Source organism: Narcine bancroftii, chromosome 2, assembly GCF_036971445.1.
Source record: "Narcine bancroftii isolate sNarBan1 chromosome 2, sNarBan1.hap1, whole genome shotgun sequence".
In the NCBI taxonomy this organism is placed as follows: Eukaryota; Metazoa; Chordata; class Chondrichthyes; order Torpediniformes; family Narcinidae; genus Narcine; species Narcine bancroftii.
In genome coordinates, this window is record NC_091470.1 from 191,645,386 (window position 1) to 191,717,474 (window position 72,089).

Sequence of the window (72,089 nt, forward strand, 5' to 3'; positions counted from 1 at the left end):
TGTTTTGAACCATGTGTTTCATTGTGTCCTGCCACTTTTGCTCATTCACTGTGGCATAGTGTAGGAAATATATGATGTACTTTTGTAGCCTCGTAAATATAATGATGAATTTGTACCCATTGAAAATGAAGTGGTGGCTGATAAACATAAAATAACAACACACACAGATAGTTGCAGGTAAATCAGAACTCATTTACTCCAGTCACGCATGTATTCTTTTAGAACACTGAACCACGTGCACCACATCATGATGTTATTGCGTCCTGTGCCAGTTCACTAGACTTAAGGGAGTTGAAGTCTATCTATAGCACCACTACACTATCCCCACCAGAACTGGCACTATCACCTGGTAGTTTTTTGGGAGGTGCACCCCTTCGTCGGACTGCTGGTGTTGAATAGGGGCAGTTTTGTCAATGTGGACAGGTTTGAACCTGTCAATTGTGAATGACAGAGGCTGCCCGGCAATGTCCAAGATGCAGGTTGACCTTGTTCATCTTATCATGCTCTATGGACCCTCATATGATGCCTACAAGAGCTGTCCATATGTTCCTCTACATATGAACAGACCTTCAGTTCATGTGGTACAAAAGAAACATGTTTGCCATGTGATAATAGTGGTACAGGGGATAATTTTCCTATGGTGTCCTGAGTCTACTCAGTAGTTCTTTGGAATCTTCATTTTTACTGAATCCATGTGGAACAAATCCCCTTGGGACCACCAAAGGTGAGCCGTTTACAAGCTCCGCAGACAAAGTGGAGTGATCCTCTTTTGGAGTTGTCCTAATGCCGAACAACACCCATGGTAATTCGTCTGCCCAGTTGGAACCGTCCAAACGGGCCATTAAAGTTGATTTAAGGTGAGGATGGAACCGTTCAACCATCCCGTTGGACTGTGGGTGATATGTGCGTGTATGATGAAGCGAGAGCCGAGATAAGGCCGTCCATAATGAAGATGTAAATTGAGGTCCTCTGTCAGAAGTGATGTGCGCCAGTGGGCTGAAGCGAGACACTCAGGAATTAAGGAATGCTTGTGCACAGGAGTCCGCAGAAGCATCCACCATGGGGACTGCCTCACTGTGAAGAGATAGCAGTAGCCTCGTGAAACTGGAATTGGTCCCACGATGGACATGGTCAAGGCGGCGAGTTACCGGTGGGAAGGGTTGTATGCCGATGGATTTTGACTTTTTGATGTTACACAAGATCTGGGGATTTGAGCGATGTCTTTCTTCAGACCCTGCCAAACAAAGCTGACGAATGGTATATCTGATGGATGGATGAAAAAAAGACTATGGACAGAATCAAAAATGTGATGTCGCCACAAAGCTGGAACCACTGGCCGTTGATGTCCTACTGACACATTGCAAAAGAGCTGCGGTGTGATATGACTCTTTCTCTGGTGTTTGGGCAGTGGTGAGAGCCGCATAGTCGATACTATGGCCAATAGCTGATATCTCGAGTGCAACTGAGCGGGGAAGTCCATCGGCCAGTGCGTGGTCTTTTCCAGAAATGCACAATATTCTGGCAGAGAATTCCAAAATGAAGGTTAACTGTCACTGTTGTCGAGCTGACCAGGCTCCGACACCTTCAAACCTGTGAAGGTTTGAACATGGTGAAGTGTATGCCTTCCAAAAAATAACAGAAGTGATGGATGGATAAATATATGGCGAGGAGCTCTTTATCAAAGGTGCTATATTTTCTCAGCCTCACGGAGGTGTCATCTAAAGAATGCCAATGGCTTCCATTGGCCGTCGACATACTGGCCACATTAGGCACGTCAGTTGGAAGGGCGGTGGCTGCGTTTAGGACTGGATAACTGAGCATGGTTGTCAGAGCTAATAGTTCCTTTGACTTTCATCTGTCCACTGAATAGATTTGGCATTTCCAGACCGGAGAGTGAACAGAGGCTTCATAACGTGAGCCTGCTGCTGGAAGGAATCAGTGATAAAAGTTAACCATGCCCAAGAACTCTTGAAGACCTTTGACAGTGGTTGGTCTGGAATATTCAGTAATGGTGTCGATCTTGGAAGGCAGCGGAACTACGCCCTTGTCGGTGATGGTATGCCTCAGGAATTCTATGGATTGTTGTCCTAAAACACATTTATCGGGATTGGTGGTCAGTCCAAATTCTCACAGACGTCTATAGGCAGATGTTCCACATGCTCGTCTTTAGTTTTACTGGCGACTAATTTGTCAACTAGATAAATGAAGGCCATGCCACGCCCTACCATGTCCATAACTGGCTGAAAGGTCAGTGCTACATTTTTTTAACTCAAAAGGCATACTAAAAATTCGAACAATCCAAAAGGGGTAATTATTGCCATTTTCAGGATGTCACCTGGGTCCACTGGCACCTGGTGATAGCCATGCACCAAGTCCACTTTTGAAAAGATTTTCGTTTCATGCAGATTCAGTGAAAAAGTCTCGAATGTGGGGAATAGGGTAATGATCCAGAAGGGCGGTAGCTTAACAGCAACAGCTCCAGTATCCCTATGGTCCAAAAGCTGATCGGGGGCACCAATTGTAGCCATTGAAAATGCAGTGGTGGCCGATGAACGTGAAATAATGACATACACATAACTCATTTACTCCAGTCATGTGTATTCATTTAGAACACTGAACCGCACGCGTCACGTCATGACATCATGACGTCCCGTGTCAGGTCGCTAGACTTCTGGGAGTTGTAGTCTATGTAAGCGCCGCTACCATACTATATAATACATAGTAAATTGTTGTTTAGTCATGGATTAATGAATCCATGACTAAAGAAATCTCTTGGTGCATGCCACATTGACCACCGCCAGTGGGCTGATAACGCCTCAAACCGTGCATCTTGGCGCCTCACAGTTTGGCGGGCAGCAACCTCCTTTGAAGAAGACCGCAGAGCCCACCTCACTGACAAAAGGCAAAGGAGGAAAAACCCAACACCCAACCCCAACCAACCAATTTTCCCTTGCAACCGCTGCAATCGTGTCTGCCTGTCCCGCATCGGACTTGTCAGCCACAAACGAGCCTGCAGCTGACGTGGACTTTTTACCCCCTCCATAAATCTTCGTCCGCGAAGCCAAGCCAAAGAAAAGAATGAATGCATAATAAGTAGTACACAGTTCATGTGTTTTATTTTCCATAGTACAAGGGCAAGCTCTCTGAGAGTGGTAAGCCAGGCGGATAGTGAGAATCTACCTGACACCCTTGCGGACTTGTGTTTCAGGTGAAATGGAGGAAATTTAAGGGTGACGTAGGGGCAGAGAGTGGTCGTTGTCTGAAACAGGCGGTCAGAATAGTCCGGCTCCGGGAAGGTCATCAATACATGCGAAGGTGGGGGGGGGGAATTCACAAGGTTGTTCCTGGAACTGGAGCGGTTCAGCAAAAATAAGAGACTGCATGGGTTGAATCTTTACTCCCTGGAGTGGAGTGGAGGGGGGCGGGGGGGTGGGTCTAGTTTATAAAACTGGAGGGGCGGGTCCAGTTTATAAAACTGGAGGGGCGGGTCCTGTTTATAAAACTGGAGGGGCGGGTCCAGTTTATAAAACTGGAGGGGCACGGATAGAGTGGTCTGCTCCCCAGGGTAGATGATTAATGTGAGGAGGGAGGTTTTGAGTGACAGCTTTTTCGGGGGGAAGGGTTCCAATTTGGAACTTGTTGCCACAGGAAGCAGATGAAGTGGTAATAACTGCACTGAACTCAGCACCCTTGGAGAGGAAGAGTTTTGGATGGGAAAAAGGGTCTGGATGTAAATGCCAACTCGGTCAGTGCAGTCGTGTTGGATTGAATGTAGGATACTCACCTAGTTCTCCATCTCCCCTTCACTTCCTCTCCCCACCCTTCCTCTGCTCTCTTTCCCTTCCTGCTGCCCCCCCCCCCCCCGGGAATGTCTGCGCCCTTAGACGGCCTGTGAGGTTTTCTGCATCGAGGATCCATTTCCAGCCGATGAGGACGACTCCTCCTCCCTCGAGGACCTGACCGGCTGGACACCAGACATCTACCGACTGTCCGTGTTGGCGGAGGGGCCAGACCTGGTTACAGGTAACGTCTTTGCCTGTGATTTCCCCCCCCCCCCCCCCCCCCCAGTACCACACCCCTCTTGCATCCACTCCAGAGGTGGCACGGTTCGTGTTGCGATTAGTGCAATGCTGTTACAGCACCAGCGATGGGGACCGGGGTTCAAAGTCAGAGTTTATATGTTCTTCCCAAAGCCCTAGTTCTCTGGTTTCCTCTAAAACATACTGGGGGTGAAGGGTAATTGGGTAGCACAGGTTTGTGGGCTGAACGGCCTGTTACCATGCTGTACGTCGACATTAAACTGTATTCAAAATTGTCTACCTGCCCCCAATACTCCATCTCCCCCTGCCCCGACTCCCCACACCCCTTCTCCCCCATACCATCTCCCCGCTCCCATTCGTTTCCTTCTCCCCTCTCCATCTTCAACTCCCACTTTTCGTCTCTCCACCCCAGCACCTTCTGTCATCCTCACCTGTCCCACTGCTCCTTAACGCCCCTTACATTTCCCTCTCTATTGCTCCCCCCTCTCCCCGCCCCTTGGTCCCACGTTCCCTCCCAGGACTGACCCTGTGTGTGTGTGTGTTTGTGACACAGCCCTGAGCCGCCTGCATCGGAGGAAGACGATGGATACCGTCCTCCTTTCGCGGCAAAACCTGCAGCACCAGAGCTCAGGGTAGGTGGACGCCGAGCCCACGTGGGGGTCCTGAGTGTGTGCCCGTCGGGGTAAAGGGGTCCCGTGGGTGTGCTCGCCCGCTTCAAGTGGTCGAAGGTGTATGCTGCCTGGGTCAGTGGGTCCGCATGGGATGCAAGGTGTGTGCCTGCCAAGGACAGAGAGAGGGTCCGGGTTCTATGCACCTGAGTCAGGGAGTCCAGGGTGCATATTCACGGTAGTTTGGGGTCCATTTCCATGAGGGTCCGGAGTGTGTGTGTCCACAGGGGTCCGGGGTGCGCATCCACAGTGGTTCCAAGAGTCTGGGCTGCGTGTCCGCTGGGGTCCATGGTACCAGCGCTGAGCCAGGTACAGTCCATTACATTTGACTGGGCCTCAGTGTGAAGTGGATCCTCCGTCCATGAGTAACTTAGTGACTCGAGGATTCCCCTCGTGAGTGCCCTGGGCTCCCCGCCTCCCGGTAAGTGACCCAAGTATTGCCCCCAAATCCGTGAGTGCCCCTGGCTTTGCCCTAAACCCTCATAAGGATTCCCCTGAACCCGCAGCCTCAGTGATTAACAGGGATTCCTACCAAACCCCCGGATGAGGGAATTCCCCAACCCCCGTGAGTGACACGGGGGTTTCCCCCCTCCCCCCGGTGAGTGACCCGGGGATTCCCCCACCCCGTATGTAACCCGGGGAGATGAGGGTGTTGGCTGTACAGTCGGGGTGTGGGTTTTCCCGGTCTAATCCATGGATGAACCCTGTCCTGGGGGGGCGGGGGTCCCTATGTGGGCACCTTTGACCTGGGAAGGAGGGCGGAGCCGAGTGGTTTGGGGATCACCGTTCTAGCGGCGGGAGAGCGGGGGTGGTGGGTGGTAATGGGCGGTGCAGGAGCTGAATTGTGTGTTTGGCAGTCGAGCGACCATCCTGGTACGACTGGGGGCGAGGAGCGACCAGTTGACTTACGAACCGGGGGATCACGTGGGGGTGCACCCAGCCAATCACGAGCAGGAAGTGGAGCGGCTGCTCGCCCGTCTCGAGGATCAGCCGGCACTGAACGACCTGGTGTGTGTTCAGCGACGGCAAGACCGGCAGACCGCACAAGGTAGTGAATCTGGCCCTTCACCCCCCCCCCCATCTCGGGGTCGCCCTCTGAGCCCCTCCTCCTCGGTCAGCCCGCGGGACCTCCTACCTCCGTCCCTGGGTCGCAAACACCACCACCCCCCCCAGCCCTGGTCATGTACAACCCCGTCCCCCCTGGGTTCTCCCACTCAGTTCCCCCCCTGGGTTCTCCCACTCAGTTCCCCCCCTGGGTTCTCCCACTCAGTTCCCCCCCTGGGTTCTCCCACTCAGTTCCCCCCCTGGGTTCTCCCACTCAGTTCCCCCCCTGGGTTCTCCCACTCAGTTCCCCCCCTGGGTTCTCCCACTCAGTTCCCCCCCTGGGTTCTCCCACTCAGTTCCCCCCCTGGGTTCTCCCACTCAGTTCCCCCCCTGGGTTCTCCCACTCAGTTCCCCCCCTGGGTTCTCCCACTTACCCACCCCTCTTCCACGACCCGCCTAAGGACCTCCTCCCCATCCCTCCTGTGGACCCCCCCCTCACTGGCTCGCTCGTAGATCCCACTACCCACTGACCCTTCCATCCACACCCCTCCATGGACCTCTGCCCCTGCCTGCCGGTAGACTGCAACACGGCCCGCCCGTGGAAGCCTTCCCTGACTGCCCATGATCACCTCCGCGACCGGTCCCCTCCACTCACCCGGACACCCGACAGAATCTAGGAGCATCCCGGCAGAGGACCTGTGTACTGAGCCTGTGTTTGTCCGCAGGGAAGGTACAGAGCTGGGTGCAGGACACGCGTATCCCACCCTGTACCCTGACCCAGGCACTCACTCACTTTCTGGACATCTGTAGCACCCCAACCTGTGATCTCCTGCAACACTTTGCACAGCTGGCGGGCGATTCCAGCGACAAGAAACAACTGGAAATCCTGAGTCAGGTCAGAGACATGTCCGGATGATTTGGGGTGTCGAGGTCATTGTGAGGCCAGAGACAGCAGGGATTATTGGGGTGTCATGGTTTTTGGTCACTGGGGTCAGAGATGGCAGAGTTGGAAAGTGATTAATTTGAGGCAAGGATCACTCAGGTCAGGGTCATGTCACTGTGGGGTTAGTTACGTCAAGGGTCTCTCTCTTGATAACAATTGCCATGATAAGAATGCACCAGAGCAGCACGTTATGATTTTAAAAAGCAGCCACCATAAATCTATACATTAAGGCAATTCAAGTATATTGTCATCTGATTGTACAAGTACAATGTTCTCCGGTCCTCAGTACAAAACACACAGACACACAATCAGACAAGACACACATACAGACAGATAATACATATGCATGATGTATTTAATCCATACAATAAATAAATATGGTTTCATGAATTTGAGAGTCTCCGAGGGTCAGTGTGAGCAGGTCCTTTGGTCGTTCAGCATCCTCACTGCCCGTGGGAAGAAGCTGTTCCTCAGCCTGGCTCTGATCCTCCTGGATCTCTTCCCCAGTGGGAGCAGCTGAAAGATGCTGTGTGCAGGGAGGGTGACCCTCAAATGATTTTGCTTACCCTCTATAGACAACCATTTCCTTTTCTAATGTATTCTAATTTCAAAGTATCATCCACCAAATGTGTGAGCTACTATATTTCGAATTTCAATTTTTTTAATCCAACAAATCAAACTCTGGTTGCTGCTTTGTGTAGTTTTAATTATTGATAAAACGGATAAACATTTTGGCATAGCTTCGCATTAAGACTTTCATATTGATGAATAACAAAGCATTCACTGTATAATGATACACAATTATTTACTTTATCTCTTCTCTCTTTGGCTTGGCTTCGCGGACGAAGATTTATGGAGGGGGTAAAAAGTCCACGTCAGCTGCAGGCTCGTTTGTGGCTGACAAGTCCGATGCGGGACAGGCAGACACGATTGCAGCGGTTGCAAGGGAAAATTGGTTGGTTGGGGTTGGGTGTTGGGTTTTTCCTCCTTTGCCTTTTGTTCGTGAGGTGGGCTCTGCGGTCTTCTTCAAAGGAGGTTGCTGCCCGCCAAACTGTGAGGCGCCAAGATGCACGGTTTGAGGCGTTATCAGCCCACTGGCGGTGGTCAATGTGGCAGGCACCAAGAGATTTCTTTAGGCAGTCCTTGTACCTTTTCTTTGGTGCACCTCTGTCACGGTGGCCAGTGGAGAGCTCGCCATATAACAGGATCTTGGGAAGGCGATGGTCCTCCATTCTGGAGACATGACCCATCCAGCGCAGCTGGATCTTCAGCAGCGTGGACTCGATGCTGTCGACCTCTGCCATCTCGAGTACTTCGACGTTAGGGGTGTAAGCGCTCCAATGGATGTTGAGGATGGAGCGGAGACAACGCTGGTGGAAGCGTTCTAGGAGCCGTAGGTGGTGCCGGTAGATGACCCATGATTCGGAGCCGAACAGGAGTGTGGGTATGACAACGGCTCTGTATACGCTTATCTTTGTGAGGTTTTTCAGTTGGTTGTTTTTCCAGACTCTTTTGTGTAGTCTTCCAAAGGCGCTATTTGCCTTGGCGAGTCTGTTGTCTATCTCATTGTCGATCCTTGCATCTGATGAAATGGTGCAGCCGAGATAGGTAAACTAGTTGACCGTTTTGAGTTTTGTGTGCCCGATGGAGATGTGGGGGGGCTGGCTGATGGAGGACCTCAGTTTTCTGTATGATAGAGATAAAAACACATATAATGATTCAAAATGATATTTAAAGAGATACAGAAAAAATTCAAATAAAACTATTTTGTACTTTTGCTTTCTAGGAAGAGCAAATTGTTAGTCTGGGTGGATATTAAAATATATCACGTCATAGTCTCTGTGGTAACAGTACAAATAATACTTTTTCATAAAGAAACAGGCACAAAATTAGTCAAGAATCTAAAGCACAAGGTTTTAACCCTTGCATTCCAGCCCCTAATTATTATAATAGACATTAATGGCTAATATATAATTACTATTACAGATATGCAAAGTAAATATGGTAAGTATAAGGTTAGAAATGAAAACTTTCTGCTTCTTGTAAAAGAGGTTTTAGTAATAGTTCGATTTAAGTAACCAGTCTTGGTTTTAATCCTGCACTTGCTGAACGAAACCTTTCTTGTCCGGAACCAAGTAACCAAGAATTTCTTGATGCAGAATAATCCATGATAATTACAATGTCTCCACGTACAAAATTGCATTTAGCTTTAGGCCATTTTTGTCTTTCTTATAATTATGAAAGATATTCTTTAATCATTTCCGAAATAAATCTGCAATGAACTGCACTTGTCTCTGTCTGCATCTTTCTGAAATTGACCTGGAGGCATTAAAGGTTTAGGTTTAAGAAGTAAGAGATGATTCGGTGTAAGTGCCTCGATGTCATTTGAATCGACAAAAATTTTTGTTATTGGACAACTATTTAAAATAGTTTTGATCTTTCACAATAAAGTCTGACAATTGTCATCATTCAGTATTTGACTATTCAAATGGAATTAAGAATTTTTTTGATTGATCTAATAATTCTTTCCCACACACCTCCATGATGTGATCCTGTGGGTGGGTTAAATATCCAATTAATTTATTTTTGAAGTAATGCAATCATGAATTTGATGTTGATTCCAATTTTGAATTGCTTTTTGTAATTGTAGTTGAGCTCCTGTAAAGTTAAATCCATTATCAGAACGTAATTCTTTTACTTGACCATGTCTTGCCAGTAAACATCGAAGAACATTGATAAGAGTCTGTTCCAAGCGGTGACGCTATTTCAATGTGAATTGAAATAGTGAATGTGAATAGTCAAACAAGTAAAAAATAACTCAGTATCGTTTTTTTCAACACTTCTTTGTTTTACTTGCAAAGGACCAAAATAATCAATTCCATTTACATACGTAAATGGGGGTTCATCAGGTGAAACTCTGTCTTGTGGCAAATCCGCCATTTGTTGTTGTCCAGGTTTAGCATTTGCACGTTGACAATTAAGATATTTTGATATAATTCTTTTGATCAATGATGAAGCACCAAGTATTCAATATTTCTGGTATAATTCTGACAACACGGGATTACAACCACCATGACCTGTTTTCTCATGTATATGTCAAACAATCAATTCAGAAAGAAGAAATTCCAGAGCTAAGATAATTGAATCTTCTGGCATTACTGCTTTTTCTAATCTTCCACCTACTCTCAATACATCGTCTACAAGAATAGGATTTAGCCTTTTGTAATATTCAAATTCTTCAATTTTAATATCTCATTTTCTGACAAAAACAAATGATCTCCAATTCAGCATTCTCCAACTCATCAACCGTTAGGTAACAGCTCTTTTGCGTCTTTTTAGATGTATACCTGCCGGCCTGTCCCCTGCCTCACCATGGGGTAGCATGATGACAGGCATTTGGGATCTGTGCCTGGGGTACCCCATGGGTGGCACACCAGCTGCCAATCAAGGTTTGGTTCCGCCCCACCCATTAGTGCACACCTGAGATTAAACTCTCCAGCCTGCCTGGACTTGGTCTTGGGCTATTGTAATTAGATTAACCCTCCTGCTACTGAACTATTGGCCCCCAGTAAATGATATGGGCTTGTCCCTCCAGCACCATGGGGTTTGCCACCCCATGGGTGAGGAATCTTGCTGGCAAAGATAGGACAGTTCCTGTCTCAGCAGGTCTCTGAGGACAGGAGAGACTGTTTCAAGTGGGGAAGGAGCAGAGTCAGTGTAAGCAAGGGCAGCCCTTGGCTTTAACCCAGGGTGGTTGTAGGTTTTCCCCTGGCCTTTTCGTCCCCCCACAAAGTTCCTTCCGTAAATGGCAGAGGTCGGGAGCCCGTCGATGCTGGCATGGTCAACCCCCTGTGTGCAACAGATCCACGAACAGCTGCGTGCGTGTAAAGTCCTCAGTGCTGCCCTACATGTGACTAACATCAACCACACAAAACAAGAGTGCAAATTAAAGGCTAGTTTTAACATACAGCTAGGCCTTGCCTCTGTGCAAGCCTAGGTCAGAATGGAGGAGCCTAGCTCCGGTCAGCTTTATATACAAAGTTGTCAGGTGGTGGCCCCTGGTGACCAAGTGATTTAATAGCATATCACCATATTCACCCCCCAAAAGGATTTTGACCTCCCCCCTCCCCCCACCCCAGTAAGTTCATAAGTCCAGTATCTGATGGGCTTTCCTTTTTCTCCTAGACCTTCGGGTGCTGGGGCAGTGGGAGTGGAGGGTATTGAGGGCAGATTACATTGGATGGGGGTATGCTGTGAGGGTGTAAGTTTTCCCATCAGTTGTAGGGTGGGAGTATGCTGAGGGGGTGTAGGGGCTTCCTGTCAGTTCCAGGGTGGGAGTATGCTGAGGGCGTAGGACTTTCCGTAGGAGTACTGGTTGTTGGGAGTGTATTGTTCAGCGGGGCCCTTTGGGGTGATATGATGGTTGGCTGTCCTGGTGTCTGTCGTCCTTCATGCTGATCCGTAGGGGTCTGCGACTCTCCCTCGTCGTCCACGATTCTGGCCGGTGCGAGGCCCCTGGTGGCTACCGAGTCTTCTTCTCTGTCTCTGAATGCCACAAATGTGTAGTGAAGGTTCACATACCTCAACTCCACTAGCTCCACCAGTGGTTCTATTGGGGCCTGCAATGTTTCTAGAGGAGCGCCGGTCCCAGTGTCATCAACCGTGCCCGTCGCGGCTTTCCTCGAAAAGGAAAACATACGGTCATGTGGTGTCGTGTCAGTAGTGGTATACAACAGCGAGCGTATAGAATGTAAAGCTTCCAGTAACACATCTTGCAATTTTGCCACGGGTAGGTCTTTTGCCTTTAAGGTCAACAGGACGGTTTTCCAGATAATGGCATTTTCTCTTTCTACTTGCCCATTACCCCGGGATTGTAGATTGTGGTGCAGCTAGTGGCAATGCCTCTATCCTGTAGGTACCGCTGGACTTCAGCACTCATAAAGGCGGCACCCCTGTCTGTGTGTATATAGCCGGGCTACCCACACATGATGAAAATGGATTGCAGGCACTTTATTATCGAAACTGCCGATACGTCGGGGCATTGGATTGCAAAAGGGAAGCAGGAGTATTCATCTCTGGCATTAAGGAAATACATTCCTGTTGCAGGAAGGGAGTGGGCCTTTAAAGTCAAGGCTGAAGTGCTCGAGGAGTCACGTGATGGAGTAGTGGCCGGACGGTGAACTCCAGCCCTCTCCAGAAAAGTCGGGAAAAACAAGGGAAAACACAAAGGCACAGAAATAAAAGTTAAAGAAACGTGAGTATAAAGGTGGAAAGAAGATGGCGACAAAAAAAGAAAAATTAAAATCAACGGTAAGAAGAGAGGAAGAGAAGACAACGGAGGAAGAAGGAAAAGGCCTTACCTGTCCGAAGAGGCCCGCTGTGGAGAGAGAAGCCCGCTTCCTCAGGTCGGTAGAAATAGAACTACAAAAATGGCTCGCTGAGCCGAGTAAAAGTGCGCAATCGCGCATGAAAAAAAACACACCGACGGGAGGGGGGACCAGCTGGGGAGTCGATCTCCAAAGCCGGCAACGACAGCTGCAGAACACCTGCAGCAAGAAGAGAACACAGAAGACAATGGAAACAAGAAAGAAGAGAAGAAAAGGGCAACAAAGAAACAACAGATGGCCAACCCAGAGGAAGAAGAGGAGGAAGAGTACAGTGAAATAGAAGAAGAAGGGAAAGGCAAGATAAAGGATATACTTTCTCTTGTTAGAGGATACATGGAGTCATTTAAAGAATGGCAGACACAGGAATTTAATGATTTAAGAAGAAGAATAAACAACACAGGAGAGAAAATGAACAAAATAGATATGACCTTAACAGAAATGGGAAAGAAAATGGACAAGATGGAAGAGCGGGCAGTAGCAGCAGAAATGGAGGTAAAAGACTTAAAAAAGAAATTAGAGGAATCTAATAAAAAAGTTATAGAGACACAAGAACTGTTAACTCAAAAAATAGATATAATGGAAAATTATAACAGAAGAAATAACAAAGATAGTGGGCCTTAAGGAAGATGAAGAAGGCAAGAAAATGAGGGAGTTTATAAAAGATTGGATCCCTAAGACCCTAGGATGTCCAGAACTACAACAAGAAATGGAAATAGAAAGGGCACATAGAGCATTGGCCTCTAAACCACAACCACAACAAAAACCAAGATCTATTTTAGTAAAATTCCTAAGATATACTACAAGAGAAAAGGTACTGGAGAAGACAATGGAAAAAGTAAGAGAGGGCAACAAACCACTGGAGTATAAAGGGCAAAAAATCTTCATTTATCCAGATATAAGTTTTGAACTCCTAAAGAAGAGAAAGGAGTTCAATACAGCAAAGGCGATTTTATGGAAGAAAGGGTATAAATTTATACAAAAGCATCCAGCGGTATTGAAAATATTTATTCCAGGACAACAAAACAGACTATTCTTGGATCCAGAAGAAGCACGAAAATTTGCAGAACAATTACAAAAATAGACTGAGGGATGAAGACGGGTAATGTGAGTAAAAATGATCACGATTGATATGTATGTGGGTAAAGAGGTATAAGAGTGAATAGATACAATGTGCATACGTGAATGTATCTGTACTTGGAGGAAAATATAGATAGTATAGACAAGAATTAATAAGGGAAGGTAATGGAATAGAGAGAATAAGGAGGGAATTAAAAGAGTGACCTTTGTTACATATGAAAAGCGAAATCTTTTCTGGGGGGGGCTGGGTGGGGGGGAATAGCGGTCACTGCAAAATCAGTTGACGCTTGCAAGTGAATTCGCAAACCCAAATGGAGAGGGGAGATGTGGTTGTCCGACAAGGGATAAAGGACAACTCAGGAGGGGAAGGGGAGATTGGGGATAAAGAAGATATAAATAGGAGAATAAGGAAAATGTTTGATGTTGTAGGAATGTTGTCTTATAAAGAGTTTAAAATAAGAAAACAGAAATGGAAAAGGAGGAAAGGTAATGATGGAAAAACGGAAAGAGAAAATAAACAAAGTATAAAATGGCTACATGAACTATATGACTTTAAATATTAATGGAATACATAACCAAATTAAAAGGAAGAAACTACTAAATTTACTGAAAAAGGAAAAAATTGATATAGCATTTATCCAAGAAACACACTTAACTGAATTGGAGCACAAGAAATTAAAGAGAGATTGGGTAGGACATGTAACAGCAGCATCGTATAATTCAAAAGCAAGAGGAGTGGCTATATTAATTAGTAAAAATGTGCCATTTAAAATAGAAGAGGAAATAATAGATCCAGCAGGGAGATATGTTATGATAAAATGTCAGCTCCTAAGTAACATAAAAAACAAAGAATTTGGAATTGATTTGGAGGATGCACAAAAAAGATTTGTTAAGATAGCCGTAGCAAAAAAATGTATTATGTCAACCTGGAAATTGGAAGATAATTTGAAAATACAACAATGGTATATAGAAATGAATAAATGTATTCCATTAGAAAAAATAACATATAGTTTGAGAAATAATATTGAAATATTCAAACAAATATGGCAGCCTTACATTAAATACAATAGCGAAAACCTACCGGGGACAAACATTACCTAAGCTGATGGAAGGAGAAGGAAAGAAAAGAATGGACTCAGTAGAATTTCTGGTGTAATTTTGTTGAATTACAACATTGTCTGACGGGTTTAATGCAACCTAGATTGTATACCTAAAATGGATGAGGGTGGGGGGGTGGCTTGGGAGGAGGGAGGTGGGGGGAGAAAAAGTCACTGTATATGTGTGAAAAAGAAAAAGTGTATATCATGGCTAATGTGATTTATGGTGTGAAAAATAAAAAATTTTAAAAAATTTAAAAAAAAAAGGCTGAAGTGCTCGAAAGGTCTAGTAGCTTTTATCAGTGTGGCTTTATCCGACCGGTAAAACTGCGATTTGCATTCCGCAGAGATAGAACAGCCCTTGTTTAATGTCCTTACTTCCTCTACCAAGAATGGGAGATTATGAAGTGGAACAGTCTAGCGACTCTTGGGTGCCCCAGCTCATTGTGCAAGCTCTGCAGTTGGGACATGTGGTTGAGGGCTGCACAGGTGCCCCTGGACTGCGCATCTGGGGCATCTTTCTCCACTTGGAATGGGACCATCTCATCTATAGACTGCAGGGTTGCTTTTGCAATTAGATCCCCAATATCTGTGAAGGCTTTGATAGCTGCTGGGCAGAGAGGGAAAGCTGAGGTTTTTATGAGTGGGCGGGCCCTGTCGGCAAAGTTGGGAACCCACTGTGCATAATATGCGAAAAGTCTCAAATATTTCTTTAAGGTTTTCTGTGTGTGTGGGACTGGGAGGTTTAGGAACGGGTGCATGTGGTCAGGGTCTGGGCTGATTTCCCCGTTCTGCACCATATAAGTCAGGATGGCCAGTTTCCTAGTTCTAAAGACATATTTATCCCTATTATACGTTAGATTGTGTTCCTCTGCTGCCTGAAAAAAAACACCTTTAAGGTTAACTTCCGAGTGGCCGCAAATCATAACATTGTCAAGGTATGGGAACACAGCCTGGAGTTGGTACTCCTCTACTATGCGGTCCATTTCCGCTGGAACAGGGATGCCGAAGGGGAGACGGAGAAACTGATACAGCCTGCAATCTGCCTCAAACGCTGTGTATATGCAGTCGCTCTCTCTAATGGGCAACTGATGATATGCTGCCTTGAGGTCTGTAGTGAAGAACACTTTATACTGAGCAATGCTGTTTACCATGTCCGCAATACGTGGTAGAGGGTAGGCATCCAGCTGCGTAAACCTGTTGATCATCTAACTGTAATCAACCACCATTTGCTGCTTCTCCCCTGACCTCACTACAACAACTTGTGCTCTCCAGTGGCTGGAGTTCTTCTCTATAACGCCCTCCTGCACAAGTCTGCAGACTTCTGCCCTAATGAAATCTCTGTCCCTCGGGCTGTACCTCCTGCTCTTGGTGGCTCCTGGAGTGCAGTTGGGAGTGAGGTGCGTAAATAGTGGGGGGTTCTATGTTCAAGGCTGTCAGGCTACAGTGTTCGCCTGTTCTTAAGGAGCAGTGGAGGGATGGGCCCATCACAAACTATTGTGATGCTTTTCAATTGGCACTAAAAGTCCAGCCCCAGCAAGACGGGGGGCACAGAGGCATGGGAGAACTAGCAACTTAAACGCTTCACACTCTGTGCCCTGTATTTCCAGTGTGACTGTAGAGCTCGTCGAAAGAACCAAAGACTTGTTGATCCAAACCAAGGCTTTTATTAGCAAAAGACCGGAGCTCTTCACAGGTGGCCGACCAGTCCGGAATGATCCGACCTGGCTAGGGACACAACCCTTTAAGGCCCAGACAATAGGCGTGGCTTAGCTCTCAGCCAATCGCTGTAAGCACAGTCTAGATACTGTAACTATATACACTATGTACATTGGTGATAGATCTGTACTATCACAGTGACCCTGCAGAATTGTTTAACTTTAGCTATATGTCTACTAGACGCTAACAAAATCTGGTGGTCACTCGGGTATGTGTTTAGAGCAAGGCGTTCTACCAGCCCCTGGTCTATTAAACTTTCAGTACTCCCGCTATCCATCAAGCAATTTACTTTCGACCCATTAACTTTAATACTAACAGTAGCATCCGATAAATTGGGTGAACTCGTCTGATTCAAACGCAGAGAGGCCAGCATGGACATGTCCTCCATTCTGGTAGTATTCAGCTTCCTGGTCGTATTTGTACTCTGTACCGTATGTCCTCTGTCCGGCATCCTTGGTTCACTATGGCCGGCTGCACATGGCCCTCTGTTTCTGTCTACCTGAGGAGGAAGGAGAAGAGCTTTCCCGCCTCTCATTTGCATGAGAAGGGGCTTTGGCGGGAGCCTTGGGGCTTCTGCAGGCTTTCGCATAATATCCTTTCTTTCCACATTTTGAACAGTCCTTTTCTCTAGTCGGCAGAGAGTTCTTGGGGTGCTTGCACTGCCCGCAAAAAAAGGCACTTGGAGCGTTCCAGTGGGGCTGCTGGGGCTAACGAGTCCAGCAGTGTATACTCTTCCAGTTCTCACCTAGAGTCCTCCAGAGCCTCCTCAATAGCCTCTTCCAGTCTGACTATCCCTTTTTCCAGCAGCCTTTGTTGGATCTCACTAGATCTGACGCCCGCTACAATCCTATCCCTTACGAGGTCATCCGCATACTCTTGGGCTGATACTAGGTCTTTCAGGGAGAGAATGAAATCTCTAACTGACTTGCCTGCTTGCTGTGATCTGGTCATGTGCCTGTGCCTGGAGTGGAGCTTGCTGTACCCTTTATTATAATGTCTCTGTAAGGTGCTCATAGCCTCTTGGTAGGACTTGGCATCCTATATAAGGGAGTACGGGCGATTTCCCCCAGCTGCACTAGCAGTAACATTAACATCTCTTCCTCCAATGCCCCATCAACCCACACATAATTTAAAAAATGCCTCTGCCACCGGCCGAAGTGCGTGCTTGCTCCGGGGTTTCTGGGGTCCAGTTCCAGCCTGTCTGGTCACAGCACGGGTGAACCTAAGCCTCTGATTCAGTGGCTGGGGTGGGGGAGGGGGGGCACATACCGAGCCTGATCCCTTCCCCATGCAACCACTCAGTCCTGAGAAAGCGTGTACACCCTCTGGGGAGTCGGCGTTAGCTGGGGGTGTCTCAGGGCTAGCAACCCGTCCACGGGGTCCTGGCGGTAGATCGTGATCAGGAGGGAGAGTTGCCGTTCGCCATCTGCCTGCACGTCGCGATCCTTGATTATAAATCAAGAACCTGGGGGGGGGGGGGTGGTGTTGCATGGCCGGTTCTGGTGAATTAACTAACAGGTGGGGCTCTTGGCCGCTCTTTACCTGCTCCAGGATACGTCTGTCCCCTTCGTTGCCCCCATTCATTTGGTGAGTCCCTCTCTCCATGGCAATTTCGGTCCCGCAGCTCTCCATCTGGTCCATACTCGGTTGCATGTGTGTGGGAGCCATCTCCATTTTCAGGGCCTTAGATTGGGTTTCAGTGGAGCTGGGAGCGTGGGTGAGGGCAGAAATACCTTCCATCCTGGTTATATATTAGTCTATTAAATCGTGACTAACATCAACCACACGAGACAGAGTGCAAGTTAAACCCTAGTTTTAATAGACTAATATATACAGCTAGGTCTTGCCTCTATGCAAGCCTAGATCAGAATGGAGGTAATCTCTGGTTGGCTTTATATACATTAGGTGGTGGCCTCTGGTGACCTAGTTTTTCTTTGGCTTGGCTTCGCGGACGAAGATTTATGGAGGGGGTAAAAAAGTCCACGTCAGCTGCAGGCTCATTTGTGGCTGACCAGTCCGATGCGGGACAGGCAGACACGATTGCAGCGGTTGCAAGGGAAAATTGGTTGGTTGGGGTTGGGTGTTGGGTTTTTCCTCCTTTGCCTTTTGTCAGTGAGGTAGGCTCTGCGGTCTTCTTCAAAGGAGGCTGCTGCCCGCCAAACTGTGAGGCGCCAAGATGCACGGTTTGAGGCGTTATCAGCCCACTGGCTGTGGTCAATGTGGCAGGCACCAAGAGATTTCTTTAGGCAGTCCTTGTACCTTTTCTTTGGTGCACCTCTGTCACGGTGGCCAGTGGAGAGCTCGCCATATAATACGATCTTGGGAAGGCGATGGTCCTCCATTCTGGAGACGTGACCCATCCAGCGCAGCTGGATCTTCAGCAGCGTGGACTCGATGCTGTCGACCTCTGCCATCTCGAGTACCTCGACGTTAGGGGTGTGAGCGCTCCAATGGATGTTGAGGATGGAGCGGAGACAACGCTGGTGGAAGCGTTCTAGGAGCCGTAGGTGGTGCCGGTAGAGGACCCATGATTCGGAGCCGAACAGGAGTGTGGGTATGACAACGGCTCTGTATACGCTTATCTTTGTGAGGTTTTTCAGTTGGTTGTTTTTCCAGACTCTTTTGTGTAGTCTTCCAAAGGCGCTATTTGCCTTGGCGAGTCTGTTGTCTATCTCATTGTCGATCCTTGCATCTGATGAAATGGTGCAGCCGAGATAGGTAAACTGGTTGACCGTTTTGAGTTTTGTGTGCCCGATGGAGATGTGGGGGGGCTGGTAGTCATGGTGGGGAGCTGGCTGATGGAGGACCTCAGTTTTCTTCAGGCTGACTTCCAGGCCAAACATTTTGGCAGTTTCCGCAAAGCAGGACGTCAAGCGCTGAAGAGCTGGCTCTGAATGGGCAACTAAAGCGGCATCATCTGCAAAGAGTAGTTCACGGACAAGTTTCTCTTGTGTCTTGGTGTGAGCTTGCAGGCGCCTCAGATTGAAGAGACTGCCATCCGTGCGGTACCTAGTGGTGTAATAGCATATCACTCCACTATGGACCTGGGTGGGTGCCTCCCACTGCATGTATTCTAGCCCTTCCAGGAGGGTGATGGCATCCCACACAGTCTTCCCAGTGCCTTGAAGGGCAGAACCACTGATTTAAGGTCAGGTCTGCAATGGTTACGAGGTGCCCCACAAGTGTTCCAGTCACCCTTGTATTTTCAATAAAATTTGGTTGATAGCCCCCTGATAAATCCTGTTGATCAGCACCCACTCTGTAATAACCTGGGTGCCTTCACTGACTGCACCCTATTCAATTAAACTCCTTGAAATGATGCTCCACAATCAAATACTACACATATAACCATATAACAGTTTACAGCACGGAAACAGGCCAAATCAGCCCCTCAAGTCACTCGAACAGCTCCAATAGATTCCCCTCCACTCTCCGCCCATAACCCTCCAACCCTCTCATATCTATGTACACATCCAACCTTCTCTTAAATAACAGAAAGGGCCCTGCTGCAACTATCTCCTCTGGAAGATCATTCCATTCTGCCACCACTCTCTGAGTGAAGAAGCATCCTCAAACATTTCTCCTAAAGTTTTACCTTTTCCTTCCAACCTCCCCTGCCCTCAGGGGAAAGAGTCTACTCACATCCAGTCTATCTATTTCCTTCATAATTTTAAATACCTATATCAAGTCCCTCTCAACCATCTATATTCCAATGAATAAAGTCCCAGTCTCCTTAATCTTTCTCTGTACTCTAAATGTTGTAAGCTAGGCAACATCTTTATAAATTTTCTCTGCACCTTCTCCACCTTATCTATATCCTTCCTATAATTTGGAGACCAGAACTGAACACAATACTCCAAACCTGGCCTCACCAATGCCTTAAACAGTCACAGAATCACTTCCCAGCTCCTATACTCTATGCTAGGATTTATGAAGGGCTTGCACGGTGAAATCAGAGTACATGTTCCCAATGATGGGAGAGACTAGGACTAGAGGGCATATTTTAAGAATACAGGGAAGGCCATTTAAGACAGAAATTAGAATTTTTTTTTACCCAGAGATTTGTGGATCTGTGGAATGCATTGCTACAGAGGTTAGTGGAAGCGGATTGGCTGGATAGATTTAAGAGAGAGTTCGATAAGGCTCTTGTGGGCAGGGGAGTTGAGGGTTATGGGGATAAGGCTGGGATTGATTATTGAAAGGGAAAGATCAGCCATGATCTGATAAATAGCGGTGCTGGCTCCAGCACCTATTGTCTATTGCCTTCTTAACCACCCTGTCCACCTTCAAGGAACTCTGGACCATAACTCTGTTCCTCTGCATTTCTCAATGTCTTCCCCTTAACTGCACTTGTCTACGTTAAATTCCATCTGCCATCTTTCAGCCCACTTTTCCAAACAAACCAAATCCTTCTGTAATCCAAGAAAACCTTCCTCACTATCCACCACTCCCCCTATTTTCGTATCGTCTGCATATTTGCTTTCCCAGTTAACCACCCCCTCATCCAAATCATTAATATAAATGATAAACAACAGGGAACCCAGAACTGATCCCTGAGGCACACCGCTTGTCACAGGTTTCCATCCTGACAGACAGTTGTCCACCATGACTCTACTGTCTATCTCCCAGCCACCTCTGAACCTTTCTCACTATCTCTCTACTAATCCCTAGTGACTGAACCTTCCTTACTAATTTTACATGCGGAATCTTATCAAACGCCTTTCTAAAATCCAAATAGATCACGTCAACCTCCCTACCTTCATCCACTTTTTTTTAATAAACTTTTATTTTTCACACTGTGAACCATATCAACCAAAATATGTACAGACATATCTCATTAAATTTACACAGTGGTCTTTTCTCCCCTTTCCCCCCCTTCCCTCCCTCCCCTCTACCCATCCCCCTCCAATACCCATAAATATTCAACATATACAATACAATAAAACAATATTTTCACAAAGGAAAATAAACAAGAAAAATGCGTCATCTATTTATTACACACTGAATCTAGTCGTTTTGTCTTATCATTTTCATTCTCATTTTAGAGGATGGAGGTCGAAGGCAAGCTCTCTCTGATATGTTCCATGTATGGTTCCCAAATTTGTTCAAACATTGTGACTTTATTTTTTAAATTATATGTTATTTTTTCCAATGGAATACATTTATTCATTTCCATGTACCATTGCTGTATTCTCAAGCTCTCTTCCATTTTCCAAGATGACATTATACATTTTTTTGTTATCACTCTTCTTTCTTTGGCTTGGCTTCGCGGACGAAGATTTATGGAGGGGGTAAAAAAGTCCACGTCAGCTGCAGGCTCGTTTGTGGCTGACCAGTCCGATGCGGGACAGGCATCACTAAGGCTATCATAATTAATCTTTTTTGCACTTTATCAAATTTGAGGCCTAATTCTCTACTTATGTTACTTAAAAGAAATAACTCTGGTTTTATTGGTATATTATTTTTTGTAATTTTATTTAGTATCCAATTTAGTTCTTACCAAAACGTATTCACTTTCTCACATGCCCAAGTTGCATGTAATCTTGTTCCCTTTTCCTTTGTATAGCGAAAACATCTATCCGATAATGTTGAATCCCATTTTTTTAATTTTTGAGGAGTAATATATACCCTGTGTAACCAATTATACTGTATCATGCGTAACCTTGTGTTTATTGTATTCTTCATAGTTCCAGAACATAACTTTTTCCATGTTTCATTTTTTATCTTTATGTTTAAAACCTTTTCCCACTTTTGTTTATAGCTTATTTTGTCATTTTCCTTATCTTGCAGCTTAATGTACATGTTCATTATAAATCTTTTAATTATCTTTGTGTCTGTAATCACATATTCAAAGCTGCTTCCTTCTGGTAATCTCAGTCTGCTTCCCAATTTATCCTTTAAATAAGCTTTCAGTTGATGATATGCAAACATTGTACCATGAGTTATTCCATCTTTGTACTTCATTTGTTCAAATATTAATAAATTATTTCCCAAAAAAACAATTTTCTATTCTTTTGATTCCTTTTCTCTCCCATTCTCTAAAGGAAAGGTTGTCTATTGTAAAAGAGATTAGCTGATTTTGCGTCAATAGTAATTTTGGTATTTGCTCATTCGTTTTTTTCCCTTTCTAAGTGGATCTTCTTCCATATATTAAGTAAATGATGCAGTACTGGTGAACTTTTATATTGCACCAGCTTTTCATCCCACTTATAAAGTATATGTTCCGGTACCTTCTCCCCTATCTTAGTCCAGTCTGGTTTTTCCCTTGTCTGGTAAAAATCTGATAAATACCTTAATTGTGCTGCTTTATAATAATTTTTAAAGTTTGGTAGCTGCAAACCACCTTGGTTGTACCTCTCCATTAATTTATCTAACACTATCCTCGATTTCCCACCTTTCCATAAAAATTTCCTTATTACTCTCTTTCGTTCATTAAAGAATTTCTCTGTTAAGGGAATTGGTAACGATTGAAATAATTATTGTATCCTTGGGAAGACATTCATTTTAATGCAATTTACCCTCCCTATCAACATTAGCGGTAATTCTTTCCAATGTTCTAAGTCTTCCTGCAATTTCTTTATTACTGGCTGATAATTTAATTTGTACAGGTGGCTTGCTTGTGTTTGGCATTTAAATGGTGATTCTTTTTAAAATTCTGTATAATCCGCCTTACTCATTGACATCACTTCACTTTTATTTGCGTTGATCTTGTACCCTGATATTTCTCCAGACTCCTTCAATTTCTTATGTAATTCTTTTATTGATAACTCTGGTTCTGTTAAGTATACTATGATGTCATCTACAAATAAACTGATTTTATATTCCTTCTCCTTTATTCTTATCCCTTTTATTTTCTGTTCTTATCAGTTCTGTCAATGGTTTTCTATTGGTAAAGTGAACAGTGAGGGGGATAATGGACTATCCTGTCTAGTTGACCAACTTAATTTAAATTAGTACGATACATATCCATTTACTGTTACCTTTGCCAATGGTCCATTATATATTGCCTTAATCCAATTAATATATTTTTCTGTTAGATTGAATTTCTGTAATACTTTAAATAAATAATTCCATCCTACTCATTCAAACGCAACAGCCACTGATGGCTTCTTATTTTTTTGAACTGCATAAATTAGATTAAAAAGTTTACAGACATTATCTGCTGTTCATCTTTTCTTAATAAATCCAGTTTGATCTAGTTTTACTATTTTTGGTGCACAATTGGCCAATCTGTTTGCTAATAATTTTGCTATTATCTTATAATCTGAGTTAAGTAGAGATATTGGTCTATATGATGCTGGTGTTAATGGATCTTTCCCCATCGTTGGTATTACTGTAATTATTGATGTCTTACATGAATCTGGCAAGTTTTGTGTTTCTTCTATCTGGTTCATTACTTCCAGGAGAGGAGGAATTAATAACTCTTTAAATGTTTTATAGAATTCTATTGGGAATCCATCCTCTCCAGGCGTTTTATTGTTCGGCAGCTTTTTTAATATATCCTGTACTTCCTCTATTACAAATGGTTTTATCAGTTTGTTTTGTTCCTCTTCTTGCAATTTTGGCAGTTCAATTTTAGCTAAAAACTCTTCTACTTTATCATCTTTCCCCTCGTTCTCAGTTTGGTATAATTGTTCATAAAATTCCTTAAAGTTCTCATTAATCTCCATTGGATTATATGTAATTTGTTTGTCCTTTTTCCTTGATGCCAATACAGTTCTTTTAGCTTGTTCTGTTTTAGCTTGTTCTGTTTTAAGTTGCCAGGCTAATATTTCATGTGTTTTTTTTCTCCAAGTTCGTAATACTTTTGCTTTATTTTCATTGTTCTTCTCCACTTTGTACATATGTAATGTTTCGTATTTTATTTTTTTGTTTGCCAATTCTCTCCTTTTCGTTATATCATCCCTTTTTACTAGATCTTTTTCTGTACTTACTATCTCCCTTTCCAACTGCTCTATTTCCCGATTGTAGTCCTTTTTCATCTTAGTTACATAATTTATTATCTGCCCTCTAATGAAGGCTTTCTTTGTATTCCATAATATCAATTTGTTTTTCTCTGATTCCGTATTTATTTCAAAATATGTTTTAATTTGGCATTCAATAAATTCTCTAAATTCCTGCCTTTTAAATAGCATGGAGTTTAACCTCCATCTATATGTTCTTGGTGGGATGTCCTCCAGTTCTGTTGCTAATACAGGGGTAAATGATCAGATAATAATCTAGCTTTATATTTAGTTTTCCTAACTCTCCCTTGAATATGGACCGACAACAAAAACATATCAATCCTTGAGTATGTTTTATGCCTACTCGAATAAAATGAGTATTCCTTCTCCCTTGGGTGCTGTCTCCACCATATAGCCATAAGTTTCATTTCCTGCATTGATTTAACCATAAATTTGGCCACTTTATTCTTTTTACTAGTCTTTTGACCAGTTTTATCCAACATTGGATCCAAATTAAGGTTAAAGACCCCTCCTATCAATATATTTCCTTGTGTATCTACAATCTTCAAAAAAATATCCTGCATAAACTTTTGATCCTCCTCATTAGGCTTCCTGCCAGATTTGACTGCAGATCTTCTTCAAGGTCACAGGTGTCTGGCCAGACCTTGGCTCTATTTCAAACTGTGCAAATTCACAGACAGGTTCTCATGCTCTTCTGGAATATTCTATTATTACAATGTAGATGCCTCTTGCTTTTAACAAAGTTGTTAATTTTTTTTAGCCAAATTTTATCGATCTTTGTTCAAACAAAGTTCACAATTAAATTTTTTTGTATTAAAATATAGATAACACTTTCCTTATTCTAATATATCCTAATTTCTTTATTTTTAAACTTTATTTAATATTTTTTCAATAAGAATAAACAGACTTTTACAGAATAAGTAATCTAATAATAATAAAACAAACCCATCCCCTCCCCCCTCCCACGACAGATCCCTCAAGGGAAGCATTAAAAATAAACAAAATAATTCAGTAATTTACAATATTACTAAATTCACATTCTTCATATAAGGTGTCCACATCTTAACAAATAAATCATAATTATTATGTAAATTATGTTATTTGCTCCGTATAGATACACGACTTTAACTCATTATGCCATCAAACTACATTTAACTCCGCTTCATCTTTCCAAGACATAGCATTACATTTACAAGCAACTGTCAACATTAGACGAATAAACGTTGTCTGAAACTTATCCAACCCCAAGTCCACTAATGGAGTAAAATAAACTAACAAAAAAATTTTTGGATCTAAAGGAAATTGAATTTTAAACAAATTTTGACGAAAATTCCTAATTTTAAACCAGAAAGGTTGAACTTTATCACAAAACCAAACAGAAGGTCTAAATGTTCCAACACATAATCCACACCTAAAACTCAGATCTGAATGACTAAATCCATATTTTTTCAAGGGTTAAATATAATTGATGCAAAAAATTATAATTAACCATACTTTATCTTACATTAATTAATTTAGTCAACCCATCATAACACATTTTCCCAATCCACCTGACTAATCTCACAATTTAAATCACGCTCCCGTTTAATCCTAGATGTATCTAATTTTTTTAAACCATTGTATCTTGTAATAATGCAACATTTCTGATATAAAACCTTTATCTGAAAAACATTAAACCAATAATTCAAATTTAGTTAACTTAGAAATGCTCATTTCTCTTCCAAAATTATCTTTCACTAATGCCCTGATTTGATAATAAACACAGAGAATTCTCTAAAATCCCACATTTCTCTTTAAGCTGATTAAATGATTTAAAAAAAATACCCTTCTTCAAAACAATCCTGCAATCTTTTTATTCCTATATATCCTAATTTCAAAGTATCATCTTCAAGGAGCATGAGCTACAATATCCCACATTTTGATCTCTTTAATCTAACAAAACAAACTGGCTGTTGCTTTATGCAGTTTTAATTCACTGATAAAATGGATAACCATTAACATTAAGACTTTCTAATTTTGAATAACAAAGTATTTACTGTATAATGATACAGAAGTATTTTCAAATATTTACTGTATAATAGAGATAAAAATGCATATAAAGGTACAAAACAATATTTAAAGAGATACACAGAAAATTAAAAGAAATCTATCTTGTGCTCACGCTTCCTTTACATAACCATATAACCATTTACGGAGCGGAAACAGGCCATGTTGGCCTTTCGAGTCCGCACCGGTTCACCGATTTTGTGCGCCCTCTTCAGGCATTGGTGATTTGAAGTGGAGTGTATCTTTGAGAATTTTAACATCTATCCATAGGTACTCTGTACTTTGGATGTGAAATCTCATATTAAAATATTCAAAAACATTGGCTATGTGGGAGAAGCCAGTGAGTGGCCGTGGACAATTACTTCTCAGACTGGAGGCCTGTGACTAGTGGTGTGCTGCAGGATCGGTGCTGGGACCAGCGTAGCTTGTCATCTAGATCCACAATCTGGACAACAATGTGGTGATTGGATCAGCAAGTTTGCAGACAATACTCAGATCAGAAGTGTTGTGGACAGCAAGGAAGGTTTTCAAAGCTTGCAGAGGGATCTGGACCAGCTGGAATAAACAGCAGATGGAATTTAACATGAACAACTTGTCGAAGAATAAGAAAAGCGTTAGTTTGGGAAGATATTACAAAATATTACATCATAGTCACTAGGGGTAGCATTACAAACAATAGTTTTTTTCTTAAAGAAACAGGCACAAAATTAACTAAGAATCAAAAACACCCTATTCAGACAACAATATCTGTAGATCATGTCAAAGTGGGGAAGGGAGACTCCAGTAATCCACTCTGCCCCTCTTATAGTCTTGTGGAGTAACATCCAATTCACTTTTTTTTTTTCGCAGCAACCGTACCACTCCGTGATGCAGCCATCCAGGATGCTCTCGATAGAGCTCCGGTGGATGTAAATAAATTAAAAATAAATAATTATTACAAGCTCCTGTTTTAGTAAAATGGGATTATCACTGTATGGGATAGTACAGGCAAGAAGGACTAAATGGTCACAGTTAACATTTAACATTTCACACAAGTCACAGCCCAATGATATTTTGATACAGTTGAAGAACTGAGGGAAGGATGTGTCTTATGAGGCAAGGTTAGCAGAGAGAGATTTTCTTTTTGGAGCAAAGAAGGATGAGAGATAACTTAATAAAAGTCTAAAATATTATGAGAGGTGTAAATTGGGTGGACAGCAAGGACCTTTTTTCCTGGATTGAGAGTATTTTCTTCTCCTGGCTCTCCATCCCGTAGGTTGATGATGGTTCCTTTCAGTCAGTTTGTGGGGTTTGATATGTGTGTCCTGGAGTTGCTGTACGGATTGATGACATCGCCAAGGTTGAAACTGCTAGCATTCTGGCTTGAGAAAGGACCCTGATATTGGAGTCCTTGTCTCGCCAGATGATCTTCATCAGAGAACATCAATGATGCTGCTGCAGTTGGTCAAGCTGATGTAAGTGACTCTGATATGCACACCATGTCTCACATCCACATTAGCAAGGCTGATAGGACATCGGCCCGATGCACCTTGCACTTGGCGGCCAACCTGATGTTCTGTGACCAAAGCCGATCTTTCAGTGGACCAAAGGCAAAGCAGGCCTTTCTGGTTCTTGACCTGATCTCTACACTGAGAGAAGCTGAGGATATCACTGGGCTGCCCAGGTAGCAAAACTTGTTGGCAGCATTAAGACGAGTGTCATTGATGAGGAGAGTTGGTTCTTCGTATCTTGAGTCAGGGGCCGGTTGGTACAAAACTTCCATCTTTTTCAGGCTGATTGTTAATCCGTAGCTCTTAGCAGCACTGGCAAAGCGAGTGGTGGTCTCTTTGAGAGAATGGGCAACCAGTATGCAGTCATCAGAAAGCTGTAGCTCGTGTGCCACAATGTCCTTGACTTTTGTTTTTTTATTCTTACTGCTAGCGTTGGAAGACCTGCCAGCTGCGGCAGCCTGTCCAGGCTGGTGTGAGCGGGCTGTTTGAGCCACTTCTTCTAGGCCTTTCCCTCATTGTAGGGTGAGCGAGCAGTGCCTCCCTAAACAGGGCTGCTGAGATGCAGAGGGTGCTGCCTCACCAGATCTCCGCTCTGTAATCCACGTGTGACCACCCTCCCCACAACCTGCATGCAGACTCGCGACTGTGGCTCCCAGCTGGTCAAACCCACCGCTTCGCCACTTGACTGTCGCTACAGGTCTTGGGTGTGTTGTGGATACCCCACTCCTCAGAAAGGAACAGCATGTGCGTGAATGGATTTAGGTGAGTAGGGGGTTGCCAAGGTCCAGACCCACCCTCTCGACATCCCCTCCCAGATCCAGCGGCATGGTGAGGTCCAAGACAGCTGGGGGAAGTTCTGTTGCAGTGAATGGCCAGAACAAGCTTCGATACAAGGAATCCCCTATCCACGCTTCATGACACGTGCTTATCAGATGGCCAATTACCCTACGAGAGCATTCGTCCGCCCTTTGACAGGTCTTGGTTTTCATCCTGCAGGGTGTCGAGCTACCCTCTGCACCAGGCAAGCCTGGTGGGGGACCCAGTTTAGTTGCTGACCACCTGACTATGAGACAGGTAGTACTGGGTTACATGATACCAGTAGCACTCAGATGAGTGATTTGACTCTCTCAGAAGCAAACACCAGAGGACACCTGTACAAAGCGAGAGGAGGAAAGTTCAGGGGAGATATCAGGGTAGGTATTTTACACTGAGAGTACTGGGTGCTTGGTATGTGTTGCTGGGATGGTGAGACAATAGGAACCTTTAAACTACTATTAGATAAATACATGGATGGGAGAGAAATAGAGGGCTATTGGTGTGAGGGAGGGAAGGTTGAGTTTGAATGGGTTTCTATTGGTTGGCACAACATTGTGGGCCAAAGGCCCTTTAGGGTGCTGTTATGTTCCACGTTAAACATAAAGGCACTAAACCTTTCATCAATGTAGATTGGTGTGTGGTCCCTTGGCACATTGAACACCTTGGTCTCCCTCAGCTATTCTCAATGGGGCCCTGACACCCCCTGGGCACCAGAACATTTAAGTAAAAGCATTGCTTTCTTTTCACCCCATGTAACATGAATATATTTTAATGATTTTTTTTTAAATGTAGTAGGCATGAGAGAAGTACAGAAGAAGCTTGACTGCTTCACAGGGAAGGGGATCCATGAGCTTTGATTAGTGTCCCAAGATTCAAGGGAGTAGATTTAGGATGGAGATGAGGAGGAACTGCTTTTCCCAGAGGGTGGTGAATCTGTGGAATTCACTGCCCAATGAAGCAGTGGATGTGACCTCAGTAAATATATTAAAGATAAGCTTGGATAGATTTCTACATAGTAAAATAATTAAGGGAAATGGGGGAAAGGCAGGTAGGTGGAGATGAGCCAATATTCCCTGATCTCATTGAATGGCAGAGCAGGCTTGATGGGCCAGATGGCCGACACCTGCTCCTATTTCTTATGTTCTTCTAAGGGGGCCATAGCCAAAAGGAACATTGAGAAAGGCTGGTCTCGGTGATGTTCTGGCATCACCCAACCCGCTTCCATCCCCATTCTGTCCACACTCATCATTTCCAGTTATTCGGCAATGTGTCCATGGAGTTGGAACTAAACTTTGCTCTTCAGTCATGGGAGTGCAGGGACTGAGCACACAGTCCTGGGGTGCCCCTGTACCAATGGTCAGGGAGGAGGAGGTGCTGCTGCTCTCCACACTGACTGTGGTCTCCCAATGAGGACATCAAGATCACATCACTCTGGTGTGATGGCATTGAACATCGAACACTTGTCAGTGAATAACAGTCTGACAGAGGGGTGTAGTTGTGTCTCACCCCATCTGTTACGCTGTTCCTTCCTCCTTGAGGGGGGGGGAGTTAGCTCAGCTGCTGACAAATTTTGCTCTTGGCTCAGGGAGGCAGCCGGTTCGAGGAGTGGAGGTGGGAGAAGAACCCGACCGTGGCCGAGGTGCTGCAGGAGTTCCCCTCGGTGTGTGCCCCTGCCTGCCTGCTGCTGAGCCAGCTCCCGCTGCTGCAGCCCCGCTACTACTCCGCCAGCAGCTCACCGCATCAGTACCCCGGCGAGATCCATGTCACCGTGTCCGTACTGGAGTACCGCACTGGGGGTAGGCATGGCTGCCGGGGGGTGGGGGGTGAGGGGCGGGCGGATGGGGATGAGGTGACCTCGATACTACAGCAGGAATAGGAACCCAGGGAGAAGTGGAAGGTAAGAACCTCCACCAATCACCTTCCAGACCCAGAGACCCACTCACTAATCACCTTCCAGACCCAGAGACTCACTTATCAATCGCCTCCCAAATCCACGGACCATCACACCAATCACCTTCCAGATCCAAAGTCCTGGTCACCAATCCCCTTCCAGACCCACAGACCCTTTGACCAATCATCTGCCAGACCCAGAGACACACTCACCAATCACCTTCCAGACTCACAGACCCTCTCACCAATTATCTGCCAGACCCAGAGACCTGTTCAACAATTACTGCCAAAACCCAGAGACCATCTCATCAATCATGTTCCAGATCCAGAGACCCTCTCACCAATCACCTCCATACGCAGAGACCCTCTCACCAATCACTTTCCAGACCCAGAGACCCTCTCACCAATCACTTTCCAGACCCAGAGACCCTCTCACCAATCACTTTCCAGACCCAGAGACCCGCTCACCAATCACCTCCAGACCCACAGACCCTCTCACCAATCTTCTGCCAGACCCAGAGACCCACTCATCAATCACTGCAAAAACCCATAGACCCTCTCACCAATCATTCCAGACCCAGAAACCCACTCACCAATCACCTTCCGGACGCACAGACCTGGTCATCAATCACCTTGCGGACCCACAGACCCTCTCACCAATCATCTGCCAGACCCAGAGACCCACTTATCAATCACTGCAAAAACCCATAGACCCTCTCACCAATCATTCCAGACCCAGAGAACCACCCACCAGTCGCCACCAAAACCAACAGACCCTCTCACCAATCAGCTTCCATACCCAGAGACCCAGACCAATCGCTGCCAAAACCCTCAGACCCTCTCACCAATCACCTTCCAGACCTAGAGACCTGCTCACCAATCACCCCCAGGGGCAGATCTTCCACCAATCACCCCTCCCACCAGACCCAGACACCTTAATGACATCCTCCTGCACTCCAAGGGAAAAAGCCCCAGCCTGCTCAACCTCTCCCTGTAGCTCAGGCCACTGGGTCCCGATCACACCTTCATCAATCTTCTTCACACCCTCTCAACCTGACATCTTTCTCCTAGCATGGTGACCAGAGTGGGTAGATGGGACTTCACCAATGTGGCATAGAGGTCCCCACCATGTTTCCACCACTGAGGTCAGATTCACTGCCCTGACATTCCCGGGCTGTCCAACAAATGATGGCACCGCAGCAGTGGCTATGACACCCATCAATGTTCTCCCAGTATCTACGGTGTGTACCACTGATCCCATGATATTGAGGTGTCTCTGCACATTGCCCCTCACTTTCTCGACCCTCTCCAGGCTCAGTGCAGATGAAGGGCATTCAAGCACCCTGTGCCCCACTCATACCTGTTCCCACGCCATTGACCTGCCTACTGTTTCCTCCCTAGGTGGGACAGGTCCAGTCAGACAAGGAGTCTGCTCCTCCTGGCTCAACCGTGTCAGTACTGGAGACTCTGTTTTGTGTTTCATCAGAAGGTAGGCACACCTGCCCCAACACCCAGGGTTGGTACGCACAGCACCATGGGTCCCTGTGTGCTGTGCAGATCCCCTGTGTGAGCACCGTGGGCCGTGCAGTGCCATGTAGGTGGCCGTGCAGTTTGCCGTGTAGGTCCCCGTGGGCCGTGCAGTTTTAACATGTGGGTCTCTGTGGGCTGTGTGGGTCCCCGTGCATCATTTTGTTTTCCGTGTGAGCGTCGTGTTCTGTTCGGGTCCCCTTGTGCCGTGTATTTTCCCTGTGGGCCTTGCGATGGCCTGTGTAAGTGCCTTGTGCTGTGCGCTGATCTGTGTGTCCTCTCCCGTGCCTAGGGCTCCCCTGTTCCACCTCCCGGCCGACCCCAGCGCTCCCTGTGTGTTGGTTGGACCGGGGACAGGGGTCGCTCCATTCCGCGGCTTTTGGCAGCAGCGCCAGATCGACATCGAGAGAGGTGAGTAATGTGAATGTGGGATTCCCTCACCCTAGCCTACAGCTCGCACCTCCACCCGCTCCCACCCACCCACTGCAACAGTCATCCACTCTGCTCCATCCCCACCCCACCTCATCATCCTCACTCCCAAGTTGCCTCACCATCACCCACCCTCACACATCAATTGCAGATTACCCTCCCACTCTGCTACATTCCTCCCTTCAATCCGCACTATTCCCCCAACCACCTGCACCAAACCCTCCCAACCTTGCTGTATCTCCTCTTCACTCCTCCACTTCTTTCCCTCTCTGCCCCATCCCCTCCTCACACCATCCCACTCTTCACCCACTATGCACTATCTCTGCATAACGAGGCCCCACTCCTTCTCTCTGCCCTGCCCCTTCCTATAAGGACCAGAGATTTGTTGAGTTTCAACATGATCTCTCCTGCTCCTGAATTCAATCCCTCTGTTAATGAATCCCAGCACCCCATAGGCCTTCTGAATTGTCCTATCAACTTGTATGACAACCTTGAGGGATGTATGGATTTGGACTCCAAGGACCCTCTGTTCATCTACACTCTTAAGTAAATGACCATTAATCCTTCTGGTTTGTCCTTTCAAAATGCATCATCTCACACTTATCTGGATTGAACTCCATCTGCCACTTTCTTCCCAACTCTGCATCCTGTCCATATCTTCTTATAACCTTCGACAACCTTCAGCTCCATCCACAACTCCTCCAACCTTCGTCCCATCTGAAAACTTACTGACCCATCCTTCCACCTCTTCATTCAGCTCATTTATAAAAATCACAAAGAGCAGGGGTCCCAGAACAGATCCCTGTGGCCCCTCCACTCGTCACCAATCTTCCCCTCTCCACTCCCTCTCACCTCTCCCTTTTCCTTCCTCAACTAGCCCACCCCTCCTCAGCCTTTACTCCATCTTCCCATTGCCTGTCATCCCACTCCTTCACCTTCCTCACCGGGCTACTGCTCCTCACAGGACCCCTCCTGCTCATCACCCTTCTCCTCCTCATCTCTCTCCGTGCCTCATCCCATCCCCACCTTCCTACCCCTCCACAACACCTCCCCCATCTCATACGGTTCCTCACATAGTTCACCGGTCCCATCATCCAGTGGACCTACTCTATCCTTAACCCTCCTTTTACTATTCACATACCTGTAAAATCCCTTAGGATTCACTTTCACCTGATTAGCTATGGACACCTCATACCTCTTTTTTGCCTTTCTAATTTCCCTCTTAAGGTTTTTTCTGCAATCTAAGTAACGATCATACATTTCATCAATCTTTTGTTTTTATATTTAGCAGAGGCCTCTCTCTTTGTCCCGAACCAACTTCCTAATTTTTCTAGAAAACCACGGCTCCCTTGAACTTTTGGTCTTGCCTTTCGGCCGATCTGGAACATAAAGATCCTGTACTCTCAAAATCTCACCTTTAAATACCCTCCAATTTTCCTCTACATCCTTTCGGAAAAAAGATCAGCCCACACAACTCTCTGCAAAACCCTTCTCATTTCTTCAAATCTGGCCTGCCCCCACTCGAAGACAACCTCAGACCCGACCTATCCTTTCCATAATTAAGCTAAAGCTAATGGATCCATGATCACTGGATCCGAAGTTCTCTTCAACGCTCACCTCCGTCACCTGTCCTTTTTAATTCCCAAACAACAGATCTAACACTGCTCCCCCTCTAGTGGGCATCTCCACATACTACTGCAAAAAGCAGTCCTGAACACATTGCCCTTTCATTGACTGTGTTTCCCAATCTATGTTTGAAATCCCCAACCCACACCATCCTATTCCTACTGCACATGTCAGCTACTTCCTTGCATATTTGCTCTTCTAGATCCCTCTCCCCATTTGGAGGCCTATACTATATCCCTATAATAGTAACCTCACCCTTCTTATTTTTTAGTTCTACCCACACTGCCTCCCTCGATGAGCCCTCCAGTCTATCTTGCCTCAGCACCGATGTAATATCTGCCCTGACAAGTAATGCCACACCTCCCCCCTTACTCCTCCAATTCTGTCACATCTAAAGCAGCGAAATCCTGGAATATTTAACTGCCAGTCACAACCCTCCCCCTCACACCCCGCACCCTCCGTCACAGCCTTCCCCCTTAATCACCCAATCTCTCCCCATAAACTCCCCCACACCCGACACCCTTCCCCACCCTCCCCCACTGACTCCTGACCCTCTCCCCATATCTTACACCATACCCTCTACCTCCCCCACACATCCACACCCTCACTCTCCCCATCCCATCCTCACCCTCAACACACACCATCACACCTTCCCTAATCACATCCTCACATTTTACAACTCTGACCACCGGCTCTCCTATCCCATCCCCATTCGATCCATCTTCACTCTCCTCTTTCCTTTCTTCATCCGATCCATCCCCATCTTCTCTCCTCTCCCCATTCTCCCCCTCCCCTCTCTCTTCCTGGCCCTCATTTCCACTCCCTCTCACCCCTCTCTGTTCCCATCCCTCTCCCCATTTCTCCTCCCACCTCCTTTCCCCATCCTTCCCATCCTTCACTTTCCCCTCCCTCTTCCCTGTCAGCATACCCTTGCCTCCATTCGTCGCACTGACCTTGTGCCCTCACCCCATCCCCTACATGTGAGCCCTGAATTCTGTGAACTCTCACACACACAGGGCAAAACCCGTGTAACATGATGCTGGTCTTTGGTTGCCGATATTCTGACAAGGATCACATTTACAAGGAAGAGATGATTGAGGCCAAAAACAGAGGGGCGCTCCGGGAGATTCACACAGCGTATTCCAGAGAGCAGGAGCAGAAGGTAAACGCTGGAGGCTTGGGGTTGGGGAGAGGATGGGGGACTGAGGGGGAGGGGGAGGGAGAACAAGAGGAGAGGGATAAATACTGGAGGGGGAAAGAAATGGGAGAAGGGCAATCTGACAGCGGGGAGAATGAAGGGGAAAAGGAGGAGGTGGGATTGAGGGGGGGATGAGGGCCGGTGGGGAGAGGGGATTCATGGTGTGGGGAGGGTGATGGTGAGGGGGAAGGGTGATGGTGAGGGGGGAAGGGTAATAAGGATATGGAAGGGGAGAAGGGGTGCAAGGAGGGAAAGGGTTAGGTGGAAGGGAATTATTGTGGAGAACAAAATATGAATTGGGGCCAACCTGACCTCTGACCTCCACATGATCCCTGGTCTCAATGTGACCTCTGGCCTCAACGTGACCCCTGGTCTCGATGTGATTTCAGACCTCAACATGACCCAGACTTCAATGTGACCCCGACCTAAAGGTGACCCCTAGCCTCAACATGAATCCCAAAATCAACTTGACCCCAGATGTCAACATGACTGCCGACTTAAATGTGACCCATATAACCATACAACAATTACAGCATAGAAACAAGCCAGTTCGGCCCTTCTAGTCCATGGAACAATACGAGGTACCCTCCAATCCTCTGGCACCTCACCCATAAGGACATTTTAAATATTTCTGCCAGGGCTGCTGCAATTTCTACCCTAATCTCCCTCAAGATGCGAGGGAATATCATGTCAGGCAGGAAGATTTCTCTACATTTATTGGGTGTATAACAGCAGGCACCCCCTTCTCTTTATTCTCCATATGTTCCATGTCACTACTGCTGTTTCCCTTCCTTCCTTGCACTCTATGCCAGGGTCCTGAGTATGATGCAAAACAAAAACGATTTAAGATCTTCCCCATCTCGTGAGGCTCCACACATAGATGACCACTCTGATCTTCTAGGGACCAATTTTGTCCCTTTTATTCTTAACTTGCTTGAACAAGCCCTTCAGGTTTACCTTCACATTATCTGCCAAAGCAACCTCATGCCTTCTTTTCCTTCCTAATTTTCTACACTCCTCTTGTTCCTCATTTGCTCCTTGCTGTCTATACCAGTTATACACCTCTTTCTTCCTAATCAGATCACCAATATCCCTTGAAAACCAGGGTTCCCTTTGCCTGGTAACTTTGCCTTTAATCCTGACAGGAGTGTACAAACTCTACACTCTACCTGTTTGAAGGCCATCCACTTACTGAACACATCCTTGTCAGAAAACAAGTTATTTGCAAACCACTCTTGTTTCATCTTATATTCTTATGTGTGAGTTCTTAGACAACACATAGATGAAGGAAAAAGTTATTTACTTTAAAATTGTTATAAACAGGCCATGAGGCTGCAAACCTCCATTACAGATCTCTCATACAGCAGTCTCTTCCTCTGTGTCAAGCCCTGCTGGCAGCCACGTCTAATCAAACAGAAACTATAATGAAGGCATTGCTAGTGGCCATGCAAACAGGATCACTATCATTACATCTCCTTTTCTTAAAACAAAAGTAGCTTACTTTTAACTAACATGTTTTCTTTGTATAACTCTGAAATTTTAACTTTAACACCAGGAATTTAGATTTTCATTATTATCAACATTGTTAACATTTTTAAAACTTGTTTTGTGGGTTCACATTTACATCCACTAAAACTTGAAGAGTGAATAAGATAGCACTACTTCATTTTATAACAGGAGTCTTTAAATTTGCTCAATGAGTCTCTTAGGAGGATTCCTGTGTCTTGATGATCTCCTGATTGATTGTCCTTGAAGCTGAGTTGTTGCCTTAGATGATGTCTTCTCAGTTGTGTATTCAGGTTGTTCAAAGTATCCATCTACTGTGGCTGGTTCCATTTGAAGATCTCAGTGATTTCTTCGCAGAACAGTACTTTCATCTGTCTGAATGGTGTATGATCTTGGTTGAACTTCACTAAGGACAGTTCCCTTCTGAGTCCATAAGTTTGTTTTGTCTTTTAGCCTGACTTGGTCACCAGTGTAGAGTTCTGGTAGGTCTTTTGTTCCTCTGTCAAAGTCATACTTTTGCTTTTCTTTCTGTTGTTCTTTGAACTTCCTCACTTTCTCCCCCTCTACCCATTCTCCTGAATGGAGAAAATCATGAATGGGTAGATTTGACCTTACCTTATGTCCCTTAAAGAGTTGTGCTGGTGACCTACCACACACGAGCGGCATTGAGCGGTATATTACCATGCTCTGGTAGAAGTCAGTTCCACTGTCTTTTGCCTTGTTCATCAGTCTTTTCAGTGTCTGTACTGATTTTTCCACGAGACCATTGGACTGTGGAAAATGAGGACTTGACGTGGTCTGGACAAAGTCCAGCTCTTTGGCAAAATGTCAGAACTTTGAATTGAAAAACTGGGGTCCATTGTCTGTGAAGACTTCACTTGCCATGCCATGTCTGGAGCATATGGCTTTCATACCTGTTATTACAGGATCTGCAGTGGTGGTGTTCAGTTTACACACCTCTGGATACAGGGAGTAATAGTCTGTGGCTACCAGATACTAGTTCCCTTGACATTCGAATAGATCTGCGCCTACCTTCTGGTATGGACTGTGTGGTACTGGGTGTGGCTTTTGTGGTTCTACAGGATTGGTTGCTTGATATTTCCAGCATATTGTTTAGTTGGACACTTCATTTGCTATATCTTTGTTGATTCTTGGCCAGTACATCACCTCTCGTGCTCTTTTCTTACACTTTTCGATTCCGAGATGTCCTCCATGGATCTTTTTAGTATCTCTTTTCTCAGACTCTTTGGGATAAGGATTTTACTTCTTTTGTAGATGATGTCTTCAACCACTGATAGTTCATTCACCCCTGTTATTCATAATAGAACTGGAAGACATCCCACCAAGAACATAAAGATGGAGGTTAAACTCCATGCTACTTAAAAGGCAGGAATTTAGAAAGTTTATTGAATGCCAAATTAAAACATATTTTGAAATAAACACGGAATCAGTGAAAGACAAATTTATATTATGGGACGCAATGAAAGCCTTCATTAGAGGGCAGATAATAAGTTATGTAACTAAGATGAAAAAGGATTACAATCGGGAAATAGAGCAGTTGGAAAGGGAGATAGTAAGTACAGAAAAGAAACTTGTAAAAAGGGATGATATAATGAAAAAGAGAGAATTGGCAGACAAAAAAAATAAAATACAAAACATTACAAATGAACAAGGTGGAGAAGAACATAATGAAAACAAAGCAAAAGTATTACGAACTGGGAGAAAAAACACATAAAATATTAGCCTAGCAACTTAAAACAGAACAAGCTAAAAGAACTGTTTTGGCATCAAGGAAAAAGGACAAACAAATAATATAATCCAACAGTGATTAGTGAGAACTTTTAAGGAATTTTATGAACAATTATATCAAACTGAGAACGAGGGGAAAGATGATAAAATAGAAGTTTTTAGCTAAAATTGAACTGCTGAAATTGCAAGAAGAGGAACAAAACAAACTTATAAAACCATTTGAAATAGAGGAAGTACACGATATATTAAAAAAGCTGCCGAACAATAAAACACCTGGAGAGGATGGATTCCCAATAGAATTCTATAAAACATTTAAAGAGTTATCAATTCCTCCTCTCCTGGAAGTAATGAACCAGATAGAAGAAACACAAAACTTACTAGATTCATGTAAGACACCAATAATTATAGTAATACCAAAGATGGGAAAAGATCCACTAACACCAGCATCATATAGACCAATATCTCTACTTGACTCAGACTATAAGATAATAGCAAAATTATTAGCAAACTGATTGGCCGATTGTGTCCAAAAATAGTAAAACAAGTTCAAACTGGATTTATTAAGAAAAGACGAACAGCGGATAATGTCTGTAAATTTATTAATCTAATTCATGCAGTTCAAGGAAATAAGAAACCGTCGGTGGCTGTTGCTTTAGACGCAGAAAAATAGAGTGGAACTTTTTATTTAAAGTATTACAGAGGTTCAATCTACCAGAAAAATATATTAATTGGATTAAAGCATTGTATAATGGACCATTGGCGAAGGTAACAGTAAATAGATATGTATCGAACCAATTTAATTAATAAAATTAATAAAATAAATAAAATTAAGTAGGTCAACTAGACAGGTATGTCCATTATCTCCCTTACTGTTCGCCTTAGCAATAGAACCACTGGCAGAACTGATAAGAACAGAAAATAAAATAAAAGGGATAAAAATAAAGGAGAAGGAGTATAAAATCTGTTTATTTGCAGATGAAATCATAGTATACTTAACAGAACTAGAGTTATCAATAAAAGAACTACATAAGAGATTGAAGGAATATGGAGAAATATCAGGGTACAAGATCAACGCAACTAAAAGTGAAGTGATGTCAATGAGTAACGCGGATTATGCAGAATTTAAAAAAAGAATCACCATTTAAATGGCAAATACAAGCAATCCGATACCCAGGGATCAGGTTAGATAATAACTTAAGCCACTTGTACAAACTAAATTAGAAGCCACTAATAAAGAAATTGCAGGAAGACTTAGAACATTGGAAAAAAATTACCTCTAACATTGATAGGGAGGGTAAATTGCATTAAAATGAATGTCTTCCCAAGGATACAATATTTATTTCAAATGTTACCAATTCCCTTAACAGAGAAATTCTTTAAGGAACTAAAGAGAATAATAAGGAAATTTTTGTGGAAAGGGGGGGAAACCGAGGATAGTATTAGATAAATTAACAGAATGGTACAAACAAGGTGGTTTGCTGTTACCAAACTTTAGAAATTATTATAGAGCCACAGAATTAATGTATTTATCAGACTTTTTCCAGACAAAGGACCAGACTGGACTAAGGTAGAACTAGATAAAATAGGGGAGGAGGAACTGGAACATATACTTTATAAGTGGGATGAAAAGCTCACCAGTACTGCATTATTTACTTAATATATGGAAGAAGATCCACTTAGAAAGGGAAAAAAATGAATTACCAAATACCAAAATTATTATTGATGCAAAATACGCTAATCCCTTTTGCAATAGATAAACTTTCCTTTAGAGAATGGGAGAGAAAAGGAATCAAAAGAATAGAAAATATTTTTTTGGAAATGTACATTTGAACAGTTGGTACTCATGGTACAATGTTTGCATATCATCAACTGAAAGCTTATTTAAAGGATAAATTGGGAAACAGACTGAGATTACCTGAAGGAAGCAGCTTTGAATATGTGATTACAGACACAATGATAATTAAAAGATTTATTACGAACATGTACATCAAGCTGCAAGAGAAGGAAAATGATGAAATAAGCTATAAACCTAAACAAAAGTTGGAACTGTGAAAAATATAATAAACACAAGGTTACTCATGATACAGTATAATTGGTTACACAGGTTATATATCACTCCTCAAAATTTAAAAGAAAGGAATCTAACATTATCAGATAGAGGTTTTCGCTGTAAGAAGGAAATGGGAACAACAGTACATGCAACTTAGGCATGTACGAAAGTGAATACGTTTTGGGAAGATCTAAATCAGGTATTAAATAAAATCACACAAAAATAACATACCAAAAAATCCAGAGATCTTTCTTTTAAGTAACATAAGAAGTAATGAATTAGGTCTCAAATTGGATAAAGTGCAAAAAAGATTCATTATGATAGCCTTAGCAGTAGCAAAAAAATGTATAATGTTAACTTGCAAATCAGAAGAGAGCCTGAGAATACAGCAATAGTACATAGAAATGAATAAATGTATTCTATTAGAAAAAATAACATATAATTTAAAAAATAAAATCACATTATTTGAACAAATTTGGGAATCATACATGGAACATAACAGAGAGAGCTTGCCTTGGACCTCCACCCCCTAAAATGATAGGAAGACAAAATGATTTGATTCAGTGTGAAAAACCAGATGACGCATTTTTCTTGTTTATTTTTCATTGTGTGAAGACATTGTTTTATGGTTTTATTGTATTGTATATGTTGGATATTTATTGGTCTTGGAGGGGGGTGGGAAGGGGAGGGGAAGGGAGAAAATGCCACTGTGTATATTTAATGAGAAACAATTGTATATATTTTGGATGATATGGTTCACAATGTGAAAAATAAAAAATAATTTTTAAAAGACCCACTAATAGTTTTGCCCTGCAGTTCCAGTTCTCTGAATCGTCAGGTGAGCAGTCCTGCTTCATGTTGGGCCATAATGTTTTTGCTCAGTTGTCTCAGTGTTTGTCTCTGACTTTGAGCTCCATTTTTGCATCTAATATGGGCAGTGCACTTGTGATCATATCCACAAAGGCATTCACATCTTCATCCATTTTGGTATTTGTGGGTTCTCTTGGGTCAACAGCTCTAGACAACATGTCTGCTGTGTACATTAGCTTACCTGGAGTTTACGCCTCATTCAGTGTATGGCGTTATAGCTTAATCGTCATTCTTTGTATTCCAAATGGATATTCATTTAATGGCTTTTGGAACAGCTCCTTTTCAATTTGAGCATATCGTGTCTCCACGTCTGTCATTGAGAGTGATGCATACGCAGTGGGTTGCCTGTCATGATATTTTTGCATAAGAACTGCATCGAGCCCACTATGTGATGCTTCTGATGACATCTTGATGGGTCTCGATGGGTCATTAAACCTCAGAACTGGTTCCTCTGTGAGCAGTTTCTTTAGTTCGCTCTATGACTTTTAATGCCCATAATCCCACTCCCATTTGATGTTCATTTCTGTTAGTCTCCTTTGTGGAGCCATCTTTTCTGAGAGGTTAGATATGAATTTACCCATATAGTTGATCATTCTATTAAACCTCTACGTCCTTTTTGCATTGTGTCCTTGGCATGTTCCCAATGGCGGACACCTTTCTGAGATCTGGTCTGATGTCCTCACTGCCAATTATATCTCCTAGTTCTGTCACCCCGAGCTGGCATTTCTCTCTATTCAGCTTCAGGTTTGCTTTCCTTGTTGCTTCCAGCACTTTCCTTAGTCTCTCATCATGCTTCATTCTCATGGTTCCCCAGACTATGACGTCATCCATTGAGGTATCAACTCCGTCCAGCTGCTCATAGACCATATGGATAGTTTTGTGATACACTTTAGGAGCTGAGGCAATTCTGAATGGTCACCTCAGGAATCTGTATCTGCCAAATGGACTATTGAACATCCACAATCTTGAACTTGCTTCATCCAATTTCAACTGCCAAAATCCCGATGATGCATCTAACTTGCTGAAAAACTTTGCATTTGCAAACTGTGACGTGATTTCTTCATGCGTCAAAAGTTTATAGTGTTCTCTCTTTACTGCTCTGTTTAGATCTCTTGGATCCAGACAAATTCTAAGCTTTCCATTCTTTTTGTCCACAACGACAGTGAACTCACCCACTTCATTGGCTCATCTATCTTCTGAATAATGTTCAGGCTTTCAATCCTTTCCAACTCTGCTTTTAGTTGCTTTTGAAGTGCAAATGGAACTTTTCTACATGAATGTATTATCGGTAGCACATGTTTATCCACTCTGATCGTGTGTTTTTTCTGGAAGGTAACCTCGTCCCTGAAATAGGTCATTGTACTCTTTCATGAGTTCATCATAGACTGTCTTTCCTTCACTTTCCACAATGAGGATTCTTTTTACCAGGTTTAGTTTCTCACACACTGTTAAACCTAGTATTGCCTGTACATCCTTTGGTACCACGATGAATGCTAGCATGTGCTCTCTGTCCTTGTGTTTCACTTTGACCATGCATTCTCCTTGCAATGGTATATTGGCACCTGAATATCCTATCACCTTCACTTTTGTTCCATACATCTTTGGTCTGGGTCTAATCTTCTTAAAATCAGTCTTGATATTACATTAATTTGTGGTCCAGTATCCAATTTAACTGAAATGTTGATGTCATTCACTTTTAATCTCAACATCCAGTCTCTGTTTTCTTTCTTGTTTTCAGTCACAATTTCTACATAGAATTCCTCTATCTCCCTTTCACCTACTGCATGAACCTTGCTTTATTGCACTTGGTTCCTACAGCAATGGGCATAATGGTTGCTTTTGTTGCACCTATAGCATGTTTTACCATAGGATGGACACTTTTTTGGTAGATGTGCACCACATCGACGACGTGGCATTCGATTGTCCCTTTCATTTTTGTTCGCTGGCCACGCCTCTTTTTCCATTTTGGCGCTCTTTTTGTTAAACGGTTTATGTCCGTTCTTGCTCACTGCATCGACATTACAGTTAGTTTCATTGAACAGCTCTTTTGCCTGTGCTTTTACAGTAACTATAGCCCTACAGAGTGCTATGGTTTTTTTTCCAGGTCTAGATTTTGCTCTCTTAGCAGTCTTTCCCTTAGACTATTATCTGGAATACCACACAGTGAGTCCGTCAGTCCACCGAATTCACACATTTTGCTTTTATTTCTCAATTCAGTCACATACTGATCAATACTTTCTTCCGTTTTCTGTACACATGTGAAAAATCTGTGCCTCTCAAACGTCACGTTACGTTTAGGTATGCAGTATGCCTCAAACTGTTCCATTAATTTTTCCAGTTTCATTTTGTCTCCTTCAGCAGCAAATGTGAAATTATTATACACCTCATCATTAAGAAAACTGACGCTTTCACTTTATCACTTTTCCCGTCCACTCTGACTGCCACTATATACAATCCAAAATGTTAGAATCTGTTCAATTTTCAACCATATTACCTGTCAGCTGAAGTTTCACTGGTGGGTGTAATCCTTCCATTTCTCACTGTTAGCTTCTCTTCACTGATCAGTTGCTGACTTTAATTTTTTTCTTTTAAAGTATTTCCTTTTAAATTTCCTTCATCCCACTTCTGACACCATGTTTCATCTTGCATTCGTATGTGCGAGTTCTTACAACACATGGATGAAAGAAAAGGTTCTTTACTTTAAAGTTGTTGTAAACGGCCCATGAGGCAGGACATGAAGCTGCAAGCCTCCATTACAAATCTCTCATACAGCAGTCTCTCTGTCTGTGTGAGCCCACTGCTGGCAGCCAAGTCTAATCAAACAGGAACTATGATCCTTAAAGACTTTGCTAGTAGCAAATGCAAACATGATTACTTACAATCATTACAACTCTTCCTTGATCCTTTCTCATTTCCACAAAATTGGCTTTTCTCCGATTTAGAATCTCGAGGTCCAGATCTATCCTTTTCCATAATTAACTTGAAACTAATGACATTATCATCACAGGATTCGTACTTCTGTCTCCTGACCTGTCTGGTTCCCTAATCAAGTACTACATCCTCCTTCATTGGTATCCTATGTATTGATTTAGAAAACTTTCCTGAACACCTTGACAAGCCATCCAGACCTTTTACAGTTCTGGAGTCCCAGTCAACTTGTGGAAAGTTAAAATCTACTATCACAACTTTGTTTCTTTTTACAGATCTTTTTACAGATTTTCCCCTCCAATTCCCTTTGATTATTGAATGGTCTATAATACAACCTTATCAGTGTGGTTACACCTTTCCCGATCCTCAACTCCACCAGTATGGCCTCTGTTGATGAGCCCTTCTGCTTTCCCTCTCTGTAAACTGGCTGCTGTCCCTCCTGTGATCCTCCCATATTGAGGTTCCTCCGATGACCCTCCTGTCATCCTCCCCTTCTGCTGTCCCTCTCCATAACCCTCCCATTCTGCTGTACTTCCTGTGTTGTGCTCCGTCCGGTGAACCACCCTGCCCTTTGTATCTGCCTCCTGCAGGTCTACGTTCAGGACATCATCCGCAAAAATCTGTCCCAGGAGATCTTCCAGCTCCTGGATTCACAGGCCGGACATCTGTACATCTGTGGAGACGTGACGATGGCGCAGGACGTTTCTCAGACCATTCATGAGATTGTGGCTGCACAGGCGCATCTGAGTCCCAGTGAAGCAGCCGCATACATCATTAAACTGAAGGTAGGGAGTGTGTCAGATGCTGTGGCCATGTGCACCAGTCCCAAACACTCAACACCCTGCATTCACAAACCCTCATTCTCTGTACCCATGTAGTTCCAAGGGCTCAAATGCATGTGTAGATGCACTCCCAGATTCTCAACTACTGGAAATCGTGCAGTTGCAAGCCCCCAACACCAAGCACCCATTCAGTCCCAAACTTTCATCCACAGCACCTATACAGTGCCAAACCATCAACCCCTGCACCCTTTCAGTCGCACAGTGTCATCCATAGTACCCATGCAGTCCCAAACCGTCATCCCCACCACTTTTACAGTACCAGACCATCATCCACAGTACCCTTGCAGTCCCAAGTCCTCAAATCCTTCCACGCATGAATTCCCAAACCATCCTCCCCAGTACCCAGGTAGTCCCGAAACCTTCACCCCTTGCACCCAAGTAGCCCCTAATCCACAGTACTCATGCAGTCCCGAAACACCTGGCAGCCCTCAACCCCAAGCACACTTGCATTTCACCACCCTCAACACCAACACTAATGAAGTCCTAAACGCCGAACACTAACACCCGTGCATTATTGAACCCACAACCCCTGCACCCATACATTACTGAACCCCTTGACCCAGCATCTGTGCAGTTCCAAACCCTCATTCACAGTACCCATGCTGTCCTGAACCCTCAAGCCCTGCACTCTCAAAGCTCAGCATCCATATAGTCCACAGCCATCATCCCCCATACACATGCAAACGCAGACCCTTGTCCTCAGTTCCGGTACAGACCCAAATCCTTAATTCCTTGCACCCGTGCAGTTCCACGCCCTCATATCTAGCACCTGTGCAGTCCTGAACACTCAACCCCAGCACTAATGCATTCCCGAACTTACATCCTTGCATCTGTACGGTCCTGAACCCTCAATGCTGAACCTATTCAGCCCTCAACCAGAGCACCCATGCATTCCCATAGAATGCTGCAACACAGAAAACAGGCTCTTCGGCCACCCTAGTCTGTGCCGACCATAATCTTGCTAGTCCCACTGACCTGCTTCCATTCTATAAGTTCCAGACCTCTCCCATCCATGTATGTATCCAATTTATTCTTAAAACAAAAGATTGAGCCCACATTCACCACATCAAATGGCAGGTCATTCCACACTCCCATCACTCTCTTAGTGAAGGACTGCCCTCAATGTTCCACCTAAACCTTTCCCCCTTTCAGCTTAAAATTATGACTTCTCGTATTTATCTCCCCCAATCTAAGTGGAAAAAGCCTCCTTGTATCCACTCTGTCTCTACCTCTCATAATCTCTATCAAACCTCCCCTCATTCTTCTTTGTTCCAAGGAAAAAAGTCCTAATCTGTTTAATCTTTCCCCCTTACTCAACTCCTGAAGACCCGGCAGCATCCTAGTAAATCTTTCAATCTTATTGATATCCTTCCTGTAGTTGGGTGACCAGAACTGCACACAATATTCCAAATTTGGCCTCAGCAATGTCTTAAGCAACTTCAACGTAACCTCCCAACTCCAATACTCAATATTTTGATTTATAAAGGCTAAGATGCCATAAACTTTCTTTACAACCCTGTCCACCTGCGACACCACCTTCACGGAACAATGCATCTGTATTCCCAGATCCCTCTACAGACAGCACTTTCCTTGTTCTAATATAGCGTAATTTCAGAGAATCGTCTTCCAAAGTGTGAGTGGCGATATCCCAAATTTCGATCTCTTTAATCCAGTAAATCAGACTTTGTGGCTGTTACTTTATTTACTTTTAATTCGTTGATAGAACAGATAAACATTTTTCATAGCTTCACCACAAGACTTTCATAACAGTGAATAACAAAGCATTTACTGTATTTTCTTTAGACTCTAATTACTTAAAAGTAGTCAAACAAAAGCAATAGCTAAAGTCTGCTGTGAAAACACAAAGATATAGAGAGATACAAAAACTCAAAGAAAAATTTCTCGTGCTCACGTTTCCTTCACGTCTTGTAGAATGAGAGCAAGCTGTTAGTCTGGGTGGATTTTACAACATATTACATCATAATTACTATGGTAACACTACAAACAATTGTTATCTTAAAGAGACAGGTACAACATTAACTAAGAATCAAAACACAAGGTTTTAACCTTTGCATCCTCTGCTCCTCCGTGTTCCACAGTGCCTGACCATTTACTCTGTACGTCCTACCTTGGTTTGCCCTTCCAAAATGCATCACCTCAAACTTGTCTGCATTAAACTCCATGTGCCATTTTTTTGATCCTTTCTCCCAGTTGGTCCAGATCCCTCTGCAAACTTTGAACATCTTCCTCCCACACACCTCCTATCTTTATGTCCTCAGCAAACTTGCTGATCCAATTGACCACATTATCATCCAGATCATTGATATACGCAACCAACAACAATGGTCCCAACACCGATCCCTGAGACACACCGCTAATCACAAGCCTCCAGTCTAAGAAGCAACCATCCTCTCTGTTTTCTCCCACACAGCCAAATACAAATCCAATTTTCAACCTCTCCATGGATAGCTAGGGTCAGAACCTTCTGATCTAACCTCCCATGTGGAAGTTAGTCAGAAGGGACCTTGTTAAAGGGTTTACTAAAGACCATGTAGACAACATCCACAACCTTTCCTTCATCTACCTTCTTGGTAACCTCCTCAAAAAACTCTACAAGATTCTTTAAAAATGACCTACACGCACAAACCCATGCTCACTGTGCTTAATCACAAGAAGCAGGCCATGAGGCCCATCGAGTCTGTTCCGTGACTCTACACTAAGCTGAACGATGCTCACATCGATTTCTAATTTCCAGACTTTTCCCCATATCCCTTGATACCCTTACTAATGAGATGCTTATCCATTTCCTGTTTAAATACATCTGGCCTCCACTGCTTTGTGTGGCAGTGAGTTCCACAGATCCACGACCCTCTGACTAAAGAAGTTCTTCCTCCTCTCTGATTTAATTGGATAACTTCTAATTTTAAGACTATGACCCCTTGTCCTCGATTCATCCATCAAGGGAAACATCTTATCCGCATACACTCTGTCAAAACCTTTCAATATTCGAAATGTCTCGATGAGATCCCCCCCCCCCCTCATTACTCCTCTTATACTCCAATGAATACAACCCAAGAGCTGTCAAACGCTCCCCATAGGCCAGGCCCTGCATTCCAGGAATCATCCCAGTAAATCTCCTGTGCATGCCCTCCAACAACATCACATCTTTTCTAAGATAGGGAGCCCAAAACTGTACACAGTACTCAAATGGGGTCTCACCTGTGCCCGTGACCCTCAACCTGAACCTGCATTCTGAACCCTTAACCTCAGCACTTGTGCAATCCCAAACTCTCAAACCCGAGGACCAATGCCATCCCAAATCCTCAACTCCAGTACCCAAGCAATTCCAGACACCAAACCCCCAGCACCCATGCAGTCCTCATCCCTCAACCACAGCACCCATTCATTCCTGAACCTTCAAACCCCTGAACTAATGCAGGCATGAAACCTCAATCCCCTTCACCTGTGAATTCCTGAACCCTCAACCCCTGCACCCATGCATTCCCAAATACCCAAACTACACCCATGCAACCACAGACCCTCAACCTCAGCACTAATGCAGTCCCAAACTCTTGCCACGGTCATGTACTTACCTTTGTCGAGAGCGTTGCCAGTGGTCGCTAATGAGATAAGCGATACGATGCATGAGAATAATAAAACCATAGAATACCACAGCACAGAAAACAGGCCATTTGGCCCTTAATGTCTATGTTGAAATATTATTCCGCTGGTCCCATCCATGCATCTATCCAATTTATTCTTAAAATGTAAGAGTGAGCCCGCATTTACCACGCCATTTGGCATCTCATTTCACACTCCCATCACTGAGTGAAGAAATTCCCCCTTAACCTTTCACCCTAAAGCCATGTCCTCTCATATTTATCTCTCCTAATCTGAATGGAAAGAACTGACTTGCATTTACTCTGTCCATACCCCTCATAATTTTGTAAGCCTCTAGCAAATCTCCCCTCATTTTTCTAAGCTCCAAGGAATAAAACCCTAACCTGTTTAATCTTTCCCTGTAACTCAACTCCTGAAGACCCGGCAACACCCTAGTAAATCTTCTCTGAACTCTTTCAGTCTTACTTCCTTCCTGTAGTTTGGCGACCAGAACTGGACACAATATTCCAAATTTGGGCCCACCAATGTCTTTAAACAACCTCACCATAACATCCATACTCCAATACTCAATACTTTGATTTATGAAAGGGCAAGATGCCAAAAGCTCTCTTTACAACCCTGTCTCGCTGTGATGCCACTTTCAGTACATGTATTCCCAGATGTCTTTGTTCCTCCGCACTCCTCCGTGCCCTACCATTTACCATGCACGTGTGGGTCAGCATATGAGTAATGGATATCAGATGCAGGAGGAGGGGGAGAGTGAAAGTGTCAGGATCCCCTGTGTGGTGGTGAGCCAATGTGACAGTCAGAGGAGTTTAGCTGCGTTGTGTTTGAGGAGCTGAAGAATGCAATGTCGTGCCTAATGGATAATAAAGTCAATTTCATGGTTTAATTTATAATTTAGACGTACAGTCCCTTTCGGCTCTGAGTCCATGCTGCCCAATTTACACCCAATTAACCTACACCCCCAGTACATTTTGAACAGTGGGAGGAAATCGGAGTCCCCTGGAAAATCCAGCAGACACAGGGAGAACGTACCAAGTCCTCATAAACAGCGTGGGATCCAAACCCTGGTCCCGATTGCACTAATCACCACACCAACCATGTCGCCCAACCATGGTGTGCTGAAAGAAACTAGTAAGTTTAGTTGTTTGTAAGCTGTGGTGAATCAACCCCCCAGCATTTCAGAACAGTTACCCCTCAAAGCTGGAGCAGAAATTTTACTATTTTGAGAGCACAGACACATGCAGGACACTCTGCCCATCACACCCACCCTGACTCATGACCTTTATTAACCCAAAGGCCTAGCACTTGATCCATGGCCGTCCATTCCCATTCACCACCACCTCCTCCTCTCCGTTACAATCCCCACTCCCCACTCATCTCTCTCCCTCCCCCTTCCCTCCCCCTCTCTTACCTCATCTTCCCCTCCCCCATACCTCCCTGCTCTTGATTTCATATGTGTTCTGGTTGCAGGATGAGAACCGTTACCACGAGGACATATTTGGGATAACGCTGCGGACCCATGAGGTCACCACCAAGATTCGCTCCACCTCCTTCACCTTTTGGCAGGAATCGACGATTATGACTGGCTGCAGTTAGATGGGGCTGCTGAACAGAACCTATCAGCCTGGAATTCTCAGCAGATCCTATCTTTTTTGTAATATTATCTTCCGTTGATTTCTATATGATCCCCCTTTTATCCTGGTGTGACCTCCCTTCCTGCTATTATGGACCTCCATCCCCACTGGATGTGAACCCCTACCCCTCACCACCTGGCGTGTGACATCCCCACTCCTCACTGCCTGGGTGTGACTCCCTTGCCTCCAACCCTAACCCACCCCTTCCCTGCCATGGACCACCACTCCACCACAGCCTAATCACCTATACCGTGTTGCGGTGATTCTCTGGGTTGGCCATGGATATAGATGACACTTTCCAGGTTCTAGTGTCTCCTAATTTTAAAACATGTCATCTTCAAGGAAATGTGGAGACAATATTCCGAATGACTCTCTTATTAATCCAATAAATCAAACTTTGTAGATGCAGCTTTGTGTAGCTTTAATTCATTGATTAAACAGATAAACATTTTGCATAACTTCACATTAACATTTTCATAATGATGAATAAACAAAGTTTATACAATATTTAAAGATATAATGATATTTAGCTTTAAAGAGATCGACAAGAAGAAATAAGACAAATTCAAGAAAATTATCTCGAGCTCACATCCCTTTCATGGTTCATCGAAGAATGAAATGCAAGCTCATAGTCTGCGTGGATATTAACGACATATTACATCATAGTCACTATGGTAACACTACAAACAATAGTTCTCTTAAAGAGACAGGAACAAAATTAACTAAGAATCAAAAACATAAAGTTTTAACCTCTACCTTTTCAGCCCCTAATTATTATAATAGATATTAATGACTAATACATAATAATTACATAATCAGGGACTCACTTAAAGACTCGTGCACTTTATTGATTTTATTTTGTTCCCCCATATCACACAGTCAGTTTGTTTACATTCATTATCTGTTTAAAGTTCTTTTATTTGTTTGCATGTTTATGCTGTGTACAGTTTATTTTTTGCACTACTAATTAGTGGTAATTCTGTCATGCCCACTGGAAAAAGGAATCTCGGGGTTGTATGTGATGTCATGTAGATACTGTTATGAGCCCAAAGGATCCCAAAACCCAGCAGCAATAGATATTCAACATGACAAATAGTTACTTAAACAAAAGTTGTTTTTAATTAAACCAAACTTTAACTTATCTCTATTAACTTAACTAACCCAACTTAATGCCCTTCTAATTCTAAGCGCATGTGTATGTAATGTGTGTGTAAATTTAAGAAAAGTTCTTTGATTCACAGTTCAATCTCACTTCTCATTCTTCCAAGTTCACTTATACTGTGCACAGAATTTAACATATATGAAGTTCACCAGGCTTTGGTGCTTGAAAGGTAAAAGGTAAATGGTTACCAGTCAGGAAGGTTCTTGTAGGTTTGCAGAGATATGTGTGGTTCCAGGATTTCCATAACTGAGGTACCACCATTAGTCACTTCAATGTCTTGCTGATGAAACTTGCCTCATCAGGGTTCTCCAGATGATAACCTTTTTCTTTCAGGTTAGCACAGAGTTCCTTTCTGTTCGGCTTATTCCAAGAGAAACATCAGACAGATAGCACTTCCAGCCGTCCACCACTGTGGAGCTTCAGTTTCAGTTCCAACCAGCTTCTGGCTGACACGGTCCAATCTCTCCCTCTCTCTCAGATTCCAACTGGTGGTCACATGTCCTCTCTCTCTCACTTGCAAAACCCCCTCCTTCTCCAGCAAACAATAGAAGTTAGTCTGCTCCCATATGCTGTTTTAGGTGAACAAATTTCTCAATGACCTTTGTATGAGCACTTTGCAGAGAGGTCAAATGCCTTGCAAATAGGTCCAAAACAGACAACCTGGTTCCAGTCCATTCATTTCATGACATTATTTCAATTAGCACCTATTTGTGAAATGTGCATAGCATTCTCCATAGTTTCTGTAAAGTCACTGAATATGAATTCTTCAGTATTTCAAATAAGATCTGTTTAAAGTGTGTGTATGTATGTAACCTACTCTAATTTTACCAATTTATCTCCCAAAAACATCTCTAAATATTCCATCTCAACACACTGGCATGCACCTGTTGCTGAGGACCTTACAGAGGCAGAATATGGGTGCTCTAGAGAGGGAACAGTGGAGATTTACCAGAATGAGGCCTAGATTGGAGAACATGTCTATGAAAAGAGGTTTGGAGTGATGAAGGATGAGAGGTAACTTAAGAGATGTGCATAAAGTCAGCTCCCATTTTCCGGAGCAACAATATCAAATTCTAGAAAACATGAACAAGGTAAGGGGAGGAAAGTTTAAGGGAGACGTCAGATGCAAGGTTTTTACACAGGGAGTGGGGTGTGTCTGGAATTCATTGCCGGGTTTGGTGGTGGAGGCTGGTACAAACAGAATATTCAGAAGCCTATGAGATGAATACGTGAATGTAAGAAAAATTGAGGGTTATGGGTTAGATTATTGTGGAGTATGTTTACATTGGTTGGCATATCATTATAGGTTGAAGGGCCTGTCCTGTGCTGAAAAATACTACATCTTCCCAAAAATGTCCTACAGTCATCTTGAAAATCTGTCATTTGGTGTTGGTTGTTGTCTCCCCAGGAAAAAAAAAGGTGCTGGATGTCCACTTTGCCAAGCCCAGAAAAGACTTTTAAAAAACAAAAGTATGGCATTAGTTCATTTCTTTTTTTTACATGCTGCATATAACCTGCTTTCTGAAAAATGAATCCCCCTTCCTGATTTAGTTTACAAAGCCTGCAAACCATTTTGGTGAAACATACTCATGGTTTCTGGACATAATTGTTTTACGTGCCATCTATATTTTTCCAAAGTCTCCTATTTGTTGTTTTCCCAGATTGTTTGCACATTTACCTCAGCACAGCCTTTGGTTTGGCTTTTCTCCCAATTTACAAACTGGTTATTTGCCCATTTAAAAGACTTGGTTAGCGGTTGGTTTGACTCGGTCGTGCACTAGTTTTGAAACACCTTGCAGGCACAGTTTGTTACCGGTTGGTTTGACTCTGTCGTGCACTTGTTTTGAACACCTTGCAGGCGCAGTTTGTTACCGGTTGGTTTGACTCGGTCGTGCACTTGTTTTGAACCACTTTGCAGGCACCATTTGCATCCTAATTGATTCGGCCAATTGAGGTTTCTTCACCATTCACTAAAATCACATGCTCCAAACCTTGAGCCTGGAACATAAACTGACCAGTTCAGCACTCACCTGCTCAAATTCTGTCCCCTCTCACTCCAAATCACCTGCCTGCCCCTGGAACAGAGAGATACCAACCAACTCACTCCCCTGCTTGTGTTCTCCCTCACCACAAATCACACACCTGGGGAAAGTAAAAATTCACTGGCCCGACCAACTACACCCTTGATAACTTGAGCATTTAACTAACTGCACATTCTGTTAGACATCCTTTTACCATCAGCAAGGTTTATAAACACTACATACACATCTTTCCAGAAACAGTCTTGTTTGTGACATGTTTAACTTGCATTCAAAATGTTGCAACACTTTTTTTAGGATTGCATTTTTTTTATGATATGCATGCATTTAATTTTTTGAAATAAAATAGTCGGGTTCAAAGATCTTGCTTCAGCACAAGGATGCAATAAGAATGGAGGCTGTGAGGGAAGGAAGGGTTGCACATACTTGGGTGTTAGTAGGGGTGAGGGCTTCCTGGGGTGAGGGGAGGGTTAGGTTTGGACCATTGAATGTCTCGGACACTGCATCCCAATCATGAATTCACACTTTGTTCTCTGTCCCCTGCCCAATGAGGTCAACACCATCTCTCAATTTCCCTGACCACTCAGGGCCAATCTATTGATTCAGCCTCATCCCCTTGACCTGCACCCAGATCATTCTTCTCCAGAACCTCCCTTCCCTGGAGGTCTCTTCAATGTCAGACCCCGTCATCCTGCAGCCACCACCTCATGGGCGAAGATCCTTCCAAACGTTCATCTTTGCCCTCATTTTCTCTGGTTCATGTCTCACCTTGCCCCAGTGGACAAACCTGGTTGCTATTTACCCCCATCTCTACTCCTCATCATTTTCTGTACCTCCTTCAAATTTCCCCTAACACTTCAGGGAAGTAAGTCCCATCTGTTTAAACGTTCCCCACAACTCTTCAATCCTGAGCAACGTCCGTGTAAAGTTTATCTGCATCCATCAACCTTCGCGAGATCTTTCCTGTCAGTTCTTGTCTAAAACTGCACAAATTGCTCCCCATCTGTCCTCAAAGTCAATTTCAACTTCACCCTCACCTTAACTCCCGTGCTCCAGAACTTGACAGCATGGCTACTCTTCTGGGCTGAAAACATGATACTGCCAGTCCCACTGACAAGCACCCTGTACCTAACCCTCCAGACCTTTCCCATCCATGGATCTATTCAATTTATTCTTAAAACTTACAAGTGAGCCCACATTTACCATGTCAGAAAACAACTTGTTCCACATTCCCACCACTGAGTGAATAACTTTCCCCACATTTTCCCCTTTCAGCATCAGACCTATCGTATTTATATCTGCACTCTCAGTGGGAAACAGCCGATTAGCATCCTCTTTCTTCTCCTCTCCTAATCTTGTTGACCTCTTATCAAATCATAAAATTCTAACTTGTTTCATCTTTCCCTGTACCTCAACTCTTGAAGACCTGGCATCATTCTAGTAAAGCTTCTCTGCCCTCTTTCAATCTTATTGATATCCTTCCAGGAGTTAAGCAACCAGAAATGCAGACAATGTTCCTAATTTGGCATCACCAATGTCTGAAACAACTTCAACATAACATCCCAATGCTCTGATTTATGAAGGCCAAAATCCTGATTTCCTCGCCTGTAGAGGGATCAACCAGATCTTTGCTCCTCCACACTCACGATTGTCCATGTCCTACCTTAGTTGTCCATTCCAAAATGCAACACCTCACACTTGACTGCATCAAACTCCATCTGCCATTTTTGGCCCATTCTCCCAGTTGGTCCAGATCCTTCTGGAGGCTTTCCCTTGTCTGTTCATCCAATTCACCACATTATCATCGAGGTCAATGATATTGCCAATAAACAACCACTGTCCCAACACAAATACCCAAGGCACACCAATAAATCACAGGCCTCCAGTCCGATAAGCAACCATTTACTATCACTCTGTTCTCCCACACAGCCAATTTTGAATCCAGTTTACAACCTCTCCATCGATACCTCATGTCTCAACCTTCTGAAAATAACCTCACATGGAGGACCTTCTCAAAGACTTACTTACGTCCATGGAGGGAATTAAGAGAGTGACCTTTGTTATATATGAAGATTAAAATCTTTTCTGGGGGCTGGGGCTGGGTGAGGAAGAATAACATTCACTGCGAAATCAGTTGACGCTTGCGAGCGGATTCGCAAATCCAAACGGAGAGGGGAGATGTGGTTGCCCGACAAGGGACAAAGGGCAATTCAGAAAGGGGAGGGACTATTGGGGTTAAAGAAATTTTAGGTATGAGGATAGTGAAAATATTTTATGTTTTAGAAATGTTGTCTTATAATGTGTTCAAAAAAAAAGCAGAAATGGATAAGAAGGGAAGGTGGTGATGAGGAAACGGAAAGGAAAGATAAACGAAGTATGAAATGACTATGTTGAACCATATGACTTTAAATATTAATGGATACATAACCAAATCAAAAGGAAGAAACTGTTAAATTTATGGAAAAAAGAAAAAATTGATATAGCATTCGTACAAGAAACACATCTAACTGAAGTGGAACACAAGAAATTAAAGAGAGATTGGATAGGACATGTAACAGCAGCATCATATAATTCAAAAGCCAGAGGAGTAGATGTATTAATCAATACAAATGTACCAATCAAAATAGAAGAGGAGATGATAGATCCAGCAGGGAGATATGTAATGATAAAATGTCAGATATATTCAGAATTTTGGAATTTACTCAATGTATATTCACCTAATGAAGAAGATCAAAAATTTATCCAAGATATCTTTTTGAAGATAGCAGATACGCAAGGGAACATACTAATAGGAGGGGATTTTAACCTTAATTTGGACTCAAACATGGATAAAACTGGGAAAAAAAACTAACAGAAAGAACAAAGTAACCAAATTTATAATTAAATCGATGCAAGAAATGCAACTTTTGGATATATGGAGGAAACAACACCCAAAGGAAAAGGAATATTCATATTATTCGGGTAGACATAAAACATACTCAAGGATAGACCTATTCCTGTTATCAGCCCACATTCAAGGGAGAGTTAGGAAAATGGAATATAAAGCTAGACTATTATCGGACCACTCACCCCTGTTATTGGCAATAGAGCTAGAGGACATCCCACCAAGAATGTATAGATGGAGATTAAACTCCATGCTACTTAAAAGACAGGATTTTAGAGAATTCATTGAACGACAAATTAAAATGTCCTTTGAAATAAATACAGAATCAATGAAAGATAAGTTTATACTATGGGACGCAATGAAAGCATTCATCAAAGGGCAAATAATAAGTTAAGTAACTAAGATGAAGAAGGACTACAATCAGGAAACAGAACAATTGGAAAGGGAAATAACAAATATAGAAAAAGAATTAGCAATAAAGGAAGATACAACTAAAAGAAGAGAATTGGCAGATAAAAAAATAAAATATGAAACACTACAAACATATAAGGTGGAGAAGAACATAATGAAGAAAAAACAAATATGAGCTAGGAGAAAATACGCACAAAATTCTAGCGTGGCAGCTTAAGACAGAACAAACTAAAAGAATGGTATTGGCATTAAGGAAAAAGGACAAACAAATTACGTATAATGCAACGAAGAACAATGAAAACTTCAGGGAATTCTACGAGCAACTATATCAAACTGAAAATGAAGGGAAAGAAGACAAAATAGATGAATTTCTAACTAAAATTGAACTACCGAAATTACAAACAGAGGAGCAAAATAAATTAATAAAACCATTTGAAATAGAAGAATTACAGGAGATATTAAAAAATATACTGAACAATAAAACACCAGGAGAGGATGGATTCCCAATAGAATTCTATAAAACATTTAAAGACTTATTAATTCCTCCCCTCCTGGAAGTAATCAACCAGATTGATAAAACACAAAGAATACCAGATTCATGTAAAACAGCAATAATTACAGTAATACCAATACAGTAAGATCCACTTGCACCAGCATCATATAGACCAATATCTCTACTTAACACAGATTATAAGATAATAGCTAAACTATTAGCAAACAGATTGGCCGACTATGTACCAAAAATAGTAAATCTAGACCAAACTGAATTTATTAAAAAAAGACGAACAACAGACAATATCTGTAAATTTATTAACTTAATTCATGCAGTAGAAGGAAATAAAACTCCAACAGTAGCGGTTGCTTTAGACGCAGAGAAGGCCTTTGACAGATTAGAATGGAATTATTTATTCAAAGTACTATAAAAATTCAGCCTACCAGAGAAATATATTAATTGGATTAAAGCATTATATAAGGGGCCATTGGCAAAAATGACAGTAAATGGATATATATCAAAACAATTTAACTTAAGCAGATCAACAAGGCAGGGATGTCCACTATCTCCCTCACTGTTCGCGTTAGCTATAGAACCACTAGCAGAACTGATAAGAACAGAAAATAAAATAAGAGGGATAAAAATAAAAGAGAACAAATATAAAATTAGTCTATTTGCAGATGACATTATAATATACTTAACAGAACCAGAAATATCAATAAAAGAATTACATAGGAAATTGAAGGAATATGGAGAAGTATCGGGGTACAAGATCAACACAAATAAAAGTGAAGCAATGCCAATGAATAATGCGGATTTCACAAAGTTTAAGAAAGAATCGCCATTTAGATGGCAAACACAAGCAATGCGATACCTAGGTATACAACTAAATAAAAACCTCGGCCATCTATATAAACTCAATTACCATCCATTAATGAAAAAATTACAAGATGACTTAGAGCATTGGAAAAACTAACACTGATAGGAAGGATAAACTGTATTAAAATGAATATTTTCCCAAGGATACAATACCTATTTCAATCATTACCAATACACCTAACAGAGAAATTCTTCAAGGAGTTAAAGAAAATAATAAGGAAATTCTTATGGAAAGGGGGAGACCGAGGATAGCACTAGATAAATTAACAGAATGGTACAAACAAGGAGGCTTACAACTACCAAACTTTAAGAATTATTATAGAGCCGCACAATTAAGATACCTATCAGATTTTTATCAAACAAGGGAAAAACCAGATTGGACCAGATTAGAACTAGATAAAATAGGGGAGAAGATACCTGAACATATAGTATATAAATGGGATGAAAAATTGGTGCAACGTAGGAATTCACCGGTATTGCATCATCTGCTCAACATTTGGAAGAAGATTCATGTAGAAATGAATAAAACAAATTACCAACTACCAAAACTAATATTGACGCAAAATCAGCTTATCCCTTTCACAATAGATAACCTTTCCTTTAGAGAATGGGAGAGAAAAAGGATCAAAAGAATAGAAAATTGTTTTTCGGGAAATAAATTATTATCCTTTGAACAAATGAAGGATTAATATAATATAACTCACGATACAATGTTTGCATACTACCAACTGAAAACCTACTTGAAGGACAAATTGGGAAACAGTCTGAGGTTACCAGAAGGAAGCAATTTTGAATATGTGATTACAGACACAATGATAACTAAAAAATTTGTAACAAACATGTACATCAAACTGCAAGAAAAGGAAAACGAGGAAACAAACAGTAAACCTAAACAAAAATGGGAACAAGATCTAAACATAAAGATAAAGAATGAAACATGGGAGAAGTTATGCTCTGGAACTATGAGAAATACAATAAACACTAGGTTACGCATGATACAATATAACTGGATACACAGGCTATATACATCACACCTCAAAAGTTAAATAAATGGGACCCAACAGTATCAGACAGATGTTTTCGTTGTAAAAAGGAAATGGGAACAACAATTCATGCAATTTGGACATGTGAGAAAGTGGAAAAATTTTGGGAAGATCTAAACCAGATATTAAATAAAATCACAAAAAGCAATATGCCAAAAAACCCAGAGATCTTCCTCCTAAGTAATATAAGAAACAAAGAATTTGGACTCGATTTGGATGGAGCACAAAAAAGATTTGTTATGATAGCCCTAGCTGTAGCAAAAAAATGTATTATGTCAACCTGGAAATTAGAAGACAACTTGAGAATACAACAATGGTATATAGAAATGAATAAATGTAATCCATTAGAAAAAATAACATATAATTTAAGAAATAACATTACAATATTCGAAAAATATGGGAGCCATACAAGAAACACAATAGAGAAATCCTACCATGGATTTCCACCACCTAAAATGACAGAAGGAGAAGATAACGAAAAGAACTGACTCAGAAAAATTTCTTGTTTATTTTTATTAAGTGACAACATTGTTTAACGGGTTTAATGTATCTTATAGATTGAACTTCAAATAAATGGGGAAGGGAGTGAGGGAGGGAGGGAGGGAAGGGAGGGGGGAAAAGGGGGAGAAAACGACACTGTATATAGTTAAGAAGAAAAATGTCTGTCTGTATGTATCTTGGTCAATATGGTTTATAGTGTGAAAAATAAAAAAATTTAAAAAAATATACACAATGGCATTTTCTCCCTTTTTCCTCCCCTACCCTCCCTCCCCCTTCCCAACCCCTCCAAAAACAATATATATTCAACATATACAATACAATAAAACCATTAAACAATGTCATCACACAATGAAAAATAAACAAGAAAAATGTGTCATCTACTTTTACACACTGGATAAAGTTGTTTTGTCTTCTTATCATTTTAGGGGGTGGAGGTCCGAGGCAAGCCCTCCCTGTTATGTTCCATGTACAGTTCCCAAATTTGTTCAAATAATGTGACTTTATTTTTTAAATTATATGTTATTTTTTCCAATGGAATACACTTATTCATTTCCATGTATCATTGCTGTACTCTCAGGCTCTCTTCTGATTTACAAGTTGACATTATACATTTTTTTGCTACAGTTAAGGCTATCATAATAAATCTTTTTTGCACTTTATACAATTTGAGGCCTAATTCCTTACTTCTTATATTACTTAGAAGAAAGATCTTTGGATTTTTTGGTATGTTGCTTTATGTGATTTTATTTAATACATGATTTAGATCTTCCCAAAACTTTCTCACTTTCTCACATGCCCAAATTGCATGTACTTTTGTTTCCATTTCCTTCTTACGGCAAAAACATCTATCTGGTAATCTTGGATCCTATTTATTTAACTTTTGGGGCGTGATATATATCCTATGTAACCAATTATACTGTATCATGCGTAACCTTGTGTTTATTATATTCTTCATAGTTCCAGAGCAAAACTTTTCCCATATTTCATTTTGTATCTTTATGTTTAAATCCTTTTTCCACTTTTGTTTGGGTTTATAGCTTATTTCATCATTTTCCTTATCTTGCAACTTGATGTACATGTTCGTTATAAATTTTTTAGTTATCATTGTGTCTGTAATCACATATTCAAAGCTGCTTCCTTCTGGTAATCTCAGTCTGTTTCCCAATTTATCCTTTAAATAAGCTTTCAGTTGATGATATGCAAACATTGTACCGTGAGTTATTCCATATTTGTACTTCAACTGTTCAAATGTTAATAAATTATTTCCCAAAAAACAATTTTCTATTCTTTTAATTCCTTTTCTCTCCCATTCTCTAAAGGAAAGATTATCTATTATAAAAGGGATTAGCTGATTTTGCTTCAATAATAATTTTGGTATTTGCAATTTGTTCTTTTTGTCCTATCTAAGTGAATCTTCTTCCATATATTGAGTAAATGATGCAATACTGGTGATCTTTTACATTGCACCAGTTTTTCATCCCACTTATAAAGTATATATTCCAGTTCCTCCTCCCCTATTTTATCTAGTTCTATCTTAGTCCAGTCTGTTTGATAAAAATCTGATAAATACCTTAATTGTGCTGCTCTATAATAATTTTTTAAGTTTGGTAGCTGCAAATCACCTTGGTTGTACCTCACTGATAATTTATCTATCACTATCCTCGGTTTCCCCCCCCCTTTCCACAAAAATTTCCTTATTATTCTCTTTAGTTCCTTAAAGAATTTCTCTATTAAGGGAATTGGTAACGTTTGAAATAAATATTGTATCCTTGGGAAGACATTCATTTTAATGCAATTTACCCTCCCTATCATCGTTAGCTGTAATTCTTTCCAATGTTCTAAGTCTTCCTGCAATTTCTTTATTAGTGGCTGATAATTTAGTTTGTCCAGGTGGCTTAAGTTATTATCTAACCTGATCCCTAGGTATCGGATTGTTTGTGTTTGCCATTTAAATGGTGATTCTTTTTTTAAATTCTGTATAATCTGCATTACTCATTGACATCACTTCACTTTTATTGCGTTGATCTTCTACCCTGATATTTCTCCATATTCCTTCAATTTCTTATGTAATTCTTTTATTGATACCTCTGGTTCTGTTTGGTATACTATGATGTCATCTGCAAATAAACTGATTTTATACTCCTTCTCCTTTATTTTTATCCCTTTTATTTTATTTTCTGTTCTTATCAGTTCTGGCAAAGGTACTATTGCTAAAGCGAACAGTGAGGGAGATAGTGGACATCCCTGCCTAGTTGACCTACTTAATTTAAATTGGTTTGATATATATCCATTTACTGTTACCTTTGCCAATGGTCCATTATACAATGCTTTAATCCAATTAATATATTTTTCTGGTAGATTGAACCTTTGTAATACTTTAAATAAATAATTCCATTCTGTCAAAGGCTTTTTCTGCATCTAAAGCAACAGCCACCCACGGTTTCTTATTTCCTTGAACTGCATGAATTAGATTAATAAGTTTACAGACATTATCCGCTGTTCGTCTTTTCTTAATAACACTAGTTTGATCTTGTTTTACTATTTTTGGTACACAATCGGCCAAGCTGTTTGCTAATCATTTTCATATTATCTTATAATCTGAATTAAGTAGAGATATACGATGGTGTTAGTGGATCCTTCCCCATCTTTGGTATTACTGTAATTATTGCTGTCTTACATGAATCTGGTAAGTTTTGTGTTTCTTCTATCTGGTTCATTACTTCCAGGAGAGGAGGAATTAATAACTCTTTAAATGTTTTATAGAATTCTATTGGGAATCCATCCTCTCCAGGCGTTTTATTGTTCGGCAGCTTTTTTAATATATCCTGTACTTCCTCTATTTCAAATGGTTTTATTAGTTTGTTTTGTTCCCTTTCTTGCAATTTCAGGAGTTCAATTTTAGCTAAACACTCTTCTATTTTATCATCTGTCCCCTCATTCTCAGTTTAGTATAACTGTTCATAAAATTCTTAAAGTTCTCATTAATCTCTGTTGGGTTACATGTAATTTGTTTGTCCTTTTTCCTTGATGGCAATACAGTTCTTTTAGCTTGTTCTGTTTTAAGTTGCCAGGCTAATATTTTATGTGTTTTTTTTCCCCAGTTCGTAATACTTTTGCTTTCTTTTTATTATGTTCTTCTCCACCTTATACGTTTGTAATGTTTCATATTTTATTTTTTTTGTCTGCCAATTCTCTCCTTTTTGTTATATCATCCCTTTTTACTAGTTCTTTTTCTGTACTTACTATCTCCCTTTCCAACTGCTCTATTTCCCAATTGTAGTCCTTTTTTATCTTAGTTACATAACTTATTATCTGCCCTCTAATGAAGGCTTTCATTGCATCCCATATACAAATTTGTCTTTCACTGATTCCGTATTTATTTCAAAGTACATTTTAATTTGGTGTTCAATAAACTCTCTAAATTCCTGTCTTTTAAGTAGCATAGAGTTTAACCTCTATCTATATGTTCTTGGTGGGATGTCCTCCAGTTCAATTGCTAATAACAGGGGTGAACAATCTGATAACAATCTAGATTTATATTCAATTTTCCTAACTCTCCCTTGAATATGGGCCAACAACAAAAACAAATCAATCCTTGAGTATGTTTTATGCCTACTCGAATAATATGAGTATTCCTTCTCCCTTGGGTGCTGCCTCCTCCATATATCCATAAGTTTCATTTCCTGCATTGATTTAACCATAAATTTGGCCACTTTATTCTTTTTACTAGTCTTTTGTCCAGTTTTATCCAACATTGGATCCAAATTAAGGTTAAAATCCCCTCCTATCAATATATTTCATTGTGTACCTACAATCTTCAAAAAAATATCCTGCATAAACTTTTGATTTACACCTCTTACTTTTGAATTATATGATGCTGCCGCTACATGCCCTAGCCAGTCTCTCTTTAATTTGTTATGTTCCGCTTCAGATAGATGCATTTCCTGCACAAATGCTATGTCTATTTTTTTCTTTTTTCAATAAATTTAATAGCCTCTTCCTTTTAATTTGGTTATGTATTCCATTAATATTTATAGTCATATAATTCAACGCGGCCATCTCATACCCTGTTTACACCTCATTTCTGCTTCCTCACCACCACCATCCCCCTTTTCCCCATTTTCATCTCTCAGTTTTCCCTTTTTAAACTCAATGTATGACAACACATTTAAAACATAAAATACTTCAACAACTCCCACATCCAATATTCCCTTAACCCCAAGTACCCCCTCTCTGAATTGCCCCTTATCCCTTGTCGGGCAACCACAACTCCCCTCTCCATTTGGATTGCGATCCTGCTCACAAGCATCAACTGATTTCGCAGTGATGGTTTGTGTTTGCCATTTAAATGGTGATTCTTTTTTAAATTCTGTATAGTCCGCGTACTCATTGGCATCACTTCACTTTTAATTACATTGATCTTGTACCCCAATATTTCTCTATATTCCTTCAATTTCTTATGTAATTCTTTTATTGATATTTCTGATTCTGTTAAGTATACTATGATGTCATCTGCAAATATGCTGATTTTATACTCCTTCTCCTTTACTTTTATCCCTTTTATTTTCTATTCTTATCAGTTCTGCCAAAGGTTCTATTGCTAAGGCGAACAATGAGGGGGATAGTGGACATCCCTGTCTAGTTGACCTAATTTAAAGGGATTCGATACATATCCATTTACTGTTACCTTCGCCAACAGTCCATTATACAATGCTTTAATCCAATTTATACTTTTTTCTGGTAGATTTAATTTCTGTAATAATTTAAATAAGTAATTGCACTCTACTCTGTCAAAGGCTTTTTCTGCATCTAGAGCAACAGCCACTGTTGGTTTCTTATTTCCTTGAACTGCGTGAATTAAATTAATAAGTTTCCAGACATTGTACACTGTTCGTCTTTTCTTAATAAATCCAGTTTGAGCTTAGGTATATTTTAGGTACACAATCGGCCAATCTGTTTGCTAATAATTTCGCTATTATCTTATAGTCTGAGTTAAGTAGAGATATTGGTCTATATGATGCTGGTGTTAGTAGATCTTTTCCCTTCTTTGGTATTACTATAATTATTGGTGTCTTATATGAATGAGACATATAAGGCAATCGAACAACTGAAAAGTGGCAAAGCAGCAGGTATGGATGGAATCCCCCCAGAAGTCTGGAAGGCTGGCGGCAAAACTCTGCATGCCAAACTGCATGAGTTTTTCAAGCTTTGTTGGGACCAAGGTAAACTGCCTCAGGATCTTCGTGATGCCACCATCATCACCCTGTACAAAAACAAAGGCGAGAAATCAGACTGCTCAAACTACAGGGGAATCACATTGCTCTCCATTGCAGGCAAAATCTTCGCTAGGATTCTACTAAATAGAATAATACCTAGTGTCGCCGAGAATATTCTCCCAGAATCACAGTGCGGCTTTCGCGCAAACAGAGGAACCACTGACATGGTCTTTGCCCTCAGACAGCTCCAAGAAAAGTGCAGAGAACAAAACAAAGGACTCTACATCACCTTTGTTGACCTCACCAAAGCCTTCGACACCGTGAGCAGGAAAGGGCTTTGGCAAATACTAGAGCGCATCGGATGTCCCCCAAAGTTCCTCAACATGATTATCCAACTGCACGAAAACCAACAAGGTCGGGTCAGATACAGCAATGAGCTCTCTGAACCCTTCTCCATTAACAATGGCGTGAAGCAAGGCTGTGTTCTCGCACCAACCCTCTTTTCAATCTTCTTCAGCATGATGCTGAACCAAGCCATGAAAGACCCCAACAATGAAGACGCTGTTTACATCCGGTACCGCACGGATGGCAGTCTCTTCAATCTGAGGCGCCTGCAAGCTCACACCAAGACACAAGAGAAACTTGTCCGTGAACTACTCTTTGCAGATGATGCCGCTTTAGTTGCCCATACAGAGCCAGCTCTTCAGCGCTTGACGTCCTGCTTTGCGGAAACTGCCAAAATGTTTGGCCTGGAAGTCAGCCTGAAGAAAACTGAGGTCCTCCAGCAGCCAGCTCCCCACCATGACTACCAGCTCCCCCACATCTCCATCGGGCACACAAAACTCAAAACGGTCGACCAGTTTACCTATCTCGGCTGCACCATTTCATCAGATGCAAGGATCGACAATGAGATAGACAACAGACTCGCCAAGGCAAATAGCGCCTTTGGAAGACTACACAAAAGAGTCTGGAAAAACAACCAACTGAAAAACCTCACAAAGATAAGCGTATACAGAGCCGTTGTCATACCCACACTCCTGTTCGGCTCCGAATCATGGGTCCTCTACCGGCACCACCTACGGCTCCTAGAACGCTTCCACCAGCGTTGTCTCCGCTCCATCCTCAACATCCATTGGAGCGCTTACACCCCTAACGTCGAAGTACTCGAGATGGCAGAGGTCGACAGCATCGAGTCCACGCTGCTGAAGATCCAGCTGCGCTGGATGGGTCATGTCTCCAGAATGGAGGACCATCGCCTTCCCAAGATCGTGTTATATGGCGAGCTCTCCACTGGCCACCATGACAGAGGTGCACCAAAGAAAAGGTACAAGGACTGCCTAAAGAAATCTCTTGGTGCCTGCCACATTGACCACCGCCAGTGGGCTGATAACGTCTCAAACCGTGCATCTTGGCGCCTCACAGTTTGGCGGGCAGCAACCTCCTTTGAAGAAGACCGCAGAGCCCACCTCACTGACAAAAGGCAAAGGAGGAAAAACCCAACACCCAACCCCAACCAACCAATTTTCCCTTGCAACCGCTGCAATCATGTCTGCCTGTCCCGCATCGGACTTGTCAGCCACAAATGAGCCTGCAGCTGACGTGGACTTTTTACCCCCTCCATAAATCTTCGTCCGCGAAGCCAAGCCAAAGAACATGAATCTAGTAAGTTTTGTGTTTCTTCTATTTGGTTCATTACTTCCATGAGAGGAGGAATTAATAACTCTTTAAATGTTTTATAGAATTCTATTGGGAATCCATCCTCTCCAGGCGTTTTATTGTTCGGCAGCTTTTTTAATATATCCTGTACTTCCTCTATTTGAAATAGTTTTATCAGTTTGTTTTGTTCCTCTTCTTGCAATTTTGGCAGTTCAATTTTAGCTAAAAATTCCTCTATTTTATCATCTTTCCCTTCGTTCTCAGTTTGATACAATTGTTCATAAAATTCTTTAAAATTTTTATTAATCTCTGTTGGATTATATGTAATTTGTTAGGGTTAGTTTTTACTAGTTCTTTTTCTGTACTTACAATCTCCCTTTCCAACTGCTCTATTTCCCAATTGTAGTCCTTTTTAATCTTAGTTACATAACTTATTATCTGCCCTCTATTGAAGGCTTTCATTGCATCCCCTAATATTAGTCTTTCACTGATCCTATGTTTATTTCAAAATATGTTTTATTTGGCATTCAATAAACTCCCTAAATTCCTGTCTTTTATGTAGCATGGAGTTTAACATCTATCTATATGTTCTTGGTGGGATGTCCTCCAGTTCTATTGCTAATAACGGGGTGAATGATCAGATAGTAATCAAGCTTTATATTCAGTTTTCCTGGCTCTCCCTTGAATATGGGCTGACAACAAAAACATATCAATCCTTTTTTTTTCTCCCCCTTACTTCCCTTTTATTTCCCTTCTTTAGTTCTTACTTATTTTTACATCTTTATATGTAGTTTGTCATCGTTCTTCGTTCTTGTTACATCTCTTCATCTCTCCTTCTGTCCTGCAGCCGTTCTGCAAATTTTCTTGCTTCATCCGGATCCAAGAACAGTCTGTTTTGCTCCACCGGGATAACTATTTTAAGCACACCTGGATATCTTAACATAAATTTATAGTCTTTTTTCCATAGGATCGATTTTACTGTGTTAAACTCCTTCCTCTTCTTTAGGAGTTCAAAACTTATGTCTGGGTAAAAAAATATTTTTTGACCCTTGTATTCCAATGGTTTTTTTGTCTTCTCTAATTTTATTCCTTGCCCTCTCCAGTATATTTTCTCTTGTCGTGTATCTCAGAAATTTTACTAAAACTGATCTTGGTTTTTGTTGTGACTGTGGTTTCGGGGCTAGTGTTCAGTGTGCTCTTTCTATTTCCATTCCTTCCTGTATTTCTGGCATTCCCAGAACTTTTATAAATTCTTTCATATTTTTGCCTTCTTCATCTTCCTTTAGGCCCACTATCTTTATGTTGTTTCGCTTACTATAATTTTCCATTATATCCATTTTCTGAGCTAAAAAATCTGTCATGACCACCTCTATTCTACTCACTTTTTCTTCTGTACTTTTCATTTTTCTTTTCATTTCACTAAATTCTAATGTCAACCATTCTTTTAATGCTCTCATTTGTTCTTGAAATTTTTTAAATCAATATACTGTCCATCTATTTTACCTTCTATTCCTCTGTGCAGAGCTTGGTCTTCTTCTTCTGTGCCTGCTATTGGGTTTGTGTCTTCTACTTCTCTTTGTATCTGTGTCTCTTCTGACTTTCTTGTTGAGTTTCTTGCCTCAGTTTTTTGGGTGTTTTTTTCCATAGCTTCTTGTTTTTAATCACTGTTGGGCTTCCTGTTGCTGTTTTTCTTTCCTATCACTTCCTTTTCTGTCGCTTTTCTCTTCTTCCAGCTGAGAGCCCTCCTGTCGAGCATCTCTCAGCTGGTTGCACTGTGTAAGTTCATTCCTCAGCTGGGCCCCCCTCCCATTGCTGTTTTCTTTTTCCTTAATGTGCGCATTGCACACTTCTGTTTGGCTCAGAGAGCAATTTTTGCAGTCCCACGGTCGAGAGGTCATGACCCTGCAGGGTCGCCACTAACCTCGGGGAGCGGGCTCCTCTCTCCATGACAGCTCCATGCCTCTTCATGCAGGTATGGGTTTCTCCTTTAGCTTCCGGCATCTTTTCTTTTTTTCCCGTTGTTTTTGCTTTTTCCTTCTTGGGTGCCATTTTCTTTCTTTTCTCCACACCTTTATCTTTTATTTGTTGTGCTTTGTGTTTCTTGAACTTTGTGGTTTCTTTACTTTATTTCTTCTTTTCTAGAGAGGGCTGGTATTCTCCTACCGGCCACTACTCCATCACGTGACTCCTCTTAAACATATCAATCCTTGAGTAAGTTTTGTCCCTACTTGAATAATATGAAAATTCCTTCTCTCTTGGGTGTGGCCTCCTCCATATATCCATAAATTTCATTTCCTGCATTGATTCCTCTATTTTATCATCTTTCCCTTCGTTCTCAGTTTGATACAATTGTTCATAAAATTCTTTAAAATTTGGCCACTTTATTCTTTTTACTTGTCTTTTGTCCAGTTTTATCCAACATTAGGTCCAAATTAAGGTTAAAATCCCCTCCTATCAATATATTCCCCTGCGTATCTACAATCCTCAAAAAAATATCCTGCGTAAACTTTTGATCCTCCTCATTAGGCCCATATATATTGAGCAAATTCAAAAATTCTGAGTATATCTGACACTTTATCATTGCATACCTCCCTGCCGGATCTATTATTTCCTCCTCTATTTTGAATGGTACATTTTTGTTAACTAGTATGGCTACACCTCTAGATTTTGAATTATAGGATGCTGCCGTTACGTGTCGTACCCAGTCTCCCTTTAGTTTGTTATGTTCCGCTTCAGTTAGATGCATTTCCTGCACAAATGCTATGTCTATTTTTTTTCTTCAATAAATGTAGTAGCCTCTTCCTTTTAATTTGGTTATGTACTCCATTAATGTTTATAGTCATATAGTTCAACATGGCCATCTTATATCTTGCATACATCTCTTTTCCATCTCTTCACCACCTCCATCCCCCTTTTCCCCATTTTCATCTCTTAGTTTTCTCTTATTACACTTAATATACGACAACACATTTAAGACATAAAGTACCCCTGCAGTTCCCACATCCACTAATACCTTAACCCCAAAATTCCCCCCTCTCTCTGAGTTGCCCCATACCCCTTGCCTGGCAACCACAGTTCCCCTTTTCATTTGGGTTCTGATCTTGTTCGCAGCGTCAACTGGTTTTGCAATGACGGTTATTCCCCCTCCATCCAGTCCTCTCCAGAAAACATTTTTTAAAACACATATAACAAAGCTCTCTCTCTCTTCTTTTTTCCCCCATTTACTCCCTTCCTTCCCTTCTCTTTTCCCTCTTTAGTTCTTTACATCTACATGGTTTTTACATCTTTATATATACTTTATCGCCATTTGTCATTCTTGTTACATCCCTTCATCTCTTCTGTCCTGCAAACATTCTGCGAATTCTTGCACTTTCTCTGGATCCGAGAACAGTCTGTTTTGCTCCACGGGTATAAATATTTTAAGCACGGCTGGATGTCTTAATACGAATTTATAACCTATCTTCTCTAACTTTATTCTTTGCCTGCTCCAGTATATTTTCTCTTGTCGTGTATCTCAAAAATTTGACTAAGATGGAACTTGGTTTTTGATGTGCCTGTGGTTTCAAAGCTAGTGTTCTGTGTGTCCTTTCTATTTCCATTCCTTCCTGCATTTCTGTCATTCCCAGGACCTTTGGGATCCATCCTTTTACAAATTCCTTCATGTCCGTGCCTTCTTCACCCTCTTTCAACCCCATTATATTTATGTTGTTTTGCCTACTATAATTTTCCAACATATCAATTTTCTGAGATAACAACTCTTACGTCTCTTTAATTTTTTGTCACATTCTTCCAATTTTCCTCTTAAGTCATTTACTTCCATTTCTACAGCCATTTCCCACTCTTCCACACTCTCTACTCTTTTCTCTATTTCTGTCATGACCAGTTCTGACCTTTGCATTTTATCTTCTGTTCTTTTCATGTTTTTTAATTGCATTAAACTCTAATGATGTCCATTCTTTTCATGATCTCATTTGTTCTTCAAAAAAGACTTTATCTATATTCTGTTCATCATTTTTACCTTCTCTTTGTCCATCAGTTTTACCTTCTATTTCTCTGTGAAGATCTTGGTCGTCTTCTTCCTCTTCTTCTGTGTCTGTACCTGTGTTTGTGTCTTCTTCTCTTCTTTGAGTCTGTGTCTCTTCTGTTTATCCTGATGAGCTGCTTGTATCTCTTTGTCGGGCCTCTTCTTGCTGGACCTCTTGTTGCTGTTCCTCCCCTCTTGGGCTGCTCGTCTGTTGTGCTTCTTGATGTTGGTCTTCTTGTCGATCTTCCCTCTGTCTGTCTTCCACGTCTGTTTCATCACACCCTCTTCTGCTGTCTTCCTCATCCTCCAGCTGAGCACCCTGGTGTCGGGCGTCTCTCAGCTGCTCGCTTTGTGATAGTCCACTCCTCTGCTGAGCCCCCCCCCCCCCCCCCGCTGGTGTCCTCTTTCTCCTTTGATTGCACACTTTTGTTTGGCTCTGAAAGCCATTTTTGTAGTGCACCGGCTGGTGGGTCGCAACTCTGTAGGGCAGGTACTGACCTTGAGGGTCAGGCACTCCTCACCACCACAGCGTCCTGTTCCTTCCTGCAGGAAAGGCCTTCTCCCTTCTTCTCCAGCGACTTTTTTACTTCTTCTTTCCAGCTGTTCTTACTTTCTCCTTCTTGGAAGCCATCTTCTTCTCTGTATCTTTATCTTCTATTTCTTGTACTCTATTTCTGTTATGCTTTGCTTTTCCCTAACTATTTTTTCTATTTTCCCGACTGGCCACTACTCCATCACGTGACTCCTCTCAGCCCTCCCAATTTTGTGCCAGCTCCCCTTCTCGCTTCAGTCTGTGTACAGACCTGAATCGCTAACTGGCCATCTATCTTCACAGACACTGCCTTACCTGCTGAGTTCCTCCAGCTTCATTTTTTATTCCTTGTTCTGGTGGTCTGTCACCTCAAGGCAGAATGGGCTCACCGGGCGAAACAACCTCCTGCTCCCAATTTGTTCTATGTTAGGGAAAACCTGCTCTAAATCACCATCCACCCCAACAAGTTAATGCTTGATTCCAGGAAGGCCCCCTCCAACTTTCAAGAACAATGACAAAAATGAACCCCACATTACAAATCAAATGGAAACATACCAGGAGGAAGAGACACTGTCAATTTCAAACACTATTCGATAAAGATGACAGCTGTGCCAAGGGCAGCAACAATACATGTCGACGCGCATCCGGTGGTGAGTGGAGGGTAGGGGGTTCAGTGGAGGGGAGGGGGTTCAGTGGAGAGGAGGGTTCAATGGTGAGTGGAGGTGAGGAGGTTCAGTGAAAAGAGATGGGGTGGGTTTGGTTGGACCACCTTATGTCTCAGACAGTGTTGTCTAATTGTTCAATCCTGATGAGGGGAATCAGTCCTTAGCATCTGTTTGGCCTTGTACAGAACAAAGGCCACTCTTCTGCCTCTCACCCCAGAGGGACTCAGTTCATCCTTGTGCCATTCAGAGGGTTAGTATTGGGGGGGGTGTCAGGTGTTGAGAGTTGGGATTAGACTTGGGTTAGTTGAGGGATCAGGGTTAAGGAAAAGGTTATCCACCCTCTCATTTCAACTGAATCCCCACAGACCTGACAACATCCTGTGTCATAACAAGCCCTGACCACCCAAATACCCAAAT

At 42.3% G+C, this 72,089-nt stretch overlaps 1 protein-coding gene across 1 annotated transcript; it reads left to right on the forward strand.

The window, feature by feature from the left end:
* Positions 1 to 3,865: 3,865 nt before the first annotated feature.
* Positions 3,866 to 50,575, forward strand: LOC138754851 (nitric oxide synthase 1-like). The gene is made up of 10 exons (XM_069919750.1): positions 3,866 to 4,023; positions 4,594 to 4,672; positions 5,566 to 5,756; positions 6,478 to 6,647; positions 29,877 to 30,087; positions 31,583 to 31,670; positions 32,001 to 32,119; positions 34,780 to 34,925; positions 44,655 to 44,849; positions 50,004 to 50,575. The coding sequence occupies exons 2-10, from the start codon at positions 4,623 to 4,625 to the stop codon at positions 50,127 to 50,129; spliced, it is 1,296 nt and encodes a 431-aa protein (XP_069775851.1). The 5' UTR covers positions 3,866 to 4,023; positions 4,594 to 4,622; the 3' UTR covers positions 50,130 to 50,575.
* The last annotated feature ends 21,514 nt before the right edge of the window (positions 50,576 to 72,089 follow it).

Coding starts and splice junctions, on each gene's coding strand:
- LOC138754851 (XM_069919750.1), top strand. CDS start 4,623: ATGGATACCGTCCTCCTTTCGCGGCAAAACCTGCAGCACCAGAGCTCA. Junction 5,757..6,477: donor AGACCGGCAGACCGCACAAG/GTAGTGAATCTG, acceptor GTTTGTCCGCAG/GGAAGGTACAGAGCTGGGTG. Junction 32,120..34,779: donor CCAGATCGACATCGAGAGAG/GTGAGTAATGTG, acceptor TCACACACACAG/GGCAAAACCCGTGTAACATG.